At 34.8% G+C, this 72,089-nt stretch overlaps 1 protein-coding gene, 1 long non-coding RNA gene and 1 other non-coding gene across 4 annotated transcripts; 2 read left to right on the top strand and 1 right to left on the bottom strand.

The window, feature by feature from the left end:
* The first annotated feature begins 29,526 nt into the window (after nucleotides 1-29,526).
* LOC141681805 (small nucleolar RNA R71) lies at nucleotides 29,527-29,633 on the top strand. The gene has a single exon (XR_012559234.1). It is a non-coding gene; the product is annotated as a small nucleolar RNA R71 (small nucleolar RNA).
* Nucleotides 29,634-36,995: 7,362 nt separating this feature from the next.
* On the top strand, nucleotides 36,996-40,626 carry LOC141685805 (uncharacterized). Its single transcript, XM_074490907.1, has 9 exons — nucleotides 36,996-37,107; nucleotides 38,241-38,359; nucleotides 38,423-38,596; nucleotides 38,711-38,997; nucleotides 39,142-39,298; nucleotides 39,362-39,491; nucleotides 39,648-39,831; nucleotides 40,045-40,099; nucleotides 40,429-40,626. Exons 1-9 carry the CDS (start codon nucleotides 36,996-36,998, stop codon nucleotides 40,624-40,626), a joined length of 1,416 nt encoding a protein of 471 aa, XP_074347008.1.
* A 5,298-nt stretch (nucleotides 40,627-45,924) lies between these two features.
* LOC141720222 (uncharacterized) lies at nucleotides 45,925-48,507 on the bottom strand. 2 transcript variants are annotated; one of them, XR_012574224.1, is made up of 4 exons: nucleotides 47,843-48,507; nucleotides 46,968-47,058; nucleotides 46,394-46,440; nucleotides 45,925-46,277 (listed from the first exon to the last, which is right to left on the bottom strand). It is a non-coding gene; the product is annotated as an uncharacterized LOC141720222 (long non-coding RNA). The 2 variants fall into 2 exon arrangements; XR_012574225.1 differs by having other exon boundaries at nucleotides 46,394-46,541.
* Between the last annotated feature and the right edge of the window lie 23,582 nt (nucleotides 48,508-72,089).

A 72,089-nucleotide genomic window follows, 5' to 3' on the forward strand; every position in this document is an offset into this window, starting at 1 on the left:
GCAACGTGGTCAGATAAAAGTGCATCTTTTGTTGCCAACGTTTGAAGTTCGTTCCGTTGAACTTCTCAGGTTTTTCAGCATGCGCAGCAGGCACAGTTGGCATAACAGGTGCAGCAGGCACCACGGGTGGAACAGATGGTACGTGCGTCTGTACTACAGGTGTATGCACACCAGTAGGCACCGCAGGTATGATCGGAGGAGTGAATCCTGCCGATATCTGTCCAAGAGGAACACTAAACTGTCCAATGACAGTGTGTCCCACAGGCACATGTCCCGAAGGCACATGTCCAACAGGCGTTTGACCCCCATCAGATCGTACGATCCGTGCGTTAGGGTTAATCGGCTGCTGGTGAACCTCATCAGATCCAGTGATCTGTGCGTTGGGATCAGCCGTCATGTTCATCGAATCGTTCACAGTTTGGTTCTCCATCGATCTGTTACTCAACAAAACAAGCAGATACAGATGTATCAGTCACAGATGTATATAAAATAAATAGCTTTAAGATTGTGAAAACAATCTGCGATTAATACAAATAATCAAACAAGTGTGTGCGTGAGTAAACGAAATCAAACGGAGGAAGAAAAGATGTAAACAGAAGAGAGATCCTCGAGTCCAGTTGAAACTGTCTCCTTAAAGCTATTTCGCCTCTCACCGTATGTGCGAGTCGATAGCCTCCCAGGATAAAACGAGGTAGCGGCGGCGTTACGGATAACGAGCACCTTCAGCGAGTTTGAACGGGCACGAAACTATCACCGAGAGAGAGAGATTTGTGTTTAGAGGCGAATATATTTTTGGTGTGTCTAACCCTAACGCCTTAGAGGTGTTTATATAGGTGTAGATAGACTTGTGCGCTACTCTTTTCCATAATTAAATATCATTAATTATGGAATCGGTTTAATACTTGCAAGCTACTCTATTCCATAAATAATCTGAAACAGAATCAGATTAAATATATCAAGACATACACCATATCAATTAATCTGAAACAAAATCAAATTAATTTATGCCATAATATTTGAGCCAAATTCTAATAGAAAATAATAATTTCCATTATTAAGAGAATATCATCATATCTCACACATCTTTTAGTCATAATGCTAAAAAATATGACTTACCAATATGAGACTTATACCCATATTTTCCAACATAGTACAGAGAAGAAACAATAATAGAGAAGGAGTAACAATCACAATAATAGTGTACAGTATAAGAAAGGAGATTTGATGGCGCTGGTGAAAAGCTGAGACTACTGTGCGAAGAATCAGGTAAGGAAAATGGTGCATGGACGTTAGATACAATTTAAGATCTCGCGGGTTTCGCGCGGGGCTTGTCTGTCTCTATCATGCTTTCACACAAACAAAAGCTTCAAGATAAGACAAACATCAACAGTACCATTTATATATACATGCATGTGTCACCCATCATCAACCATGGATGGGTCTGAAATTAAAGTGAATGACACGTTACATAGCTTACATGTTTTTACTCTTTTCTTTTTTGTTTCTCACTTAAATAAAGTCAAGTTCCACTTATATTAAAAATCTCGGTCCTAAACAATGTATTTAAATTCAATCTGGACACATTATTGCCACTACATATAGAATGAAATTCAACTAAATTAACTTGATACAACTAATTGCATATTCAATTAATTTTGCCTCTACCGTATTTTAAAATATAGTAAAATCACAAAAATTTAGAAAGTTAATATTTTTAATAATTCTAAAAAATAAATTATTATTTTTTGAATGAATTAAAATAAAATAGTTACTGTTGTACCCATATATTACTCATATAACTTCCACTCATATCGGTAATGAAATTACCCAATTGGTTAAAAAGGGATAACTATTCTTTTAGTCACATATTCGAATACCACAAGAGGCCGATTTATGATTATGTTTCTTGGGCCATAATCTGAATTTATAATTATATTTTTTGGGCTAAAATCTATCGCTTAAAAGTGTGTATGTGGCTTAAAAATGGTTTACTTAACTTATTGCAGGCTAGTAGGGTTACCAAGGCTAAAAAAAATCACCTTTCAGAAAAAACTTTATGGACAACGTAAAAGGCCCGTAGTAAACAATTCAGTTTAATCATAATCCGCCTACTCCCATCAATATTTCCCACATGAAAGCAACATAACATAATACTAATCATTGTTACATATCTTCAAGAATTATAATTTGATGGTTGAAATATATTGTAAAAGAAGATATATACTCCCAATTACTGGCGCACATGTAAAATAAAAATCCAGAAAATAAACAAGAAATATGACAGGATGTGCGTACACTAACTCACTGTATGCATTAAAAAGAATTTTATTAGGGTCAAAAGATTTAACCTTTTAGGGTAGATTGGTAGAGTGATGTTTGATGGTGATATGATAGCCGATATATATGATGTATGATTTCTATCAGATAAGACGTTACTCCAGAACTTATTGTGTCAATGTGTCTAATCAATATATATAATATATATAACTGTGTCTGCTGTTCTTTTGAGCTGTCGCTTGAGGAGATGAATGCTATTTTGAAGTTGTAGGGTCAGCCGTTTTTCAGAAATTTTTAAAAAAATTAAAAAATCTAAAAACACGTGTAACAAAATTTCAAAATAAAAAATCGGGAAAATAGAAAAGCAGTTTTCCTTAATTTTCAAATTATAACTATTACTATGAATCATAGTGTGAAAAAAATATTTTGATATTTTCTAAACCTGAAAAAGTGAAAAACACAAATGCTAATTAAACATCTATCTCACTTTGATATCTACCGGACACAAATATTTTTATTATTTTTAACTTTATATAATTAATTAACAATTTTTTAGGTTTATTTTGAAAGTTATCAAAAAGAATTAGCGGCGTAAACAACAAATGTATTACTAATATATGTACTTTATAAATTTTATAACTTACCCGTCAAATATCGCCTAACGGTTAATCGGTCAGATGGAGATTAATCAGATCATTAATCGATTGTATTTAATTATTATTTTAATTTTTTTTGCTAAATTAAATATATATTAACAACAAAACGAATACAGGGATTCATCTTTGCTCTAAGACAAGCCTCTATGTATAGTCAATCTAGTCGAGTAGATTGAAGATAGAAAGACAAAAGGAGGCCAAGCTAATCTAGACTAAAATAGAAACTAAGCTCTAGGAACTGTGTATACAATCGAAGTTGAAGTTCAAATTCAGAGAAGTAAACCATGCTGATGTAGATACTCGAGCTTGTGGATCATACCTTTGATAAGAGAAGCCGGTCCCCGTAGGCCTTTATTGTGGACCCTCGAATTTCTCTCCCGCCAAATGTGGTAAACAAATGTTTGAAGACAGAGTAAAGCTAAATCCTTGTGGACTGTTATAGTGATCTGTCCCCAGGAGTGAATAAGTTGGACCCAGGTGTCACCATGTAGGAAAAGGTGCAGTTTTATAGCAAGTTGTTGCAACACAAAACTGCTATAATAACATTGCACAAAGAGGTGATCATGGGACTCGCTACCGCCCACACACAAGACACAACAAGAGTTTACTTGGAGCTCAAACGAGTGTAATCTATCAAATGTAGGTAACCTCCCCAGACAAAGGAGCCATTCATGGCGTGCTTACCTTGTGATTTGAAGTTTATGCCAAACATGGGGAGACCAAGATGCTGCCTGACCTCTCATTCGAATGGAGTCCCAAATCTGCCATGTAGAAACCTGTTTAATGTTGATTTGATCCCAAAGAATAGAATCCTTGTTAGTCGCTAAATACGCGCTAATATTACACATAAGTATACGAGTTCGCAAGTAGTATAGAATCTTTTCTAGTTCGTTGCCACAGAGACTGTATTGGTTAACTAATTAATTCACGCACCTAATCAACAATGTATGGTTATTATTCAATGCTAAGACGATAACAAATTGAGGTTGTTATTAACTAAAAATTAAACTACTAATTATAACTACGATAATTAAGATTGACTGAATTAATATATATGACAGACATGGGATTCTAACTTCATTAAGTACTTCATTCAATAGCCTTATTGATCTTAACCTTAGCATGCAATGGTGATGACACTAATCAGACAACACGAAACTGATAAACGCCAACTTTCTTTGCACGAGTACCATACTACCAGACATCCACAAAAGAGATAAAAGCTGAATAGATACCAATTATATTGAGACCTTATATGTCTATAGAATTTGACAACATAACGGTTTAAGCACAAGTTATCTATCTTGATTACACAGGGCAAGTAAGATGGTTAAAATTACCTACGAATCATGCATACAATACATGAGTCTATGAAAATATGATATAACATGTTAGATATATTAGCCCATAATATATGATAATAATTAGCCCATAATCGGACTCATCATCAACGTGGGTTCCGATGAAAAGATGATATAACATGTTAGATATATTTGTGATGTCATGTCTAATAGTGATTTGTGTTTAGTTTTTAGATCTTGACTAACAAGACAAATCAGGACTTAACTGGAAATCAGTACTTATACTGAAGTCAGAACTTAAGATATCAGAACTTAAGTTATCAGAACTTAAGATATCAGAAGATATTCATCAGAATATAATATCATGACTTAAGAAGACTTTCAGATAAGGAAGGCGGTTGATTGAAGGGAAAGAAGATCAAGACTAAAACAAGAAGAGATATGCATGAAGAAGAATTCTATGAAGAATAGAAGACTTGGAGAAAAAAATAACTAATTGATATATTTTAGGATACAAAATTATATTCGATATCAATTAGAGATTATCTTGTAACTATGTGGTATATAAACACAACATAGGATTTACACTAGAAGTGTTATTATTATCTAGAATATTTGTTCATTGTAACCCTAGCAGCTCTTAGTAATATTGTTCATCGCTGAGAGAGAACAGTTCCATTACAATACTATTTTATTAATAAGATTATTATTTATTACATACTTGTGTTCTTAATTCGATTTGATTGTATTATACATTGTATTCAACCCCCCTTCTACAGTGTGTGTGACCTAACAAGTGGTATCAGAGCCTATCTGTTAACATAAATACAATAAAGATCCAAAACAATCATGTCTGAAGAAGAACAAACTCCAACCAAGTCCACCAAAACTGAAGAAACTCCAAAGACTCAAATGCACAGTCGATATGAGACTATTAGGGTTCTTATGCTGAGACCTTCTGAGTATCCCATATGGAAAGTAAAGATGGCTATGTTTCTGGAAGCTATAGATCCAGAATACCTTGACAGAATTTATGAAGGACCACATAAGCCAACCAAGCTCTCTGTTGTAGTTGCAGATCAGCCAGCAAAGACCATACCAAAGGAGAAAAGTGAGTATACATCAGAAGATATCTCATATATTGCCAAGGATGCAAAGGTAAGACATTTGCTGTATAGTGTCATTGATAATGTCATGTCAAACAGGGTAATTAATTGCAAGACTGCAAAGGAGATATGGGATGCTTTGGAAACAAGATGTCAGGAAACTGATGCAATCAAGAAGAACAGGAAGACAATACTCACTCAAGAGTATGAGCACTTTGACTCAAAAGCTGATGAGTTATTAACTGGATTATATGACAAGTTTGTCAAACTCTTGAATGATCAGTCACTGGTGGACAAGGAATATGATCTTGAAGATCCAAATCTAAAATTCCTGTTAGCTCTTCCTGAAAGTTGGGATTTGAAGTCTACTACTATAATAGACAACTATACTCTTGATGAAATTACTCTAGATGAAATTTATGGTATGCTCAAGACTCATGAAGTTGAGATGGATCAAAGAAGTAAGAGGCATGGGAGAAAGTCAAGGACAGTTGCTCTTAAGGCTGAGGAGGAATTCCCTAAAGTGGCTGTCTCAAAGAAAGGCAAAGGAAAGGCTCTCATCACAAAGTCTGATTCAGATTCATCAAGTTCTGATAATGATGAAGATTCAGAAACTAAAAGTCTATATGAGATGGATGCTGATGAAGAGATGATGAAATTGTGTGCTCTTATGGTGAAGGGTATTACAAAGATAGCCTACAGGAAATTGAGAAAGGGAAAGAAGGTTTCCAGGAAATATTAAAGTTCTGATAAGAAGAGTTTCAGAAAATCTGAAGGCAGAGAAGGAAAGTTTGACAGAGGAGACTACTCAAATGTTAAATGCTAAAATTGTGGTGAAAGAGGCCACATATCTCCTGACTGCAAGAAAGGAAAGAGAGACAAAGGCAAGGCCCTTGTCACAAAGAAGAAAAGCTGGACAGACACTTCAGATTCTGAAGATGAGGTGAACTACGCCTTGATGGCAAATGCTGATAGCAGTTCTGATGCTGCTGAGTTAAAGGTACCTCAAACAACTTATGCTTTTCATACTGTTGATATTACTGAGTTGAGATCTTATCTTAAAACCATATTCATTAGCTATAGAGATCAGACTTTAACATGTGATAGGTTAACTTCTGAAAATTTGGCAATTAGAAAAGGAATGACTATTTAGAAAAAGAGTTAGTTATGTTCCATCAAACTCAGAAAGAAAGAGATGATGCTTTTTATGTTAGGGATGAAGTGTTAAAATTGAATCAATCTCTAAAAACTGAGTTAGAAAAGGAAAGAGAGATTATCAGGACTTGGACTAACTCTGGCAGAACAACTCAGAATTTGCTAAGTAGTGGAAACTGGAAAGAGGGCTTAGGTTATGGAGATGATAAAAGTGAAATAGGAACTGAATAAATTAAGCCAATCATTGTTAAACAGACTACTAAGCCAAAGATAAATCCTGTTAAGTTTGTAGCTAAAACTGTAAAGTCTGATTCTGAACAGATAAAAGATATTGAGACAGAATTTAAGGTAGAGTCAACTTCTGACAAATTAAAACATGATAAACCAGCTGAAGTTAACATAGGCTTAATGACAAAGAAGCAGCTTAAGTATAAGTTGAAAGAGATTAAGAATGTAAACAAGGTAAAGCCACCTAGGAAAAATAGGAATGGAAAGGAAGGTGTGAATAAAAGAAATAATTATAAGTCTGTTCCTAATGCTCCTAGAAAGAAATGCTATAGCTGTGGAAACTCTAACCATCTTGCTTCTTTTTGCAGGAAGAATAAGGATATAAACTCTTTACCTCCTAAATCAGGAGTTAAGAGTCAGACTTTTAGGTTTAAACCACAAAATCCTTGTTTTCATTGTGGTAGTTTATTGCATTCCATTTATACTTGTAAGGAATATTATAGTTTGTACTATGATTATTATCAAATAAAACCTTCTTTAAAGAAAGTTAGCATTATTCCTTCTAGTGTAAGTTCTGATGCAAAGTCTGATACTATAAAATCTGATAAGAAAAATGTTAGCATAAACTCTGAAGTTAAATCCGCTGCAAATTTTAACAAACTTAATAAGGCCAAAGGATCCAAGCAAGTCTAGGTCCTTAAAACTAATCATTAGTGGTTTTTGTGATTGCAGGGTAACAAGAAAAACATCATAGTTCTGGACAGTGGATGTTCAGGACATATGACTGGAAATAAAGCCCTGCTATCAGACTTTGTGGAGAAAGCTGGCCCGGGAGTTTCTTATGGAGATGGCAACATGGGAAAAACTCTGGGATATGGCAATATCAATCTTGGGAATGTCATCATTCAAGAAGTAGCTCTAGTCTCAGGACTTAAACACAATCTGCTGAGTGTTAGTCAAATCTGTGACAGAGGTTATTATGTGGATTTATTTGAAGAATACTGTGAAGTTGTAAGCAAATCTACAGGCAAAGTTGTTCTGAAGGGATACAGGCATGGTAACATTTATGAAGTCAAGCTTTCAACAAGTTCTGATGGTTCCGCAATCTGTCTGTTAAGCAAAACATCAATTGAAGAAAGCTGGGATTGGCACAAGAAACTCTCTCATTTAAATTTTAATAATATAAATGAACTAGTCAAGAAAGATCTTGTGAGAGGACTGCCAAAATCAGTATTTGCTCCTGATGGCCTTTGTGATTCATGTCAAAAGGCAAAACAAAGAAAATCTTCATTCAAGAGCAAGACTGAATCTTCAATTCTTGAGCCTTATCACCTACTACATGTTGATCTATTTGGTCCAGTGAATGTCATGTCTATTGCAAAGAAGAAATATGTTATGGTCATAGTAGATGAGTTTACAAGATACACATGGGTGTATTTCTTGCACACAAAAAGTGAAACTGCATCTATCTTGATTGATCATATCAAACAACTGGATAAATTGGTCAAAGACTCTGTGAAAATCATAAGAAGTGATAATGGCAATGAGTTCAAGAATTTGATCATGGAAGAATTCAGCAAAGACCATAGAATTAAGCAGGAATTCTCTGCTCCTGGAACTCCACAACAAAATAGAGTTGTTGAAAGAAAGAATAGAACTCTTATTGAAGCTGCACGAACTATGCTTGATGAAGCAAAGTTACCAACCTACTTTTGGGTTGAAGCTGTGCAGACTGCTTGTTTTACTCAGAATGCAACACTTATCAACAAGCATGGAAAGACACCGTATGAGATGGTGAAGAAAAAGAATCCAAATCTGAAGTACTTTCATGTATTTGGATGCAAGTGTTTTGTTCTTAAGACTCATCCTGAACAGCTATCCAAATTTGATTTAAAAGCTGATGAAGGAATTTTTGTTGGATATCCACTTTCCACAAAAGCCTTCAGAGTCTACAATTTAAGAACAAGGGTTGTCATGGAATCTATCAATGTCTCTTTTGATGATAAGAAGATTACTGGACTTGAAGATTTCAATGATCATGATCAGCTGAGATTTGAGAATGAAGTTTTAAATATTGATTTTGTAAATTCTGATAGTCTAAATCCTGATACTGCAAACTCTGATGGGTTAAACTCTGATATTATTGAAACTGTGGTGACTACGCCAAAGGAAAATGCACCTGTGCAGGGGGAGCATATTGAAGATCCAACCACATCTTAAGAAGCATCAGAACCTAGAACATGCTCTTCAAGTTCTGATTCATCAAGTTCTGATGGGCCAAGTTCTAATAATTCTGGAAACTCAAATTCTGAAGGATCCAACTCAGAGAGCATAATTTCAGGGGGAGTATTAGAAAATGTTTATGGAGACAACATGGATCATGGGGGAGCATCTAGTTCTAGAGATCACCTTCCATCTGCAAGAAAGTGGACTAAAGCACATACACCTGACTTGATTATTGGAAATCCTGAAGCAGGTGTTAGAACTAGAACAGCAACATCAAATGAATATCTCTATCATTCTTTTCTTTCTCAGAATAAACCAAAGAAAGTGGAAGAAGCTCCTCAAGATGCTTATTATGTGCAAGCAATGCAGGAAGAGTTAAATGAATTTGAAAGAAATAAAGTCTGGACCCTAGTGCCAAGAGCAAAGAATAGATCTGTTGTTGGTACAAAGTGGGTGTTCAAAAATAAAACTGATAGTGATGGCATAATTACAAGAAATAAAGCAAGGCTGGTTGCAAAAGGATATTCTCAACAAGAGGGAATTGATTATGATGAAACATTTGCACCAGTTGCTAGATTGGAAGCCATAAGGATATTTCTGGCTTATGCTGCTCACAAAAAGTTTAAAGTCTTTCAAATGGATGTAAAAAGTGCTTTTCTTAATGGAGAATTGGAAGAAGAAGTATATGTTGAACAACCTCCAGGTTTTGTAGATTCAAAATGTCGTAATCATGTCTACAGACTTGATAAAGCACTTTATGACCTTAAGCAAGCTCCAAGAGCATGGTATGAGACATTAGCTCAGTTTTTTCTGGAAAGTGGATTTAACAGAGGGGTTATTGACAAAACTTTATTCTATCTCAACCATGGAAAGGACTTACTTTTGGTGCAGATATATGTTGATGATATCATTTTTAGTTCTACAAATGACAAACTTTGTAAAAGGTTTGCCAAACTAATGCAGTCAAGATATCAAATGAGTATGATGGGAGAACTTAGCTATTTCTTGGGCCTTCAAGTCAAGCCGAATGAAGAAGGAACTTTTATTTGTCAATCTAAGTACACCAGAAATTTATTGAAGAAATTTGGAATGCAAGATTGTTCAAGTGCATCCACTCCTATGGCCACTGCAATAAAATTGGATAGGGATACTGGTACATCAGTAGATATTACTGATTATAGAGGTATGAATGACTCACTACTCTATCTAACTGCAAGTAGACCTGATATCATGTATGCTACCTGTATTTGTGCAAGATTTCAAGAAGATCCAAGAGAACCTCACTTAACAGCTGTGAAAAGAATTTTCAAGTACCTTAAGGGTACAGCTGATCTAGGATTGTGGTATCCTAGGGAATCAGACTTTAAGCTAATATGTTACTCAGATGCAGATTTTGCAGGGTGCAAAATTGACAGAAAAAGCACAAGTGGAAGCTGCCAATTTCTTGGAGGCAGATTAGTTTCTTGGTTTAGCAAGAAACAAAAGTCAATTTCCACATCAACTGCAGAGGCAGAGTACATTGCTGTAGGAAGCTGTTGTGCACAAATTCTTTGGATGAAGAATCGGTTATTGGATTATGGGTTAACATATTCTAAAATACCCATTTACTGTGATAATCAAAGTGCTATTTCTATGACAGGCAATCCAGTTCAGCACTTAATGACAAAGCACATCAGCATTATGTACCACTTCATAAGGGAAAATGTGATGGAAGGTACAGTGGAATTGCATTTTGTTCCAACAGATCAACAACTAGCAGATATTTTCACAAAACCACTATGTGAAGCTACTTTTACAAGATTGGTAAATGAACTTGGAATGGTTTCAGGTTCTTTCTCTAAATCTGTTTAGTTTATGTTCTGATACATCAGACCTTATAATCATTATTTACAGATATTACTATCTTTATGTAATCTGTGCTTAAATTAAAATTTACCTAGGTGCTAATTGTTGTCTGATGTGAATTTCTAAACTCTGATAGTGATATGAATGTTTCTGTGACTATTCAATCCAATGAGGATAACTGTGCTAGATGCTGACCTAGAAGTCTCTAATATACTAAAAATCCCATGTTTGAAGTAATTGTTTATGTGGAAATCTTTTAACACAAGCAAATTCTGATATTGAGCTTGGTTAGGTTTACTTTGTGTATCTTATTACTAAGTCAAAAACTAGAATAGTGCTTCTTATCTGTTAAGTTCTGATGTTGGTAAATCTTATGGATGTACTAAGTGCTGATAAGCCTCACTTATCAAAAGAAAAAGTAAAGAAAAGATATAAATATCAGGTACTCCTTTGAGATCTAGAGAAAAATATATGTGGAAGGGAAGACCCAAGTGCATTGCTGGTATTAAGTAATATGCATTAGAAAAGCAAAATAAAATTTTCTTGGTGACTTTTCACATTATCTGATTACTGGAGAAATACTCTGATAATAGTATAAATTCTGATAAGCAGTTGTGACTCACTTACAGTGAGGAGCTCCTATGAAAAAGAATATCAAAAGATGCATAAAATGAGCACAAAACAGTTGAGGTGGACTCATGCATGAACTCATTCCATAGTAGACTTCAGACTAATGACAGATTTTGAGCAAATTTCTTAGTTATGCCTTAATTCTAAGATGTACTGAAGTGAATCAGACTTTACTCTTTGTCTGATATTTAGCTTAAAGCACACACTTACACTCCATATGAATGATGAAAATTACTGTGGTGATCAATGTTATTTTAGATGAACAGTTTAAGTGTCAGTTGCATAAATTCTGAGGACAAGTTCTGATGGAAGTTCTGATGATTAAGTTATGCGGAAACCATATCAGTATTTGTGTGAAGGATTACAGAAATAAACATTCACATTTTGAGTACAGAAGCCATATTCAGATGACCTTTAAATTCTGATATAATCAAGTTCCGATGCTTACGTGGCAGTATTTATTTTCTTGATTTATTTTTGGTCAATACTTGAACGGTTCTATTTTAAAAAGAATATTGGTTTAAGTGAGATAAAGACAGTAATAGTCATTTGTTTAGCGGGAACAATTTTTTTTTGAAAAACTGCATGTGCATAGTAATCATTACTTATTTCTCGTGCCCATTAACTATTGTCTTAACTACTGAATGGCTGACAGGTGTAAAGACTATTCCAATTTGTCTTAACTGCTGTCAAGTGGCGTGTATAAGTAAAAGAGAGAAAAGATTTTAAATCTTTTATCTACTTTTGTATTCAATACTCTCTCTCTTTTCTCTTATTCTCTCTATATTCTCTGACGGTTTTTACACATGCATTTTACCAAACACATTTCAGACATTCTTATTTCTCACTTCTTTTTCAATGGCACCCAAAGATCTAATCTTTAATGGAGCAAAGTTCATCCCCAACAACTACACTGCCATTCTAACCAAGAGTGACGCTCCGTCTGAACTTTATTTTGTTCAGGACTTCTTGGCTCACAGTGAAATAGGGTTCGCTTTGACGCAGCCATCCACTTTATCTGGAACTCAAGTTCTGACGTTCTGGCGAACAGGACTTTATGATGATGGTGGTAAGGATGGGACTCCAAGCATCGTTTTTACAGAAAAGGAGGTGGAGTACGTTGTTACTCCTGTAATAGTAAGGAAAGCTCTATATCTACCTGAGAACTGCCAGTTCAGTTCTGCTGTTGAGGAGCCATTGCTACAGCAAATGATAGCTAATTTAGGGTATGAGGAGAGTTTGGAAAAGTTGGTCCAACTAAAACGCCCACATATTCGAAGAGAATGGAGCTTTTTCTTCGATTGCATCACCAAGCCGTTCGCAAACAAATGCTCAAATTTTGACACCATTCCGATTCTGACTCAACAAATTGGGTATGCTCTCCTAAACCAGTCTCACTTTGATTATGCCAAGACTGTGTTATGTTTTATAGGAGATAGAATGAAAGAGGACAGGAATGTAGTTTACTTTGCTAGATTCTGTCAGTTAATTTACAGTTACTGTACATTAGATGAACCACAACTAGCAAGTGAACACATAGAACCTTTTAGGTTAGCAAAAAGAGCTTTTACTGACCTTTTAACTGCTGATAACAAAAACAAAGTTCTGAGGCCGCTTAGAATTCCTTTAGCAGTAAAGCAAGCCCTTGTAAATGCTGATGCTGATACTTACTCTGTATTATATCCTGATATTCCAAAACAACAACAACAACCACAACAGCCATCAGAACCTACTACTGCCACTCAACAAACACACACATCAGAACATGCCAACCAACCATCAGCACATAATCAGGTGAAGCCTTTTTCTTCTAGAGCAAAGAGGACTAAGACAGTACCTCAGTCACAGCAGAAAAGAAGGAAGATGAGTCTGATGATGAGGTACAGGTTCAACCATCAGAACCTGTTGCTGAAGTAGCTGAGAAGGTCTCTTCTCAGACAGCTCAAGAAACTAGGAGTTCTAGGCCCCTAAAAAGGCTTAGAAAGCTAAACTGTGATGATCAAGCTCCCAGAGTCTCTCCACCAGATAAGAGACTTAAAAAGCAAAGAACAAGGAGGGCTGTAGAAGAATCAATCTCTGAAGAAGGAATGGAAGCAGCAGCTGTGGAAGGGGGTCAGAAATCTCTGATCCCACAAGAACCTACTGTAGTTGAATCTCTTCCGAGTGATGAGCCAGAACTTCATAACACTCACAAATCTCCAATCCAAGAGCCAGAGACTACGCCAATGCCTACACCTCCTGTGTCTCTAATAAACTCTCCAGTACATGCTGACAACCCAGGTACGAGTGCTGAAATTGATATCAATAACTTAGATGTGCCTTTGGTCTTGTATCTGGAAGCTCCATCTACTTCACATCTTTCTCAGCACACTCCACCAACAACTCCATTGCTAGATGCTGATGTCCATGAAGATGAATCTTCTATTGCTTCACATACAATCATTCTATCAAAAGATGCTGATACTGAAGATTCTGCAAGTTCTGTTAAAGAAAATACCGGTGAAGCTGCTACAAATATAAATGCTGATGCAGCTGGTCCTTCTGGACATTCACCTCCACAAACAGTTGGTAAAGCTGATTTGATTAAGAAGTTTGTGAGAAAGGATGCACCAGTTCCTTGGAGTGAAACTCACAGAGGAAGAGAGTGGATCAAGAAGTGGAACAAAGTTGATTTTGTTCCTACTACAGATGTTCTTGTTGAGCACCTGGCTAAAGCTGATGAGATGCTGATGAATGATGACTTCAAAGCACAGCTCAGAGTTGCTGCATTGAGTGCCAGGAACCTTCAAGGTCAACACTCAATAACTCAAGACAAGGTGGACAAACTTCAAGATACAGTGACTAAGCAAACCATGAATGTCACATTGGACAAAAAAAAGTTTTTTAAGCCAGCCTTTGGCTGCATTGAGTATATAGAAAAGACTCAAGAAAAGCAGCAAGCTCAACAATTTGATATTTTAAAGAATCAAGCTGTTCAACAAAATCAACTCAATGAAATCCAAAACTCTGTGGAATTGCTTGTCTCCCTGCTTTTACCAGATGATGCCAAAAAGGGGGAGAAAGTAATTAAGTCGAAATGCACAACTGATCAACCACTGAAGGGTAAGGATGATGATAATGAAGACCAGGGAAACTCCGAAAGGAGTAGAGGTCTAAGTCAAGGCAGGGGTTCTTTATCAAGGGAAGCCAGAACTATAAGTCAAGGAACAAATTCTGATACTAAAAGGATAAGTTCTGATGAACAAACTCTGAAACTTGATGAAGATATCTCCAAAAGGCTGTTCCTAAAGGACAATCCAGGCATGGATATTGAAAGTCTGAAGGAAGAAGAGATTAGACTGAAAGCTGAAAATGACAAATCTAAGTCAAAGTCTAAAACTCAATTCACAGCAAAGAAACCACCTAAACCTAAGGGCATTGTGATCAAAGGACAAATACCGAGGCATCTAAGGCCATGTCCAAATCACAGGTAGAAGTTGATCCTAGATTCAAGGGTAAGGCAAAAGCTGATGAATTTGTAATGATATATCTGCCAACCATGGATCTGGAAGTAAATGCTGATGAAGGTACATGTATGATTTTGAAGGAGAAAAGGAATATTCAAGCAACCTCTTACAGAGCTAAAGTTGTCTTGACATCAGAAGAAAAGGAAACCTCTGACATTGCTTATGTTAAACCTTCAACAATTCTACTACCTGGGTTTACTAAAGCTCAACAATCTGCTCAACCTATGAAGACGTCAACAAATGTTTTTCAGGGTAGATTGATCCAAGGGAAGGAAGCTAGAGATAAAAAAGACTGGGTAATCCTGATGAGAAAAGAATAAACAACTTTACGACAGATCCTACATCCTTTACTGAACCAAGAGTAGGGACAACTCCAGAAAGACTAAATCAATTATAGTCTGTACAGATGGTCTACAACTCCAAGCTGAAAGAAGACATAATGCTTTATTTTATAACAGATGGGAGAGTGTTCCAGATAAGAAAGGATGCAATTCGGTTGAAGTATTATAAAGAACTGCAACATGTTTTATTTCTACTTCAAGTGAATAACAGGTCAACAGATGGTGCTGCAAGATACTTAATATCTGATATTCAGAGGCAGAAGAAACTTTACTCTGTAAAGTCTGACAGACCATACTATCCAAAGTACAGAGCTCACAATGGTGATTTAGTTGAGATGAAGCCCAATACTGCCAAGATCACTACTTTTCTGGGTATTAAGGGTGTTGAATTTAATCTGGAGTCTGACAAAGCTTATATGATCAGACTGGATTAGGAGATAAGGAAAGCAAAGATTAATGATCTCAGGGCTGCTATCTTTCAGACATGAGAAGATACAGTTGAACTTAAAGATGCTAAAAGGAGGATGATAAATGAACTTGAATATGCTGAGAGAACTCTTTTGAAGAACTATCTCAGAACAACTCCTGACATTCAAGAGATCGTATACTGAATCCAGGTTGAGGACTACAACTGTTAAATTTTGAAGGATATACAGGCTAAAGCTGATATCAGATTTAAGGATGGTAAAAGCTATAAGGACTGTGAGTTGTAGTTATCTAGTCAAATTCACATATGCATTTGTACTTAATGTTTTTTCACATCATCAAATATCTATTGAACTTGTATATTATGCTAATTTACAAGTTGGGGGAAATTGTTAGATATATTTGTGATGTCATGTCTAATAATGATTTGTGTTTAGTTTTTAGATCTTGACTAACAGGACAAATCAGGACTTAACTGGAAATCAGTACTTATACTGAAGTCAGAACTTAAGATATCAGAACTTAAGTTATCAGAACTTAAGATATCAGAAGATATTCATCATAAGATAATATCAGGACTTAAGAAGACTTTAAGATAAGGAAGGCGGCTGATTGAAGGGAAAGAAGATCAAAACTAAAATAAGAAGAGATATGCATGGAGAAGAATTCTATGAAGAATAGAAGACTTGGAGGAAAAGATAACTAATTGATATATTTTAGGATACAAAATTATATTCGATATCAATTAGAGATTATCTTGTAACTGTGTGGTATATAAACACAGCATAGGGTTTACACTAGAAGTGTTATTATTATCAAGAATATTTGTTCATTGTAACCCTAGAAGCTCTTAGTGATATTGTTCATCGCTGAGAGAGAACTGTTCCATTGTAACACTGTTTTATTAATAAGATTATTCTTTGTTACATACTTGTGTTCTTAATTCGATTTGATTGTATTATACACTGTATTCAACCCCCCTTCTACAGTGTGTGTGACCTAACATAACAAACGTAGTCTTTATAACGAATAATTAATCCAAGTACAAACAGAGTATAGGTTCAACAAAATAAGAAACGAGCATCCAAGATTACAACTCAAAATAAAGATTCACAAGAATAAACTAGATCATCTTCGCCTTTGTTGAATTGTGCTATAGGTCTTTTGTCGTCTTCTCCTCGTGCTCTAGTAAGTCTCTTTCTGATATGTTATGAAAAATGACCTAAAGTTATGATTATATAGCAGCCCTTTTTAGCAGAGAAGTCCAGAAATCAGTCTTCTATTCAAAACAGGATTCTTGAAACCCGACCTGGTGCGGCCGCGCGCTTCATCAGCGCGGGCGCGCTGGCTCTTTGTAGTTTGAGCACGGCCGCGCGCTAGTTCAGCGCGGGCGCGCTGGGCTTCTACCAGAAATACTTCTTTCCTTTTCCTTTATCTTACAGCTTTGAGCCGGCTTCAAAGAACTTTTATTCCAACACCACCTAGACACCATATTAGCACCAATACAATGCTAATTTACCTGATTCACAGATTAATGCCTGAAATGCAAAAATACTAGAAAATACGTTAAAACACTTAACAACTTGAGTACAAATGCATCAATTCAAAGCTTATTAGAGCATAATAAAGTGTCATAAATGCCACTCAACATACCCCCAAACTTGAATCGATGTTTGTCCTCAAGCATAAACAGAGCCAAAGAACAAGAAATAAAAATGCATGAATGCAACTAATATGAATGCCACGATCCCCATAAAATAACTAAACCAACTAATAAGTAACACCTCAGCAAATGCAATTATTCGCATAAAGATCAGCCAAATCCTACAAATCAACTTACAAACTAGAGACGTGCGTGTGTGCAGATGCTTACAGATGTACTATTACCACTAGATAGACAATCATGACTCACTACTTATCAAAACAATCGCAAGTTTATAAATAGAATAAAATCTAAACTCAAAATAACTTATAACACTTCAATTCTTATATCAGAGTTTTTATGGATTCAAGCTTTTATTCACAATAAAACAACAAAAGTTTTGTTATTTGATCGTGCAATGAGTGAGGTCCACAAAAGACTTATACAATAGTACCCATTTAGCGAGCGTTAGGTTAGAAGATCCCAGACTATAAAAGCTTTAGGTCACTAGGCACAAAGTCCCCTAAAAACTTAATAACTCGAGTACTAAAGAGCCCACTCGTGATCAATTATACATAACACTTATTCTACTTTTTTTGTCTTTTTTCTATTTTATTCTTTTTTTTTCTTTTATCAATTTCTGAATGAGTGCGTTTCGCTCCATCTTATTCAACCTTAGACTACTCATAAACATATGAGTCGACTACTAGCCATTTGACACCTAGCCACACAACATGCACTGAAATCTAATTTTCTCCAATTTTTAAATATCCATGTCTTTTTTATTCAGAGAATACCCTAAATTCTAAATATAAACAAGTGATTAAACCTCGACAATCAAACAAATCATGACTATGATCTAGCACTCTAGCAACCTGTAAGACTTAGTGAAATACAAGTGTCTCTAGCATGAAAATCAATCCAATAAGACTCAACATCACTAAATACGACATCACTACACTAGCATCAATATCACAAATCAATCGGTAAATTATATAAGAGATCATGCTATAATGCAAATGCATGAAAACTACATGAACAAAATATCATAAAACTACCAAAAAAAAAATAATAATAAAAAAAATTACATGGAAAAATATGCAACTATATGAAACAAAACTATAATGAATATGCAAACTATATGAGACTCACACAACTATATTTCTTCAACTACTACCCCCAAACTTAAAATATTCACTGTCCTCAGTGAAGGTAATAGTAAGGAATCAGGCATACCTACTGCGAATCAGAATTATCACCCTTAACGGGTGGAGTGTCAGGCGTGTCTGGAGGCGGATACCCTGATTCCTTACCATATACTAGCCACTGGATGTCAACACCGGTGGCTCTAAAAGCTATCCCAAGTACCTGGGTGAGATCGCGTGCAAATCGACTATGGATGTCATGCATCACATCCATCCTCCTCGCGAGATGCCTATACTGCGTCGAACTCAAACCAGCTCCCAACTCTGCTCTGCTGCCTCCTGCCGCTGCGACGAACCAACCTCCTCTCCATACTGAGCTCTCCGAGCTGCTCGACGGGCATGCTGAGAACCTCCTGCAGTAGCAGCCTCCATGGGCATACCTCCTGGCAAATGCTCATATGAAAAACCAAGCCCCTTAGGATCAGACTTCCCTCCATACCACTCCTGCATGCTCAACATCGTAGAACTATCAATATGAGTACTGGGAAGCTGCAACTGCTCATGCGCTGGCCAATGAACACCAACCGCCACGCACAACTTCATCACAACAGACGCATAAGGAATAACACATGTAGTACCTCCTCGAAAAAATCTCAAAATCCCCTGATATATCACCATCCCCAAGTCAATGTAATCCCCTTGCAGAATACCACACAACAGACGAGCACGCTCCACGGTAATCTCTTGCACATGTGAAGATGGCATGATGTTAGCACATATAAACGAGTTCCAATCCCGTGCAAACCTGTTCATGCACGATGCAGGGAACATGGAGTAATCAGTAGTGTCCCTCTTTAACTTCCAATGAGTCTCAGGAACACAGAGAGTAGCAACGATGAGATCCAAATCAAAGTCCTCCAGAGTCTTATCGTTCCAAGTGTCCTGACCCACCTTCCTCGCGGGCTACTCAATCATCGCCCTGATAGCATCAGAACTGTACTCTACAGTCCTCCCCCTCACCACTGTGAAGCCATTCTTCTCTGCCTTGGCGTTTACATAGAACTCCCGTACAACACTCATGGGCACAGCAACGGGTGCCTCACAAAAAGAAACCCAGCCCATCTCGAGAATCGTCTCTAACAACTTACCATCCTTCCCTGATGGCAGAAAACCTCGCTCCTTAGCAATAGGCTTCGAGAGAAGCCCCGTGTACTACTCCTCAGCCTCAGGAGTAGAAAACCTTGGCCTCAAACCACCCGTAGATGAAGAATCGGTGGTGCTGCTTCCAACTTGTGTTCTTTGGCTCTTGGGTGTCATCGGGAGTGAAGAAGAAAGAATAAAAGCTTAAATGTTTAGAGAGAATTTGTGTTTGAGAGTTGTGATGTGGTGGAGAAGTTGTGTATAAGTGTATGTATTTATAGGTGGAGAGGTATGGATTCTATAAGGAATAGACGTGAGAATTGATTATGGGAATCGTGGGAATAATGGAATTGATTAGGCGAGGGAATTATGGGATGTGGAAGAGTAAAAATAGGATTGGAATTGATTTTTGGTTAAAAATCCTGATTTTCTTTTAAAACTGCCATTTTTATTAAATTTTCTTTGAACAGGACCCGGCGCGGGCGCGCGCTAGGACAGCGCGGGCGCGCTCACTCCCTGGAAAACCGGCGCGACCGCGCGCATGTTCAGCGCGGGCGCGCCCAACTTCTGTAGTTGGCCCTGAATTTTTTTCTTTTTCTGATTTTTTATGTTTTTCTCTTTTCTTATTGCTTCTTCTACTTCCTAATGTACAACAAACTTGGGTTGCTTCTCAAGAAGCGCTTCTTTAACATCGCTAGCTCGACGTAGAATTTCGAGATCAAATGGACAATAGAACGACACTAATCACCTCGCGGTTTGCCGTGTCACCATAATAATGCTTCAACCTTTGACCATTTACCTTGAATGCTTGGCTCGGATCATTCTCAAAAATATTCACCGCTACATGTGGAAACACAGTTTTGACAACAAACGGCCCTAACCATTTTGACTTCAACTTTCCAGAAAAAAGACGGAGATGAGAGTTGAACAAAAGAACTCGTTGCCCTGACATAAATAATTTAAGCACTAGACCCCTATCATGCTACCTCTTGACTTTCTCCTTATATATTTTGTTGTTCTCGTAAGCTTAAGTCGAAACTCGTTGAGCTCATTTAATTGAAGCATTTTATTCTTACCAGCTGCATCCAAATCCAAATTCAACTTCTTCAAAGCCCAATATGCCTTATGCTCGAGCTCCACAGGCAAATGGCACCCCTTACCATAAACCAACTGAAACAGCGACATTACCAATGGAGTCTTATATGCTGTTCTATACGCCCAAACAGCTTCATCAAGCTTCAAAGACCAATCCTTTTTTGATGGACACACCACTTTTTCCAAAATGCGCTTGATCTCTCTGTTAGATACCTCAGCTTGACCATTCATCTGAGGATGATAAGCCGTAGCAATGCGATGATTCACATTATACCTTTTCATCATAGCAGTGAACTTACGATTATAGAAATGCGATCCCTCATCACTGATTGTAACTGTCGGAGTACCAAACCTTGTGAATATCTGCTTGTGAAGAAAATGAAGCACAACTTTCACATCGTTCGTTGGAAATGCCTTAACTTCAACCCATTTCGACACGTAATCAACCGCCAACAAGATATACTGATTGTTACAAGATGAAACAAATGGCCCCATGAATTCAATTCCCCAAACATCGAAGACCTCAACCTCGAGAAGCACATTAAGAGGCATCTCATCCCTCTTAGACATATTATCCACACGTTGACATCGATCACATTTCAAAATGAACCGATGAGAATCTTTAAACAATATCGGCCAAAAGAAACCTGCTTGAAGAACACGAGATGTTGTCTTTTCTCCACCATAATGTCCTCCATAAGCCATTGAGTGGAAATCTCACAAGATCCCCCCCCCCCCCCCCGTTTCGCTGTAAGGAATACATCTCCTGATGATTTGGTCAGCTCCTTGATGAAAAAGAAACGGCTCATCCCACATATACCACTTCACCACATGTAGAAATTTCTTCCTTTGAGCATAAGATAAGTCGGGAGGCATGATATTACTTACAAGGTAGTTCACAATGTCTGCAAACCACGGTTCTTCTTCTTGCACTCCAAACAGCTGCACTTCAGGAAAATATTCATTTATCAACATCTTATCCAATGAAGTAGCATTAGGATTTTCTGAACGCGAGAGATGATCAGCGACTTGATTTTTAGTTCCCTTTCTGTCCTTGATCTCAAGTTCAAATTCTTGGAGTAAAAGAACCCATCTAATCAATCTAGGCTTCGAGTCCTTCTTTGAGACGAGATATCGAATCGCACCGTGATCAGTGAAAACTGTCACCTTCGTCCCAAGTAGATAAGATCAAAATTTCTCAAAACCATAGATAATAGCCAAAAGCTCTTTCTCCGTAGTCATATAATTCAGTTGGGCACCATTTAGGGTCTTACTTGCGTAGTAAACCACATGAAATATATTGTTCTTCCTCTGCCCAAGAACTGCTCCAATTACATAGTCACTTGCATCGCACATCATCTCAAAAGGATCATTCCAATCAGGCACAGTTATGACCGGTGCCGTGATTAAACTCTTTTTCAATGTCTCAAAAGATGCAAGGCACTCGTCATCAAACTTGAAAGGAACATCTTTCTCTAATAGACTACACAAATTTCAATAGACGCACCCTGTTGAGAGAATGAATCTAGTAACTGTTTATGTGCCTTTTCAGCCATTACATCTTTTTGAGAAGATGTATGGGGGCTAGCAGTTGTCTCAGTTTAAATACTACTCATCTATGTAGGAGACAGAGCTGCTGGGTTGACTTCAGAACCTTCCTTATGTGGTGCACTAAGGCACTATCTCCCTCACGCTCATTCATACTTCATTTTTGTGGTAAGAGAGTGTTGGTTGGTTCTGTTTTGTGTTTGTCTTTACAGTCTGGGATAGAAGTTGTGGGTTTTCAACTTTATGACTGTCAATGAAAGAAAGCCATTGAAGACTGAACCTGTATCACAGAACATATGGCAATAGAGAGATAAAATGTACTTAAGATATATAATGAATGAAAATTATACATTTAATCTTTTGAGAGAAATGATGTACAATAGTGATTTCAAAAGATTTTAATGAAATAAGAAATCACTAATGTAGAAAGAAGTTTGATTTTCTCCTAAAACTCACTGCACATATAAAACAATATGTTCTGCCTAGTGATAAGAGAGTTATAAATATGATGACTCTACTAGTTCATATTAAACTATAACTTCAGTTAGAGTGTCATACCATGTCCTTGATGATTGCTTGAGTAGTACACTAGTTCATATCAACCTGAAGTGAGATTATGAAGAAGAGATTGCATAGTCCAATAGATCTACAACTGCAAAGTCCATGAACTGTGGTGCATTGACTTCCTCTTTTGACTCACCGACCAGGAGTACACTTGTACATATCTTACTAGAGTCCAATTCCAAGTGTAATGTACATCAGGTGCCTGATATGTCATAATATTCTCAAGTCTTGTCATTGGTGCTATATGTTAGATACTACTTCCTGATAATAACCTAGCACAGTATATAAATTTTCAATGATAACATTTCCAGCTTGCAAACAACCATATCCTCAGATAAACCTTTGATGTTAGCTCCAAAGGTAACCAGTGGGCCAACTTTCTCAACCACATTTGATAGCAGGGCTCTATCTCCGGTCATATGTCTTGAGGATCCACTGTCAAGAATCCATACTACCGGTTCCACCTGTTTAATACCCTGCACTACAAATGGATTAGACCTTCTTCGGAACCCAAACTTGGTTGGGCCCGACATACTTGTAGAATTGACCTTTGTCAGGCAAAACAACATTCTTAACTTTAATGGTCTCAACTTTCTCAATGACTGAACGTTTGACCTTGTAAACAACCTTAACAAAATTCTATTTAGGCTTAGGTACAAATGTCTCCTTTCTAGCCTTAGAAGGACTAGCAGTCTTAGACCTATCATGCTTCCTATTATTCACATGCTGACGAGGAGTAGTCTTATCACTAGAAACATGCTTACCATTAAAATAAGCATACATCAAATTAAAAGCACAAGACATACAATTAGCAACACCACATGCTTTATGAGAGGGATTAACAACAGGCAAAATATGCATGGTAGACATGGCAGTTTTATTATCCAACTCATGTGTGTCTGAATTAGTCTAGTTGCTTTCACAACTTTGACTGGAACTTTCGACACACTTGACTTGGAAACAACCTTCTCATTAGCATGATCTTCAGCACATATTTCTTCTTGAATAATAGAGGAGGTCGCATCAAATGGTTCAACAATTGATGCTTTATAGAGGGGTTTATCAACACCCTTAAGCACATGTGGTACTTCCCTACCTTTAGCACATACAAGAGGAGGGGAGTTTATGCCTAATTCTCCAATAGCAGCATTGTAATCATAACCTATTCCAGATGTTTGATTAACAGCTTGCTTACTGTAGAACTCTTTAGCCTTCGAACAAGAATTGAAGTAGGCTCTAACCTTAGTCTCAAGACCGGTGATCTTGTCTTTGAGAATAGTTTCGAGTTGTCTATAATAGTTAACTCTATTCTCTAGAAAAGATACTTGTTATTTTAACTTGTCTTGATTAATGTGCACAAGTCTTAATTCATTGACCTCTTTCTTAAGGTCTTTGATCTGCTGACTTAACAGTTCATTATCATGACGAGCACAATCTAAGGAACCCACTGGATGATAAACTAATTCAGCATCAGTAAATTTTACCTCTTTTCTTGACGATGAAGCTTTTCCATCAATAGCCATAAGAGCAAGATTATCATCTTCATCATCTTCACTATCAGTATCATCCCAGCTTCTTCCCTTTGCCAGGTAAGCCCTTTCAGAGTTACTCTTCTGATTTGAATCATAAGAGTTCTTCCTTACTTGCTTTGGCTTCCTGCATTTTATGGCAAAGTGTCCCAACCATTGCAGTTATAGTATCTAATGGTGCTCCGATCAACCATCCCTGTTTTGTATCCACCACTACTGGTGTTAGAGGATGAAGATCCACCTGTCTGGAATCTGTTGTAGTTGGATACTTGAACTTGGGATTTCTCTTGAATCTGACATTGGAGAATCTCTTGACAATCTGGGCCATTGACTCATCTTCCAATTGCTCCAGCTCTTCCAAGGAATAAAAATCATCACTGGATTGATTTGTAGTAGGAGGATCATATTCTGCTACTAAAACATTTTCCTCAGCCTTAGAAAACTGTACCATTCTCTCCGACTGTTGAGATTGTTGTTGTTGTTGACCTTCAGCTACAAGAGCAGTAGATGTGCTGACCATTCTATCTTTCCCGTAGACTTCCTTCTGCTGAATCTGCTCTAACTCATAGGTTTTTAATACACCATAGAGTCTATCCAAAGAAATCTCACTCAGATCTCTAGCTTCTCTTATGACAGTGATTCTATATTCAAGATGAGTTGGCAGTGTTAAAAGGAACTTTTTATTGACCTCCCTGATTGAATAATATTTTCCATCTATGTTCAGGTTGTTGATCAATGCATTGTACCTCTCAAATACTTCAGTAATTCCTTCTCCTGGATTGGATTTAAAATGTTCATACTCAGAGATTAGGATTTCCAACTTGTTCTCCCTAACTTCCTCTATACCTTCATTAATCACCTCAATAGTTTCCCATATGTGTTTGGAATTTTTACAGTTCATCACATGTCTGTTCATCAAGGGATCGAGGGAATCAACTAAAATTAACTAAAGGCTGGCATCCAAGGAGGCTTCTTCTTTTTCAGCAGGAGAAAAATCCTCAGGCTCTTTTGGATAGGTTATAGCTTTGGTAATCACAACATCATCTACCATCACCTCTGGTTCAATAACCATCGGAGTTTTTGGACCCTTCTTTAACAAGTTCAGATATTTGGGATTTGCAACTTGTAAAAATAAGAGCATCTTCTTCTTCCACATGATATAATTTTCTTTATCAAATAGTGGAATTTTAACGGTTTCAACTTTTTGTGAAGTCATTATGAATTTTTGAATAAATAAAAATTCAAGGAGTTGAAAAATCACAAAAGTCTAGGATCTTGATTTGTTCGTTAATCAGAAGGCTCTGATACCAATTGTTAGGTCCCAATGTGTTTGTAGAAGGGGGAGTTGAATACAAACAATACCGAATAATCGAATTTAGTGCGGAATAAGAAATTGAAACAAAATTCAAGTTAAATAAAAATATTATTAAACTTGAAAGGTGTTACAACAACGGTATCGATTACAAGGGTTTAATCTCAAATTAATTATCACAAATCTAGAATAAATTCGACATGAACTTTTTCTATTTTTGCAATAAAAAGATTCAAATGCTAAATGCAATTTGAGATTAAGTTCTAGGGATTTTGATCTGCTAGATAGTTACACAAGAACAAGAGAATGATTTCTAGTTGTTTGGATTTAACTTTAAAACTAGAAATGATGATCTTGAAGTTTGCAGATGAAAATGAAATATTATCTGCTTCTTTTCTTTTTGTTCTTGGTTGGTTGACTTGTGTTCTGTTGGATATGTTCAAATCTGTTGTCTTCTGCTGCTTCTTTCTTTTTAATTCAATCAACAGAATCACTTGAACTGGAATGACAATCGGTTGAACTAGCAAGACAATCTGCTGAACCAGTAGAACTTTCGGTATGACAATCAGTTTAAGCTAGTATGACTTTCGGCAAGACTATCTGTTGAACTAGCAAGACTATCAAACTGAACTAGCAAGACTATCTCCTTCCATTAGAACTTTCGGTGAGACAATTGAAATGACCTGGCATGACAATCGGTATGACAATCCAGATTGTCATGCTAGTTCAATTTCAATTGTCTTGCTGAATTAAAACAGATTTTAATCCAATTATAATTCTGAAAATTCTTAATATTAATTCAGAATTAATTAATCAATTAATTCAATTAATCAATAATGCTAGTTCAATTTCAATTGTCTTGCTGAATTAAAACAGATTTTAATCCAATTATAATTCTGAAAATTCTTAATATTAATTCAGAATTAATTAATCAATAAATTAATCTTTGCAGATATAATATATTTTCTTAATTAAACTATATGACTTAATTAATTAATAGAGAATTAATACTAATCTTGAACAACAACCATTCTTCTGAAAATCTTTTGAAAATCACTGTCAATTATGAATCAATTCCACCACTTCAATGTTGACACTCGATGTACTGTCTGATTCATGAGTGACTAACTTTCATGACGTTTCTTCATGTCTTGACTTTGATAACTTGATTTTCTTCAGATTAAATCCCTGTAATTCTCTGATACCCTGACGAGATCTCTGTCACTTGATTAAATCCACAATCTTGATTTGTATCACTGTGGCTTGATCAATATCTTGAACTTCTTCCATTGAATTAATTCCTCAAGTCTGTAGATGAACCTTGTTTCTGAATCCTCTGACAGATGTTACTTTGTGAGATCTCTTTGATGGTAGATCCACTATTTACTTGTTATATTCTTATTTGAGTTGAGTTAAATCCTCCAATATACAAATAGGCTATGACATATACCTTACAAATTTGATTATAACCTGAATACCCATCCAGAAGACAATAATACTCATGACCCACCAACCTGTCGAGCATCTGATCAATAAAGGGCAAGGGGAAGTGATCCTTCCTAGTAGCCTTGTTCATTTTTCTGTAGTCCATGCAAACTCTCCACCCCGTGACTGTTCTAGTAGGAATAAGCTCGTTCTTCTCATTTGCTACCACAGTAATTCCACCTTTCTTGGGCACACATTGAACCGGGCTTACCCATGAACTGTCAGAAATAGGGTAGATGATCCCTGCATCTAGCCACTTAAGAATTTCTTTCTTCACTACTTCCTTCATGATAGGGTTAAGTCTCCTTTGTTTCTCGACCGTAGGCTTGCTACTTTCATCTAGCAGAATTTTATGCATGCAATAAGAAGGCCTGATTCCCTTGGTATCTGCTATAGTCCATCCAATTGCCGACTTGAACTCTTTCAGAATCCTCAAAAGCTTTTCCTCATCACTACCTGAAAGGTCAGATGCAATAATAACAGGCAGAGTAGATGCATCACCTAAAATGCATACCTCAAATGCTCAGGTAAAGGCTTAAGCTCAAGAGTGGGAGCTTCCTCAATAGATGGCGTGAGGCGTTTAGGAGCCTTGCTCAATTCCTCCATTCCAAGAGATTCAAAAGGCATTTCAATCTTCCTTTTCCATGGAGAAGCATTCAAATACTGCAATTATTCTTCACCTTCATCATCTTCACTATCCGAATTTCCCAACAAGGCTTTTTCTAAGGCATCAGACCTTAGCAATTGATCAAGTTCCGATGTGACCACCAAATCAACCAACTCTACTTTTAGGTACTCCTCATTATTAGTAGGAAATTTCATAGCATTGAACATATTAAATGTAACATCCGAATCCAGAACTCGCGTTATGAGCTCACCCTTCTGCACATCTATCAAGGTACGGACAGTTGCCAAGAAAGGTCTTCCCAAGATTATGGGAATCTTCTTATCCTCCTCGAAATCAAGAATGACGAAATCAGCAGGGAAGATGAGTTTATCAACCTTGACCAAGACATCCTCCACAATACCTCACGGATATGTAATATAACGGTCGGCCAACTGCAAGGTCATGTATGTCGGTTTAGGATCAAGTAAGTCCAACTGCTTGAAGATTGACAAGGGCATCATATTGATGCTAGCTCTCAAATCACATAAGCAACTGTCAAAAGATACTTTTCCGATAGTGCATGGAATAGTGAAGCTTCCTGGATCTTTAAGCTTCGGAGGCAACTTCTGTTGCAGCACATCACTGCATTCCTTCGTGAGAGCGACTATCTCCAAATCATCTAGCTTCACCTTTCGTGAGAGAATACCTTTCATAAACTTTGCATAACTAGGCATCTGCTCAAGAGGCTCAGCGAAAGGTATGTTGATATGAAGTTTCTTGAACACCTCCAGAAACTTCTCAAATTGCTTGTCCAGCTTTTTCTTCTGCAGCCGCTTGGGCAAATGCGGTGGAGGATAGATCTGTTTCTCCCCTGTATTACCCTCAGGTGGATTGTGCTCAACAGCAGTCTTCCTTGGTTCCACTTCTTTATCCTGCTGCACTACTTCTTTCTCAGCCTCAGCTTTTTAGTCAACTCTTGAGTTTTTTCGGGATTCGCAACCTTTCCAGACCTTAAAATAATTTCCTTTACCTGCACCTTAGCTTCCCTCTGTCCTGGCACTTCAGTGTCACTAGGTAATTTACCAATCTGACGATTTAGCAAGGCATTGGCAATTTGCCCAATTTGATTTTTTAAGGTCTTGATAGAAACAACTTGACTTTTGCACATAAGCTTCAACTCCTCTAATTCAGATTTTTTCTTGGCTTGTTACCGCTAGAGTTGTTGTCTTGGTGCATATTGTGGTTGCTGAAAACCAGGGGGTTGTACTATTTAGCTGGGTACTACTGATAAGGCTGTTGAACCGCATTCTGAGCATTGCTCCAACTGAAATTAGGATGATTACGGTTGTTGGGATGATAGGTGGCTGACACTGGTTGCTGCGATCGCTGGAAGTTGCCAAAAAAATGAGCTGATTCACTAGAAATTACGCACTGATCAGTCTCATGGGCACCCGCACAAAGTTCACAGACACTGGTGATTTGATTAACTCCAAAATTAGCCAAAGAGTCCACCTTCATCATCAATGCCTTAAGTTGGGCAGCAATAGTAGTTGCTGCATCCAACTCCAGAATTCCTGCGACTTTTCCCTGAGTCAGCCTCTGGGAAGGATTCTGGTACTCATTAGCAGCCATCAGTTTAATAAGTTCATAAGTTTTATCGTAGCTCTTAGCCCACAAGGCTCCTCCTGATGCTGCATCAAGCATGGGTCTAGAAGTAGCACCCAGTCCATTGTAGAAGCAATTAATAATCATCCAATCAGGCATGCCATGGTGCGGGCACTTCCTTAGCATCTCCTAATATCGATCCCACACCTCATACAGACATTTTCCAGTTTGCTGAGCAAACTGAGTAAGAGCATTCCTGATTGTAGCATTCTTCGCCATAGGGAAGAATTTAGTGAGAAATTTTTAAGCTAGATCTTCCCATTTAGTGATAGACCCTGGTGGTAGAGAGTGTAACCATCTCTTGATTTTGAGAGTGTAGTCTTTATAACGAAAAATTAAAACCAAGTACAAACAAGAGTACAGGTTCAACAAAACAAGAAACGAGCATCCAAGATTACAACTCAAAAGAAAGATTCACAAGAATAAACTAGATCGTCTTCGCCTTTGTTGAATTGTGCTATAGGTCTCTTGCCGTCTTCTCCTCGTGCTCTGGTAAATCTCCTTCTGATATGTTATAAAAAATGACCTAAAGTTATGATTATATAGCAGCCCTGATCAACACAGAAGTCCATAAATCATTCTTCTATTCAAAACAGGATTCTTGAAACCCGACCTGGCACGGCCGCAAGCTTCATCAGCGCGGGCACGCTGACTCTCTGTAGTTTGAGCGTGGCCACGAGATAATTCAGCGCAGGCGTGCTGGGCTTCTTCCCGAAATACTTCTTTTCTTTTCCTTTATCTTACAACTTCGAGCCGGCTTCAACGAGCTTTTATTCCAACACCACCTAGACACCATATTAGCACCAAAACAATGCTAATTTACCTGATTCACATATTAATGCCTGAAATGCAAAAACACTAGAAAACACGCTAAAACACTTAACAACTTGAGTACAAATACATCAATTCAAAGCTTATTAGAGCATAATAAAGTGTCATAAATGTCACTCAACAATCCTCTTTAGTAGGATCAACCTCCAGAAAATCAAAGTACGACAGCCATTCCGTTAAACGTGGCTGATCATGATGAATTCTACTCTTCAATGAGGGTAGTCTCCAAGTATTCTCATGAAGGATCCTTGATACAGGGTCCCCAATATCAAGTCCCACTTGAGCAGCGATAGAGTCCCGCTTATGAGAAGCCATGGTGTGACCTTTCCACCAGGGGCCTAACCAGAGCATAGTGGCATTACCATTCCCAATTTTGAACTCCAAATGTTGAATTGCAATTGGTCGAAATTGTAAAATTTTCCTCCAAATCCATGAACAATCAGCAGGGACCTCCATTGTCCAAAACGAATTAGTTTTCAAGTGTGTTGAATAGATCCAGCTCACCCACAGATTAGAGGTCTTAGAATTTTTTTTACAGAAATGTTTAAGCAACTGAGCATGGTTCTACTACTCAGTATTTTTTAACCCCAAGTCTCCTTCTTCACGAGGTAAGCACAATGAGTCCCAGCCAACTCTGGCGCCTCCAATTTTACGATGGTCCCCTTTTCACATAAAACGCGTAAAGATGGATTATATGTGCTTGTGAACAAATCTAGGGAGCAAAAAATGGTTAGTCAAAAAACCTTGAATCGAGTAAAGAACTACCTTTATAAGTTAAACTCGTCCAGCAAAAGAGAGAAACTTGAAGGTCCAACTTGCAATGCAAGCTATAAGCTTGTCAATGAGAGGGATGCAATCATTCACACAAAGCTGCAAAGAAATCAAAGGGACCCCTAGAAACTTTACTGGTAAAGCACCATGGGGGACTGAAAAAGTGTTATCAAACCAAGAGACCACATACTGATTATAATTGTAAAAAAACACCGTACTTTTGTGAAGACTTGGTTGAAGACCACTGATTCTAGAGAAGATACCAAGACAGTCCATAATATGAGTAATCGAGTTAACATCCCCACGAGAGAAAAGCAAAACATCATCAACAAAACACAAATGCATAAGCTTCAAGTCTTTGCATCTAACATTAAGAATATTTTTTTTCTAAGTAAAATACAAATACTTTCATTTTAATATCAAATATAGTAGGTAAATATTCCCATATCATAAATTAGCTTCATTTTATATTAAAAAATTATATTTCTACAAGTTTACCTTAATTTAACCATTTTTTAAGTTTTTGACCGATTAATCCAGATTGATTCCACCTAATTACTGACTGATTAATCCTGATTTTGACTGCTTAGACCATTTTTGGCCGATTTTGACCGATTTTATGAAAAATGACATAATTAACCGCCTAATCTCGCCTCGAGGCATTTTCCGGATGCGATAAAACTGTTTTTTAGAACACTGGTCCATACACCTCTCAACAAAAAAAATTATATCTTTTAACCTTAAGCTATGAGATATAGGGGAGAGTATCGATCAGATTGGTGCAGTATTATGATAAAATTGAAACTGAATATCCTTGATTTTTAAAACCAAGAACCGAAACTAAACCGAATTATCGGATCGATTACAATCAGATCAGTTTTGGTTTAAAAATCGCATCACATAAAATTAATAAACAAAATATGATTTGTAAACTTAAAATTATAAAAAATACATAAATAATTTTAAAAATACATTATTAAATTCATGTATCCTTCCGAAATAAGTACATGATTAAACTACTGAAGTCTAATATAATATAAGAAAATTGAAAATGGCAACAGATCTCCCAGGGAGGTAAAAAAACATATCGAAAATTATGAATTAGATGATGTTTGTAATAAAACTTATGTTTAGTATTTTACAACCTCTATTCTCCAATTATATTTCTAGTGGACTAGTCTGAGAGATCAAGAGTCCTCCAATTATATTTCTAGTGGACTAGTCTGAGAGATCAAGAGTCCGAGATTGTTATCCCTATGCTATAATTAAACAAATAAGTTAAAGAAAGTGTATATTTTTTGGAAATTGTATATCTTTTCACTATATGTATATTTGTATTTTTTATTTTTAAAACTGATATAAAATATATATATATATAAATATTTGATTATATTAATTATCGGATCGTTTCAGGTTTTTTCAGTTCAAATTCAATGTATAATCGGAATCACATAATCGATGTCAATTTCTAATTTTTGGGCTTCGTTCTCGGATCGATTTTAGATTTTTTTTAGCAATTTTAATTTTGAATTTATTCATTTTTCTACTCAGTCCTAAGGAGATTTGTTCATTATAACATGTTCATAAATATTTCCCTTAAAGAATATTCTGTCAGCAATTGTATAATTTGGGTGTGACACTATCCATCAAATATATACAAATTAGTTATTATAAAAAACAGATTGAATTTCATATTGAAAATCGACAAATATACACAAATTAGTTATTATAAATATTAATATAGTAATGAATAATTATTTAATATACTACATTCATTAACTCAATAACAATTTTCGATATTTCTAAAATTCTTTCAATTTATACAATTTTTACTTATTTTCATACTATAAATTTTTTAATCTTTCCCACACTACTCTATGTATCTTATACGATAGACAATATTATAATATTTTGATATCTCTATCTATATATTAAAAGGGGGCTATGGGCAAAATGAGCCCAAAAAATACCTGAAAAAAATATAATTTTACCCATAATAAACATATGTTTGCAACACTGCCATTTTAAATTTCCTAGTACACCCTTCGAATGAACTGAAAGCATATAGGCTCGCTGTAGCATATTCCCCCTTGCGATTTGGGGATTAGAGGTGGGTTTGTCTTCAATTTAATTTTTTCATTGAGGAAGGAGAGCTGGTGTGGAAGGCATCTTGTCGTCACATAATCCCCTGCTCCATATTGGTGTCATTGTGTGTGTTTTTTTTATCAATTTTGTTGTTTCCTTCCTTATTCTGTTTAAGTCTGAAAATTTGTTCATTTTTTCTCGTGGGGCTTATAGTTAAAGTGTCCACAGTCAGTCGTATTGATCGATGGTGTAAATGACTGTGAATCTTCTGTGTTGGTTCGCTATTTATTCCTTATCTACCCATTTTAGCAATTTTCCCTTCGTTTTGAATTTTAGACTTTCCCTTATTTATGTATTGTTTCGCTGGTAACTCAATTTGGTTTAGAAGTGAGTTTATATTGGTCATGGGTTAGTTGAAAAGGTTAGAAGCATATGTAATGTGTTGGTTTATATTGATTGTCATTGCTTGAAGCCTAAAATAGGTAAAAAAAATTAATTCTTGCTTCTTGGCAATTCAGTGTTAGTTTCATAGTTAATGTGTATTGATCCTTTGAGTGATTTGGTGGGTGTTGTTTTAAAAGATTATGTATTTCTTTGGCTTTCAATTTTCGAGAAATCTCGAATAAATGATGTTAAATTTGAATATGCACCCTTCATTTTATGTGGCCCGGTAGTTTAAATATTTCACAATTAACTTTAGTGGAGTAGGAAATAGCATCCTCCTTTTATGCATCCATGTCAGAACGTTGTTGATTGATTCGATGCATGCATTGAAATTTAGGCGTAGGCTCTGATGTTTGATCCTGTACAAATATTACCACAATATTAGTTAATGATTCTCATTAATATATATTAATTACTGAAGGCTTCCTAGGCAAATAAATTTCATTTGAATTAATTTTTCTTTTGTTACGCACCCTTGTCATTATATGTACCACTAGCCTTTTCCCCTTCTTATTTTTAGACAAATGGGTCATCATTTGATTGCAGCAGTATGCAAATTTTAGATTACTTAAGTGATTTTTGTGACACTGAAATTTACATTTTTGGTATATATAATCATATTGCCGGTCTGTGTTCAGGGTGTGTTGGAGTGACATATTTGATTACAAAATTTAGGTTACTCCTTCATTGTACTCGTTTGAGGTCCAACCTAGCTCTGTGTGTAAATGTAACATATATGAATAAGTATTATATATGTACATAGCATTATTACTATCATTCATCATACCCCACTTCATAATATTTTTATCCCTGATTAGTTTTCTAAAGTATAATGTAATGTAATTTGTAACCAAGAATATATAACTCAACATAAAGAAATATGTAAATATTATTAAATATGAAAACATGAATCCGGGAGACAGAAGATTGGATAAACACAAAGAATCGAAACATAGAATTAAAGCTCCAAGTCTGCAACCAAGTCATGAAAAAAAGTTCATGTAAATATTTAAGCCTTCGTGAAAAATAATATGTCCAAGGACTTTCAACATTAAAAAATTTGATTGGTTTTAGTATTAAAGATCAAGGGTTTCAGTGAAGTGAAGTAATGAAGCAGTCTGAAGATATTTAACAGCTGAAGAATTATCTGAATCATGATGATCTATTTAATGTTAGTCATCTGTGAACCAGACCAGTGCACTAGGCATCAACATATCGTGCATAGAATTGATTGATAATCATTCAGAAGAAATATGATTAAAAATAGGAGCTCAAGATCATTCATCAAATCAAGTAAAATATCCAAGTCAAGTTATGGTTTGTGTCGATACATTCCAAAAAGCTTGACTACTGAGGGACCCCAATATGTCAACACAAACCTAAGGCTCTTGTCGACACATAAATAAGAATATGTCGATAGATCAAGACATGTCAACACATCAACTTATAACTTATGGTTTTGGTCGACACATTCAAGATAGTTCCTGTCAACAGATTACAAGGCTCACGTCGACACATTCTTCTTTCGACACATTGGACTTGCATCTCAACTGTGGAATTGGTGAAGCAGTTTTTAAATACTTGGCCATTAATCTGCTATGTGGAAGAAAGTGAGAATATTAGCAAATGGTATCTTGATACGCCCTATACCTAGGAAGTACAGGATAAATGATTAAAGGATAACCTTGGAAATTTTATAAGAAGAAAGGTAACACTTAAGTTTTCCAAATAGAAATTTTGGTAAATGAAATAGGACATAATAATGATGATGCCAAGTGGGGCACACATTAAAACATGAGAAAGTATAGATCAAACCAATGAAGATCGAAATTATTTAAAGCAAAAAGGACCCAAGATAAGAGGTGTCCTAAGTATGATCGAGAGTCAGCCATGATAACGTTCACATACAAAAAGTGAGGCAATAACTTATGGGAAAATGGTGATATTTTTTTTACCAGAACTTAAGAAGAGCATTTTCACATGAGCAATGATTGGAAATAAGGTAGAAAATTTATTTGAAGATGGTTCAAAAGACACTGATTGTAAGGAACTATTACTATCAGGAAAGGCCAATAAGGTGGCCGACACTTTAAGTGTAAGAGAGTAATTATAAACGCTCGTGTCAAAGGAATACAGTAATGAATGGGTGAAACCACAGAGGTTGCATTATGATAAGGAAGATTGACATTCCTTGTGATGATTGTGCAAATTTCAACCGTGATAGTAGTTGGTAAAGATTTAATTCCTCTTATCGTTGTGGGAAGATTACATACCTTAGAAGGTCATATCTTGAGATAAGCCAGGACAATGTACAAAAGGACTAGTTCGTATCTACGTCAAGTTCAGGAATGTTCTTTATGGACTAAGAATGGTGAATAATGAGATGATCACAACTGAGAAAGATAAATCGAAATGGATATTAGGATATGATTACCAATAATCGAGTTATGAAGAAGCATAAGTTATCATTGGTAGACTAACTAAGTCGGCTGTTTTCCAATTGAATATTATCCCTTCTTATCGATAAAGAGTAGAATTACTATACGAAGGAAATTGTGGTGCAATATAGGATTCTAGTAACGATGACGTAGAGTATGAAATCCCAGATTCAATTTTAGACATTGAAGGAGTTTACAAGGTAATTTATAATATGATTGAGCAAGAGCATGAATCCATAGAATGGTGGACGAAGTAGCAAATATATTTAGACATGTGAAAATACGATGCATTACTACTTGATATTGATTTATATATATATATCGTTCTTCGTTGATAAACCTCTATAACTCATGGGTAGATTCCAAGCCAGATATTTTGTGACCATAAATCTTTTTAAAATTCTCTTAAATTCTTTCTTTTTCATCTTTTAATAAACTGAGAAGAACAACCCTTCCAGAAAGGGAGGTATTGTCGAATGACTATTTATCTGTGTGATAGAAGCCTAGTACGATACCACATGTTATTTAATTGCTTATCAAGTACTAAAGGTTGGCCACCTTCTGTACTAACTATGTAATGTAACAAGTGTTCATTGATCATAATTATCTCTCAATAAATTCTCTTAATTCTACATGATTGATCAAGCTTTCAAAAATAGAAGCGGCTAGGAAAGGAGTAGTATGGGTGCAGTTGTCTCTGAAATCATATGGTGTTCGTGATACTAGGGTCGACGAAAGTATTAAAAGGTTATAGAACGCTAACGAGTAAAAGTATAGCCTGAATAGTATTATGTAGAGAAAATAATAACGATTACGGACTGGAAAAGAGTGGATATTGTGAAGCAAAAATTATAGCGCTAAGAGATATGTTGAGAGCATGTGCAATATACTTTAAAAGAAGTTGGATTAATCACGTATCACTGATTGAGTTTGCTTACAATAATATATTTTATGTCAGTATTGGAAGGCCACCTTATGAGGCCCTTTATGGAAAAAGATGCCGATCTCCCTTGTATCGGGATGCAGTTGGAGAGCTCAAGATGCTCAGACCAGCAGTGGTCCAAAGAACCAAGGACATAATAGATTTAATTTGAGGATGGTTGGTAGAAGTACGTCGGTTTGGCCCGAAAGGACAATGGGCATGAAGTAGGGAACCTAGTGTGGTTAAAGATATTCCATGGAAAGGATTAATGAGGTTCGGAAAGAAAGGAAATCTAAGTCCAAAGTACATTGGAACCTTTAAGATATTAAGACGTATTGGGAAGTTAACATATGAGCTAGCCCTACCCCTGAACCTGAAGCAAGTTCACAATGTGTTCCATGTGGCAATATTAAGGAAGAATAATCCGGATGCCAGACACATAGTGGAATACGAACACAGAGACATGTAAAAATAATTAACCTATGTGAAACAACCGGTAAGGATTATAGATCGAAAAATGAACAATTGCTTAGAAACAGGATTATCAATCTAGTCAGAGTTTTTTGGTAGAACCAGAATGCAGGAAAATCGACTTGAGAGTTAGAATGCGTGTTGAAAATTGGTTGTCGAAGATCAGGATCCGTCTAACAATCAGGATATGATCAACTGCTATGATATGATTATCCGTTGAAAGCTTCGTTATCATCCGTTGACAATATTTAGTCATCCATTGAAGCTACAACATATATCCATTGATCAGGCTATCCATTGAGAATGACTTGGATGATAAGTCAGGACTGTGAGATAAAATCAGAAGGTGCTGATTTATAGGATCATAGTTGATTTATATATATAAAGTGTTAGAATTATATTGTAACATATCTAGTAATTGATAAATGACTGATTGTAGCTCTATAGTATATAAAATTAGAATAGGTTATCACAATGTGTGAGCAGAACTCGAGTATTCACATAACCTAGAAGCTCTTAAGAATATTGTTCTTGAGAGAGTTTTGTAACAGTTTATTAAAGATCAATATAAACTGTTATTTGATTTATCTATTCTTACTTTACTTTCATAATACATCGATTTGTTTAGTAATTGTATCCAACCCCCTTAAACAATTACTTTACTGGGTAACAAGTGGTATTAGAGCGGTCAAATTAACTATTAATTTGCAAAGGTCAAGATGTCTGGAAGTAAGTATGAAAGCATGAAAATTCCCATCCTGAAGAAAGTTGATTACTCTACATGGAGAGTAAAGATGTTGATGTTCCTTGAATTTATTGATGATTCATATGTTGATATCATCAAAATAGGACCTCCATACCCTGTGGAAACTGTGGCTATGACTGCAGATGCTCCTCAACACTATGCCATAAAGGAAAAATCAAAGTGGTCAGATCCTGAAAAAGCTGCAATACTTAAGGATTCTAAAGTCAGGAATATTTTGCACAACAGTCTGGACAATGTGATGTCAAACAAAGTTATTGCTTGAAAGACTGCAAAGGAGATATGGGATGCCTTGGAGACACAGTGCCAAGGTCCAATAACAATAAAGAAAAACAGAAGAGCTGTTCTTGTGCAAGAATATGAGCAATTTGATGCCAAGGCTGATGAGTCTATTACTGACATATATGATAGATTTCTGACACTATTGAATGATCTATCATTGGTTGGAAAAGAATATAAAAGGGAAGACTCAAACACCAAGTTTCGGAGAGCTCTTCCAGAAGATTGGGATACTCAGACCTCAATAATCAGAGATGAATATGATCTTGATTCTCAGACTCTAGATGAAGTATATGGGATGCTGAAAACTCATGACTTGGATATCCAACAAAGGAAGAATAGAAAAGGTCAGAAGATGAAGGTTGTAGCTCTTAATGCTGAGACTCACAAAGGCAAGGAAAAGATGAGTGAAAGGTCAAGGAGAAGGAACATTATGGAAGTGTCAGATACTGATGATATATCAGATCTTGACACAGATACTGATGAGGACTCTGAGATTGATATGGATGATCCTCAAGTGGTTGAAATGGCTGTAATGCTTCTGACAGGCTTCAGAAGGATGAGGTTTACAAAACCATAGAGAACATCTGGTTTTAACAGAAGGTTTCCTGGTTAAGGCAAAGACAGGGTCAGAAAGAATGATGGCCAGTACACCAAGAAAAGGAAGTTTGACAAGACCAAGGTGACATGTTACAACTGTAATGAAAGGGGAAATCTGGCTAATGAGTGCCCCAAGACAACTGGAAAAGCTTTGGTCACAAAAAACTCCAACAGAGACTGGATGGATTCATCAGGAACTGACAATGATGATGAATGCTATGCACTCATGGCAACTCATGGAGAGGATGCCTCAAGAACTGATAAGGTACCTTTATTTATATTTCCTGTTGATATTGATAATTTGTCTAAACTGAAAACTTTCTTATAGTTTTTGCATGTTACTTTTAAAAGTAAGACTATTGAATGTGATAGTTTGATTGCTGATAATAAGAGGCTTAAAGAAAGAAATGATTTCTTAGAAGCTGAGTTAGTTTGCATGCATGAGAATGAAAAAGCATGTAAGAAGGCACAACATAATGAAACTTAGATAAACATCAGTTATTCTAGACTATAGAAAGTTCTAGAAAAGGAAAGAAAGGTGTTTAAAATATGGATGACCTCATGAAAGAAAGTTTATGATTTTATTAGTGATAAAAACTGGAAAGAATGTTTAGGTTATAACAAATTTGCTAATAGGAAAATCAATAAATCCATTAATAACACTACTTCAGTTAAGTTTGTTGGAACTTATGAAAAAGGAGTTGAGTCTGTCTATGAATTTTGTTCTACTTCTAAGAACAATGCTGAAGAGAAAGCTGAACCTAGAGTCCCTGCTAAAAAGAAAGAAGATCATAAAATGTAAAAAAAGTAAAAATATAGGACTTCTCTCTAAGAGTCAGTTAGACAAGAAGATATGTAAGGTAATTATAAGGCTCCCAAACCTAGGTCTAAGAGAGGTAGAAATGGAAAATAAGGAATAAACATGGCAAACAACTATAAGTACATTCTTAATGCTCCTAGGAAAGCTTGTTTTAATTGTGGTAATACTAATCATATTGCTATTGATTTCAGGAAGCCTAAAAAGAAAGTATCTAAAATTCCTGAGTGTGATATTAGTGGTAGATCAGTACTGTACAAACCATAAAATCCTTGTTCTCACTGTGGTAGCAGTTGGCATTCTATTTACACTTGTAAAGATTATCATAGTTTGTATCACAATAATTTGATCCTTTGCCAAAATTTAATAAAATTTTTGTTGTAAATAGAACTGCTAAACTGAATGTGCATACATCTTATAGAGTCAAAAATATCAAGACAAATCCTGATGGAGTAAATCCCGATGGATCAAATCCTTACAAAACATCTGCTAATGTAAAAATACATAAGATGTGAAAAAGGACCCAACAAGTGTGGGTTCTTAAAAATGCTGACAGATTTCTATATTTCTGATTATAGGGAAACAAGAAGAATGTGCTTGTCTTGGATAGTGGTTGTTCAATACATATGACTGGAACTAAATCCATGTTATTAGAATATGAGGAGAAGGTTGGCTCAATGGTTTCCTGTGGCAATGGAAATGTAGGAAAAACACTGGGATATGACAATATTATCATTGGAAATGTCATTATCTCAATCGTAACTCTGGTAGAATGACTGTAGCACAACTTGTTGAGCATTAGTCAAATTAATGACAGAGGTTTCTATGTCGTGTTCTATGAGACTCACTGTGTAGTAGTTCATAAGATCACAAAGAAAACTGTTTTCAGAGCTTACAGACATGGAGATATTTATGAAGCCAAACTTTATGCAAATACGGATGGTCCTAAAACTTGTCTGGTAACCAAGGCATCAGTAGATAAAAGTTGGAATTGGCACAAGAATCTTTCTCATCTTAACTTCACTAATCTCAATGAATTGGTGAGAGGAATGCAATCATGAAAAGATTGAGCTTGTGGATGAAAATCTTAACCAGGAAAGAAGGAAAATCCTGATGAAAATGCACAAATTGAGGGGGAGAAACGTAGAAGTATCAGGAACTGATAGCACAGTTACAGGGGGGCTTTATATTGAACTAATCCTGTAATTCACATTACTAATGATTTGTAAATTTCTGACAGATTGGACAGTGGAGAAGAGATTTTTTATTTTTCTAATAAATTCATCAATGCAAATGCTGAGGGGGAGAAATTATGATTAAATTCTTGATTTTGGATTACAAATTTTATCTCAACAAGTGATGGACAAGACATGATTTTTTTTAAAAAGGACGGTAACATTATTTCTTTCATGATTTTTAATTGTTACAAATTTGTTTTATTTTATTTTGAATAATCATGTTAAACTTGTCATCATTATTTATTTTATATTGGGAATAGGTGCATGTAAAGAGACTTTGTTTTATTTGCTTAAATATGCGTAATTTTATGCATGTAGTATTCATTATTACACGGTTAATCAAAGTGTCTATTTAGATTCTCAATAGGATTTAGCTATAAAATCACTTCTCCTACTTTTCATAAACCTCAATCACTACTCAAACTTCTCTCTTTCACACAATATCAAATCTCTAAATCTAAAATCTTCAAAAGTTCTCATATTCTTTTAATGGATGGTTTCTACACTAAAAAATTTGGAGTATATTTGCCTGCCCCTAATCCTGAAGAAGGAAGACTCTATTCTGACCCTTTCGGACTGAGAGTCCTCTTCAATGATCAAACCTTCCACCCTACTCAAGTTCCACAGACGATCTTTGATCGTATTTGTCGGGATGATCAGCTAGGGTTGCATCTTTTTAATATGGAGGTTCACTACAAAGAGAATCGACGAGCTGAGGAGGTAGATGAACATTGACTCGAGCTCCTGGCACTTCAAGATAATATTATTTCTCTTGCGTCGTCCATCTCTCGTATATATCGTAGGCGAGAAATGAAAAACAAGGAGGAGAATAAGAAGACGAAGGAATAATAGTTCTAGTTCTTAGGAATTAGGGTTAAATTCTTATGTAGTCTTTCTTGTATTTGAATATTTTAATTAATGAAAATTCTCCATTGTTTATCATCTTATTTTTCAATAATGACTGTTCATATTGTTCTCATGTTTACATATGTGAATATTGTTAATGTCATATTTATCTGTTTAATACTCATAATTCACACATGTATAACTGGCTATTCTTAAGTTGTCTTAATATTAATGTACAACCTTTCTATTTCTAAAGTGAAAGTTGTTTCTTGATGACTACATAATGGTGTTGGTTACACTAGGTTCTTACAATTGATTTCTTACATATCTTTTACCTGGTGAAAGTTTTAAAAATGATGAATTAATGATGATCTTTCAAATTAATTTTAAATCTCTGACTGATTTGGCAAAAAGGAAAGATACTTTTAGGAGGAGAACATGTTTACCATGAGAATTTTAGGTGTTTTTTCTAACAAAATGCCTGAAAAATATAATTTTCCAAATCCTGACGCTGTAGAACATGGCACATCCAAACCTATTCCTGACCAAAATGTTTATTTTTCTTCACTTAAATTGAAAAACAATATCACCTCTGGTTCTTCTCAAAAGAAATCAGTTGCAAAACCAAAGACAATAGCTAAGACTGATGTATCTCAAAGATAATCAGGTCTAAAGGTTGTTTCACATTCACCTACATCTTTGGAGAAAAAAGGTGGAGTAAGGAAGAAAAGTGTTTCATCAGTAGCAAAAATTAAGGAGATTGCAGAAAGAAAGAAAAGGAAAATTAGAGCTGGTGTTGAGCTGGTTGATGAATCATCAAACATTGACAGTGACAGTGATGATCCAATTGTATTCAAGAAGCCTGCTAGACCAGTGGAGGTTACTGGTGCTTATGCAGAAGAAGACTACAGCTTGTTTGCAGCTGCTAAACTTAAGAAAAGAAGGCTAATGAAGTTAGCAAGAAAGGTTCACAAGACATCAGATGGTCTTATAGTGTTGGATGATATTGTTATGGATCAGGAATTTACAAATCCTAACAACTCATTGTCCAATCCTGACAGGTCTCAAGAAATTCCTGACAAGATAGTGACAATTTCTGATCAGATAGTTACTACATCTCAAAAAACCAAAATAGTTGAAATTGCTAATGAAGTTGGTTTGCAGAATTCTATCAAGAGAAAAGCACAGACTTCATCAGTTTCTCAAAGAAAGAAGAAAAAACTTCAATCACCACAGAAGGGGTACAGTACACAAGAACCATCTTCTCAAAGTGAAGATGCACCTGTTAATGCCCCAGCTACACAAGAATGACCTGCTCAACGTGTAGGTGCAAACATAACATCACATTTGACTATTATTGATGTAACAACCCAAATCCGGGGTCAAGATTTGGTGTTACTAAACAATCTTTACAAAACATAAAAGAATATTAAATTAACCCCTTGAATCTAGATTGTTTACAGATTATGGTATGAAACAAGAATCTAACCTTCTACAATTCACAACAACTAAAATACGAGTGTAAATATCTTTGTACTAATGCTCTTGTCTTATTCTTCTAACATCTTCAACCTCTCGCAACGGAGATTTCCCTAACTTCTGCTGTCTATCAAAAGCTATTCACTTTTATTATTATCTGCTTGAAAAAATAAGAATTACAAAGCAAGAGTGAGCCAAAAATGTCCAGCAAGTATATAATTTGAGTTTCAGATATTAATAACAAAGGAAAATTTCCGGACAAAATCTCTAAACAATTTTAAACAGTTTTATTTATTCGAGGGAGTTGAGCGACTAAACCTTGGCAATTACCAGCCTTTAGTTATAAATCCAAAAGCGACAAGTGACTCCCCTATTCATATCTTGAATCGGGGTTTTGTCCATTTTGGAATCATAAAACTTTTGATAGAGAATGTCGTTAATGGCGATCAACAACAAAATAGACTGGACACAAGTTCACACTTATATCCTGCTGATCAGTCAGGATACAGTGCAGATCTACACCTACCTGTATAGATCCAGTCGGGTACCCAGGCCCTACGGCCCATCTCAAGGATCTGGTTATATCCTGGTCCTTAGGATTAAGAACACTTAACCCCACACATCATTATCCAGCCTGTGGAGTATTTTGATGTCAAATAATTTTGAATTCAAAACATCCCAATTCAGTGTTCGCAAATAACCCGAAAGAATGGGTATTTGCTTAAGAGAGCAATCAATAATATAGGAACAAGAATAAAAGGAACATGCATAATAAGAGTAATTGCAGCGAAATATAAAACAGTTAACTATTCTGAACTTAGAATAAGAACGAAGAAATATTTGCAGTATTTTAAAAGAAAAATTAGGAATACTTGCCTCGATAAGCTTTAACCACTACTATTGGTTGACTTTTGAATTGCCTTGAACGTTTTGCTTTATCGTCAAACCACTATCCTATTCTGGATACAATCCTATCCTTCATATCCTTCGATTGGAATCTTGTTGAGTCTGATTATTAATCACTAGATCATTCCTAGTCCAACGTCAAATCTCAGGTCTTCCGAGTAGGACCTACAGGGTTGAAATACCCTAATTCAGATAATCATCTCGCTTGACATAACACCACCATCCTATTCTACCCATACGATTTCGTAACCCAACTCATATTTATATGTATTATTTAAATACACATAGCAATTATGGTTTACATCTTTGAAACTCGGTTCCGTATTTATTTTCAGAAAATACGTATACTCGTTGGTTTGAAAATAGTAAGATAAATGATTATTTATAAAATATCGCGTCACAACATATAATTAGGTTCTGTATAATATAATTATATTTCTTTGTTTGACGTCTCCGATAATTATAGGTTACGTTCCCGTATTTTTGGAATTAATTTCTCAAAAATCGGGCAGCGTCTCCTTTGTTTATCAGCATACCCGTCGAATCAATCCGACATCAAATTCACAACAACAACATCCAATCCCATTCCAAATTCGCAAGTCCTAACCACTGATATAATTCAATTATTAATTAATATTATCCGTATTATTCGTTTCAAAATTAATTTTACCAAACTAATTTTATTTAATTAATAAACGTAGGACTCAGATAAAAATCATCATCGCCTACCGTCGGCTCACCGAGGCTCATCGCTGACGGCGATAAAATTTACGGGTTCCCGTTATTTCGGGCATCCTGCGTAAATTCTATCGATTAATTATAATATTATCCACACGAAAATCTTTTTATTATCACGAATCAATCAAATAATTTCCAGCAAAAATTAAGTAAAATAATTAAAGAACTTAAATCAGACACGCGTATAGAATAACAGGCAACAACCAGGGAACATCACGCCACCAACATGCGCCACACACACGGGTGGCGACAACAGGAACAAGCATAGGACATGGCCGGAAAAGTAAAGCACGACAAGACTCGGGAAAAACACAGTAACACACAGATTAATACACACACACACGAAACACAAGTGCCAAGAAGAAACTGAATAAGAAATAGGAAGAAAAAGGGTCACTACACCATCGAATGGCTATGGCAACCACAAAAATATATTGCCTTATGTGTTATTTATGTTGCAACAGAATTTATTGCAACAAATATGTAAAATTTTGGCGTTGCATCCGGTGGTGATGCAATAGAGGTCCTATAGCAACATTTGAAGCCATTTATAGCAACAATAAAATATTATTGCAATAAACCATATGTAGCAACAAAATATATTTTATAGCAACACAGTTAAATCATTGCAATAGCTATTTTTGTCAGCTAAATAGCCACCTTAACGCAACATTAATTGGTCCAATTGCAATGAAAATTAAGGTCAAATTTGACAAATATTGCAACAATTTTGAACCAATTGCAATATTTTGCAGCTGATGTAATTGTAAACGGCAACATATTTGGACACAATTTTAACAGTATTTTAAAAAAAATAGTATAATATGACTGTAAATAGAGCATGCCAGGCATTTTTTATGCCACAAAATCAAACATCAATGTCATTTATAAGTACCATAACCAATTCAAATGCCGCTCTCAGGCTGTCTCAACATCATCTTACAACCATTCATAATTTACATAAAAGAGTAATCTAGTTATTTGTACAAAGTTCGAATTACAAAATTAAACATAAAGCAATCTGATGTGAAAACTTCAAGTGGACCACTGACAAATTCAGCAACACACCGACAAGTTCCTAGAGATATCTCCATCAAATTCCAAAAATTAACAAATTTTCATAAAAAATCTCGATAGCTCGGATGATTCGGTCTCCAGATCTGTTTTATATATGCTTGTAACAGATTCCTCCATTTCTTAGTGCCACAATCACATTCCACCTGCCGAGTCCAGACATATGTATTAAGTATATATGTATTAAGTTATTAGTTACTGGGACACAAAAAGACGACTATGAAAGTGGGGTCATAAAGAGTGTGCTGAAAAGTAGCAATACCTTGGATTTAGCAGGACATGAATGTGTAGAGAAGGCCTCCAAGATTCCTACTTCATCATCAAAAATGTATTATAAATCTTCCTCCCCAATCTAGTTATCTCAGTTATCCTAAACCGAAATGCAAACAAGTTGAAAGCTCGCGCTCAGCCTTCTGAAGTCAAGGTAGCAATCAAACACCTTATCTTATTTACCGATACCCCTAAAAATCATTTAGTGATTAAATAACAGCACTACATGATTTTTCGGGGTTTTATTTGCAGCCAACTGCTTTATCAGTTGTTCAATAAGTAGGATATTCTCTTAGATTTTTTTCTTAACAGTTGGAGGTAGTCTCTGTTCTATAAGATCAAACTATATTCAAGTTATTACACTTGATTAATACATAGAAGAGTACTGATTATGTAAATGAGTAAGAAAACTGGCTTTACTTTTCAATCTCTAACTATCGCAAAACTATCATCCCTATTTATCCCTGCTAACACCGGATAGACAATTAAATATGCTTTTAAATTAAAAGAATTTTCAAAATAAACATGGAAAGAATTAATTGAAGCAATAGATCTGGTAATAGTACCTCATATCTTTGTATCCATTACGATCAGAGATTGAAGATGGTGAAGCAACAACCTACAAGATGGTGTCCGGCTATAAAAAAAAGCAACAACCTAGAAAAGGACCACATCAGTATTGTGAATTGCTAAGTTCGATCTCTATCACAAGAACAAATAGAAAATGAAAAACTTTTATAGCAAGATAGGTTAATAAAGTGAACCAAACTAAACACAATTAATATAATCAACATGTTTAACATGCCAAGAGAACTCATCCGAGAATCGAAGTAGCCGAGGTTTGAAATCAAACCCTAGAATCAAAACAAAAGGATAAATAAAAAAGGGGCAAACTCTAAATAAGTGAGGGGCAGTAAAAAACAACCACCCAATAGACGATTAAAATATACTAAAAGTACTAAAATAAAAACCATAAAGACCCTAATTATAAATTAAAAATAGTAATTTTAGAATAATAAAGAAGATTTGAACATATATAAACATACTAATTAACAAAAATGAACATATATGCAAACACCAAAGGATAATTGTTAACAGAGTCATATATCACCATGTGTTGCTTCGACTACAACTTTATACCTCATCTCCCAATCTATTGATCTTAGAAATAATAAAGCATTCACATTAGATCTTTAAACAGATTCTTAAAACTAACTAAAAATAAATAAGAGAAATAATCAAGCATTCACACCAGATTTTTTTTCCAACCACATGCATAAGATAATTTCTTGTTCACTCTTAAAGAATCCAGAACCAGTTCTAAAACCAAACTATCTCAGGTACATCTGCTTATCAATGATAAAGATTTACAATTTAACAACTACATGGTCACAAATACAGAGAATTCCAATTTTAAATTAAATAGCAGGTACTACTCAACTTGTATACGTAAGTGATCTTTATTATTTTGTTGGCTTCAATAACTAGCCATCCCTGATCATAATATCTGGTCCCAACAAGTCACTATTGTTGCTTCAGGAAATGTACTCTGCAAACAAACACATAAATGACTACCTAAACTCTATACATACAAATTATAGTTAGTACATAAAAATATCCCGCATAAAAACACAAACATAAACATCAAAAATTTAGTGCATAAACTCAGTGCACCAACATCTTTAAACTAAATCTTCAATTAATAATAAAATGTAAATTAACAAATTGTGTGTACTTCAAAAAAACTGAACATACATAGAGGTATATATGCCAAATTAGTACAAGCTATTACTCTGAACATATATTTCTAATTGAAAAAACTCCAATCAATAGTAAATGAAGCCCCTTCGTAACAATATAACCCTAAACTAAAAAAATTGAAACCTGGAAGAAGATATTTGAGTGTGTGTATATATATATATCCCCTAATTCAAACAAATAATAATACCCTAACCCGATTTAAAAGTTATTTGGGGAAAAATATATCTTATTTCGCTCTTTGTCTCTAAACTTGAATCTCCAAACTTGAGTCACTGTGTTTCAGAAGCTTGAGTTTGATCTTTCCATATCCATTTTCATTTCTTCCTATTTCACCTTTAACGTTTGTGTTTTTATGTTTTGTGTTAATAGTTTTAAGTGTGCCTGTTTTGTTAATATATTTTTTAAATGGCTTTTTAGACTATTTTGGTCCCGTTTGTTTCAATTTTGCTTGGGCCAAAAAATTTGAAAGCCCGCTTCAATTTTGGCGGCCCGCCAGAAAATTGGACAAAAAAGTATATATAAATTGCAACATTTTATCAAATCTGTTACATAAAGTTTATTAAAAAGTACATTATCTACTCAATTGTAACATTTTTTTATATATATATTGCAATATCTCTAGCTTGTGAAAAACTCTGGAGCAATAACAACTATATTTTTCTAAACTAACAAAATTTGGTTGCCATAGGCAATCTATGGTGTAGTGGGTGCAGGAGCGGCGATTTCGCCGGAAAAGACAGAGCATCGACTTACCAGAGGAAAGAACGCAGTCAGGAGGACAAAAACGGGAATAGAGGAAAGGAAGGAGAAGAAGAAAAAAAAGAAAAACAGAGAGAGGCGATTGGAGAGAGAGAGACACGCGAGAAAGAGAGAGACATGAGAGGAGGAGAGATTGTAAATGGAGAGGAAGAACCGGGTTATACCCGATTAAAATCTGCCCCCCTTTCTATTATTAATTATCAAATTACTACGTAAACCCGAAACTAATGTACGTCTAACCCGCATTTTAACTTTTTAACGAACAACTCACGGGTAATTAAAACCCGAACATTAATAAAATATTTTATAACATATCACAAATAATTAAAAGTTATTTATAAAGAATTTTTCCATAATTTAAAATTATTTTTGAAATACAACTCATATCTGAATTTATTGATCAAAAAAAATAGCATGCGGGTCGAACTAAATACTAAAATCTCCAAAATAATTTTAAAACTCCCGAAATATTCTAAACTTAATAAAATATAAATTTCAAAATTTTTGAAGAATTCTAGAATTAAATACTGATTTTATAATTAAATGAAATCAGAAAATTATTTAGAGATAAATAATGAATAAAATATTGATTTATAAATTTTATAAATTCCTAAAAATAATAAATAAAATTGTAGAACAACAAAAATAATTTTAGAAATTTTTTTAGCATTTATGAGAATAAATGTTTAATAAAATCATTTTAAAAACAAAATAATGTCATACAGTTCAATAGTTAATTACATGAATAAGGTTCGTATTCAACAATTACTCAAAATTAACAGTAAGGCAACACATCGCTGACAGACCCATCACATATTTTATTTATTTAATAATTCGATAATTACATTTACATATTGGATCCAAAAAATAGGTTACTTAGCCGCTAAGTAACTATATAACTATACAATTTTAATACCAGATTTGGATAATTATCAAAACAAGGCCTCTTATGAAACACTTTATACAAAAATAAGGTAATAATGCCTCGCCTTTTGACAATACGGATTTTTATTGATCTATAAAATGATTAGCGTATCAAAATTTCACGTCGGGACTCGTACGGGTCAAACCGTACCCCGGATCGAAAAAGTCAAAACACGAAAAGTGTTCAGAATTATCAGATTGGGTTAGAAAGGAGTTTTTGGAAGAGTTTCGGGTTGTAAAAACGTAAAAACAGTTGAAGTGGGATGATTTCTGATTCTAAAAAGTAATTTTATAATCACGTAAAAATAATCATTATCGATTCTATAAATCCTTATAAAATCACATAACACTCCAAAAATTACCAGAAAATACCAAAGCAATCTATATTTTATTCTGGATAATTAAAGATTAAAATATCTAAATTTTTATCAGAAATAAATACCCAAATATTAATATCAATCATCAAATAATTCACCAAAATTCACATAAAATCACATAATAATTATTTATTGATAAAAATAATTACATAATATTTCTCAGACGTTACATCCTTCCCCCCTTAAAAGGATTCTGTCCTCAGAATCATGCTAAGGAACAGACTATGATATTTTCCAAGTACCTCTCTTATAATTTTTCATGTCTCATCACTTTAAGTACAACTTAACGGTCTCTTACCGACATCACCCTCAACCTTTATTTTATACATAGGTAGCTAAATTACTCTTCTTAGTCATATACATTTGAACATCTTATGAACTCGTTATGCCCGTAACAACAAGGCCAACTCATTCACAATCACTATATCTATCTCATTGTCTAAAAAGACTAACTTACTTTATACTAATCTGCTTCTCTTTCTAATTCTAATAATTTGTATTCATGACCTTTTATTTTCACTGACTGTTCTACTTTACTCTTCACGTCTCCTTCTGTTCGTTTAGTCTGGCCTATGATCATTCTCCAATTGTATTCAAGAATTTTGAATTGATCTCGTGTACCTTTCATTGATCTGTGCCCGATATACTGAGTTCATGGCGTCTTCTGCTTCGAATGTCCTATATCTATTTAAAAGTTTAAACTTCAAGGAAAATTTCAACAATTGTATTTAACTTACCACTTAACAGTATATCCCAATTTCTTTTCAATCACTATCAAGGATATTCACCACGAGAATCTTTTACTATCTGAAAGAAATATATTTATTTGGAACGGAATGAATCATAACATTATTCAAAACCCGGTCTCTTGGTACTAATACTCATTTTTTTGTCATATCAAATTAGATATCAATACGAACTTTGATGCTCACAACGTCCCATACTGAAGTCAACATCAATCATCTGTATTAATACCACCTTTGATATCTAACAACATAGTAAGTATCAGCATAACCTAGAAGACAGACCAAAACCTATTCTTCAATTTCTAACTTTTCCTATTCCTTTATCCATTCCCCAGCAATCTTAGTGACATTCACTCCTCCTTTTCTACCCAAGACATCTTCCTCTAAATGGATCTTGCTTGGGTGGTAATTAACCATACCTCCGTAGCTCATAATCAATTATGACCAGAGTTCACACTTTTGAAGCTTAGTAACGCAATTGCTACTTTTCAACCCCTCGCAGGCATATCTTCAGACATTTAACGTGGTCTTCCTTAATCCTTGAATGGGAGAGGATGTTATCAATAAATACAATTACACTATGTTCATTTAATCCTCGGACTTACAATTTCTGATGATCGATGCATAACTTCATACCTCCATTCTCTTTTTCCCATGACCACTTTTGTGCATAGTGTGAAACACTCTTTATTTCATTATTCTTCCATTCCACACTTCAGAAGTTTCCTTTATTCATTACTTCATCCCCACTGGGTCATACGATACAGGGCTTTTGACACCAGCTCGACTCTGTGTAGTAACCGATGAGAAATTCTTACTTCATTCCCCGAGGTAACCTTGGTAAATCATTTGTTCGAACCTCCGGGACTTCACTTTAATTCTAAAGAATTCTGGCATGAGATTCATTTTAACGTTCTTCTATGACAGTTCGCCACGATTACTATTGTTTAATCTTCCCTGTTTACGCATATTCTTTGAATGAAATTCCTATTTTCAATTATCAGCGTTTCACTTCATTCTCCTATCAGTTTTGGCACAACTGACGTTCACAACTGGCTTATATCCTGGATCATTTTATAAAATTTCTTTATCATCCTTTTGATTCCATTTCTTTTCTTAATTATTTCTCCATTCTCAGTATTCATTATCTCTTTTAAATATAAGGGATCTCTTTTTATTGACGATATTAATCTGTTCATTATTAGATAAGCCATTTTCGGAGTTTATGCTGGAATGAAGGCTTTTATTTATAATATTCAAATTCTTATTAACAATATTATCAAAATTTATTGGTAGCTATTTTCTTAACCTCGCTTAAATCGTCACTGATCGGATATTTATCTTTCCCCATTTGCTCAACATTTCTTTTTCCTGAGTTCACATGTGGACTTCATCAATCTCTGTCTTATATCAGATACTTGGATTTGCGAGCCTTCCACTAATTTATAGTAGTTTCCATTAAATCGTTATTCGATATGGGTATCCCTCCAAGTTCTTCTTGGGATGCTATTACAAATGACAAAATCTCTTTGTTTTGTCTTACATCTTCGGTTCTTTGAAAATGCTCTTCTTGTTCATCGCAAAGGCTCATTCATCTAGATAAAATCTCGCACACGTCTGCAGTAACATCACGCTAAATCTACTAAATTTTTAATTTCTGATAATGCCATTACTTCCTCCAAATTGCTAATTCCTTTGATTTCAGATCTGAAAAGTATGTTAGAGTTTAACTTAATCTAATTGGAATCGACTTCCATTTAACTAACCATTAGTTGGTAAAGTTAATCAATTAACTCTTTTAACTGATCAATTAAACCAAGTGCTGACTAGCTAACTGGAACCAAAGACCAATTATATAAAGTCAGTTTGATCATAACATTCTTTCTCAAGAACCAAGATCGCAATCATTTAGAGTATTGATAAAAACGACAATATACTTCTTTATTCTTGAATGTAGGGCAATTTATGAAAATTTAGGCAGCACTTCCCCTACACCATTGACTACTAGTCGCACTCAAGCCGACACAATCAATCAACCACATCATCCACAGTCATATCCACCCACTTCCATCAACCAAAATCATCAATTCACCATAATTCACATTTTTTCATTTTGATCAGCATCTGACTGGCATAACATATATCTTTTTAGTTGGAATTGGGTATTACACCAACAATGATTAATATAACCATACCTTTCTCAGTTCTTTCAGGATATTACGAATTGTTATTAATGAACTTAAAATTTGATTTCGCGATTCTTTTAATTTATTTCTGACCATTATTAATCGGTTTATCTTTTAATAACCGTGCATGGTCTTCATTATTATCATCGCAATCTGGTGGAAACTTAATCGTTATATCATTATTTCTTAAAAGGTATCACAGTCGAGTCACCATTGCCTCATCTCCACTTATGCTCCCATATCGAACTTTCGTCACCAACCCGGTTATGGGTATCAAATTTACCATAACTTATTTACTTAGGGTAGAGAACTTCACAATTTCTTGAAGAACACGTTCGAAATTCGATTACATTTAAGATTTCTTCCATCTTGAATCTTTAAAACAAATATCTTCCTGCGACGAAGGGATGCTTCACATATTAATTGTCTGTCTGAGTCATTGTTCAGAATTCCTTTGAACTTCGATTGTCGTCCGGTCACTCATTTGCTTTGTCTGATATACACAACTTTACTTCCTTATTTTATAATTAATTTTTTTGTTACGGTTCACTAACGATTCATTTCTCATCAAAATCTTTCGATTTGAAGTGCATCGTGTTAACGTAATCTACCGTACTGGTGAGATTCCCGTAACAAGAACAACTGTTTGACTTGATGTCTTCGCCACGACCGCGTTGTCGGTATATCTATTTTTCCTTGTTCACAGATGTCCACCACTAATTGGTTTGTAGTCATATCATGAAACTTTACCTGTCACACGGGACTATTCCATTTCTTTTGAGATCGTTAAAGAGAAGACTCTACGCAAGAGGAGAGTTTGTGAATATGATTTGATTGAAAACTGAATAAGGAATGCCACAAACGATTGGGAGAATTTGTAAATCAGGAAATGGAAGGAAGAAAAAAATGAGTGAAGAATGAGACAACCATATTCGTACTCAAGATGGCCAGTCCTTCATACTATATGGCATACAACACATGATTAAGTGGCATCCCACCCGACTCTTCGTCATTTGGACAAAGCGTCATACCACAACACTGTTTCTCTCAATCATGAATCAATAATTTGATAAGAGAAACAATTTAGAAGAAATATAATAAATTTTCTTTCGTTTTCATCTCCTATGATTTATCAACAGAAGAGCTCATAAGTACTCAAGAATCAAGAAGAACATATGTTATCGTATTAGAAGCTCAGTGTTGATCACCTTCCATGCTTCACTTACGTATGCCTTCAGGAACCATTCGAATGAGAGATTCACCGTTTAGGTCACATTATAACTTCGGAATGTCGTCTGGAAATTCCTGCATATTCAAAGCTTTAATAATTTGATCATATCGCGTCCTTACAAAATTTATAATCATTGCTTCCAGTTTCATTTATGCCGCGTAGATTAACCATCGATCACGCAACATCTCAATTTTGTTGATAAGAATATGATTCTTCTTCAATCATCTGGAAGATTCTTTCATTATCTTCGATCATCCTTTGTCCACTCGAATCAGGAATCTCGTTAAATTTTAATAATTTCATGAATTGGGTAAATAATATTTTAACGTGTTGATTCAATTATTGATATTATTAAACAAAGTTTAATTTCGTCTTTCACGGAAAACTTTTCTTCTTGCTGGTAGGTCTACTTGGTCCTTCGAACTAACAACACTGAGTCTATATCCATTCTTCTTTTTAGGTCATTTTCTGTTTATAATAACAAGAACTTAAGTAGTAACTCGACAACCAAATTGTAAAACTCATTTTATGCAAAAGATCTTCTGAAAGTTTATTAAGGAAATCCTTTTTGAAAATCTCATTTTAAAATTTTGAAAATCAATGTTTGGTCGTCATTACTATATAAGTCACTTACTATTCTTATGATCCAGTAATGAGATGTCTAATTAAAAGAATGCCCACATAATGGTCTTTCCCACTTTGGTACATCTTCTACTTTTCCTTGGATTATGCTCGCACCTATTAGTTGACGAAACTTCATTTACCGTCGTATATCATTTTATTCATAATTCTACCGCAACACTGACATTTTATACTGTCTTTGACATTCTTGTCGTCATCCTTGAAGTTATGCTTGCAACCACGCATGTGATTCGACGTTCTATCTATAGATAGGGTCGCATCTTCTTGCTAGTCTTACCTATACCTAGTAAGGTAGATATCATTCCACACGCAGCTCCCAATAAGTGATAAGAATCTTCTCGCAACGGTGGTGCCTTCGAAACGTGCAACATTGGTTCTTCATCAGATTCCATCAACTGGTTGCCTCCGGTGTGGAACTTGTCCTACTACCTAATTCTACGTTAAATCATACCAAAATTCACCTAGCTTCCTTTACACGAAGTTCTCATGGACATCAATCACATTTTCCTTAAAACCACATGAAAGTAGGGTAACATACTCAATCTCCGTCGATCTTTCGATTCCTCATTACTTTAGGATCTAAGAACTCAATATACCTATAGCGTTGCGATATTCGCCTTACACTTCCCTCAACAATCCTGGCTTACCAATTCCGTATCGGATCTGCTAACCCTAATTCACACTCAACTCAACTTAACATGAGTATGTCTAGGGTCTTTCCTATCTTGTACGACTTATTACTCCTATTCTACTCTCACCTATTCTCATTTCAGTGACCAATAACCTGTAGCTCTGATGCCAACTTATAACAACCCAAATCCGGGGTCAAGATTTGGTGTTACTAAACAATCTTTACATAACATAAAAGAATATTAAATTAACCTCTTGAATCTGAATCATTTACAAGTTATGGTATGAAACAAGAATCTAACCTTCTACAATTCACAACAACTAAAATATGAGTGTAAATACCTTTATACTAATGCTCTTGTCTTATTCTTCTAACATCTTCGACCTCTCGCAGCGGAGATTTCCTTAACTTCTGCTGTCTATCAAAAGCTATTCACTTTTATCATTATCTGCTTCTGGAAGAAATAAGAATTACAAAGCAAGAGTGAGCCAAAAATGCCCAGCAAGTATATAATTTGAGTTTCAGATATTAATAGCAAAGGAAAATTTTCAGACAAAATCTCTAAACAATTTTAAACAATTTTATTTATTCGAGGGAGTTGAGCGACTAAACCTTGGCTATTACCAGCCTTTAGTTATAAATCCAAAAGTGACAAGCGATTCCCCTATTCATCTCCTGAATTGGGGTTTTGTCCGGTTTTAGAATCATAAAACTTTCGATAGAGAATGTCGTTAATGGCGATCAACAACAAATTAGACTGGACACTAGTTCACACTTATATCCTGCTGATCAGTCAGGATACAGTACAGATCTACACCTACCTGTATAGATCCAGTCGGGTACCCAGGCTCTACGGCCCATCTCAAGGATATGGTTATATCCCGGTCCTTAGGATTAAGAACACTTAATCCAACACATCATTATCCAGCCCGTGGAGTATTTTGATGTCAAATAATTTTGAATTCAAAACATCCCAATTCAGGGTTCGCAAATAACCTGAAAGAATGGGTATTTGCTCAAGAGATCAATCGATAATAAATATAGGAACACGAATAAAAGGAAAATGCATAATAAGAGTAATTGCAGAATAGTTAACTATTCTTAACTTAGAATAGGAATGAAGAAATATTTGCAGTATTTTAAAAGAAAAATCAGGAATACTTGCCTCGATAAGCTTTAACCACTATTATCGGTTGACTTTTGAATTGCCTTGAACATTTGGCTTTATCGTCAAACCACTATCCTATTCTGGATACAATCCTATCCTTCATGTCCTTCGATTGGAATCTTGTTGAGTTTGATAATTAATCACTAGATCATTCCTAGTCCAACGTCAAATCTCGGGTCTTTCGACTAGGACCTACAGGGTTGAAATACCCTAATTCAGATAATCATCTCGCTTGACATAACACCACCATCCTATTCTACCCATACGATTTCATAACCCAACTCATATTTATATGTATTATTTAAATACATATAGCAATTATGGTTTACATCTTTGAAACTCGGTTTGGTATTTATTTTCGGAAAATACGTATACTCGTTGGTTTGAAAATAGTAAGGTAATTCATTATTTATAAAATATCGTGTCACAACATATAATTAGGTTCTGTATAATATAATTATATTTCTTCATTCGACGTCTCCGATAATTATAGGTTACATTCCCGTAATTTCAGAATTAATTTCCTGAAAATCGGGCAGCGTCTCCTTTGTTTATCGGCCTACCCGTCGAATTAATCCGACGTCATATTCACAACAACAACATCCAATCCAATTCCAAATTCGGAAGTCCTAACCACCGATATAATTCCATTATTAATTAATATTATCCGTATTTTTCGTTTCGAAATTAATTTTAGCGAACTAATTTTATTTAATTAATAAACGTAGGACTTAGATAAAAATCATCATCGCCCACCGTTGGCTCGCCGAGGCTCATCGCCGACGGCGATAAAATTTACGGGTTTCCATTATATCGGGCATCCTGCATAAATTCTATTGATTAATTATAATATTATCCACACAAAAATCTTTTTATTATCACGAACCAATCAAATAATTTCCTGCAGAAATTAAGTAAAAAATTAAAAGAACTTAAATCAAACCCGCGTATAGAATAACAGGCAACAACCAGGGAACATCACACCACCAACACGCGCCACACGCGCGGGCGGCGAGAATATGAACAAGCAGAGGACATGGCCGGAAAAGTAAAACACGACATGACTCGAGAAAAACACAGTAACACACAGATTAATACACACACACACGAAGCACAAGTGCCAAGAAGAAACTGAATAAGAAATAGGATGAAAAAGGGTGCAGGGGCGGCGATTTCGCCGGAAAAGACAGAGCAACGACTTACTAGAGGAAAGAACGCATTCAGGAGGACAGAAACGTGAATAGAGGAAAGGAAGGAGAAGAAGAAAAAAAAAAGAAAAACAGAGTGAGGCGATTGGAGAGAGAGAGACACGAGAGAAAGAGAGAGACAGGAGAGGAGGAGAGATTGTAAATGGAGAAGAAGAACCGGGTTATACACGATTAAAATCTGCCCCCTTTCTATTATTAATTATCAAATTACTACGTAAACCCGAAACTAATGTACGTCTAACCCGCATTTTAACTTTTTAACGAACAACTCGCGGGTAATTAAAACCCGAACATTAATGAAATATTTTATAACATATCACAAATAATTAAAAGTTATTTAAAAATAATTTTTCCATAATTTGAAATTATTTTTGAAATGCAACTCATATCTGAATTTATCGATCAAATAAAATAGCACGCGGGTCGAACTAAATCCTAAAATCTCCAAAATAATTTTAAAACTCTCGAAATATTCAAAACTTAATAAAATATAAATTTCGAAATTTTTGAAGAATTCTAGAATTAAATACTGATTTTATAATTAAATGAAATCAAAAAATCATTTAGAGATAAATAATGAATAAAATATTGATTTGTAAATTTTATAAATTCCTAAAAATAATAAATAAAATTATAGAATAACAAAAATACTTTTAGAAACAATTTTAGCATTTATGAGAATAAATGTTTAATAAAATCATTTTAAAAACAAAATAATGTCATATAGTTCAATAATTACTTACATAAATAAGGTTCGTATTCAACAATTACTCAAAATTAACAATAAGGCAACACATCGCTGACAGACCCATCACATATTTTATTTATTTAATAGGTCGATAATTACATTTACATATCCGATCCAAAAAATAGGCTACTTAGCCGCTAAGTAACTATATAACGATACAATTTTAATACCAGATTTGGATAATTATCAAAACAAGGCCTCTTATGAAACACTTTATACAAAAAGAAGGTAATAATGCCTCGCCTTTTGAGAATATGGATTTTTATTGATCTATAAAATGATTAGCGTATCAAAATTTTACGCCGGGACTTGTACGGGTCAAACTGTACCCCGGATCGAAAAAGTCAAAACACGAAAAGTGTTCAGAATTATCAGATTAGGTTAGGAAGGAGTTTTCAGAAGAGTTTCGGGTTGTCAAAATGCAAAAATGGTAGAAGTGGGATGATTTCTGATTCTAAAAAGTAATTTTATAATCACGTAAAAATAATCATTATTGATTCTATAAATCCTTAAAAAATCACATAACTCTCCAAAAATTACCAGAAAATACCAAAGCAATCTATATTTTATTCTGGATAATTAAAGATTAAAATATCTAAATTTTTATCAGAAATAAACAACCAAAATATTAATATCAATCATCAAATAATTCACCAAAATTCACATAAAATCACATAATAATTATTTATTGATAAAAATAATTACATAATATTTCTCAGATGTTAGAATTGACATTGTTCAAGGAAGTCAAATTTCTAAGGTTGATGAAATTCTGAAGACAGTACAAGACAAGAAAGCTCATCAAAAGCACATTGCTGGATTGGATGTTGTTATTAATGATCCCATCTTTGAGGGAAGTACACAAGAACCTTCAGTTCAAAGGATTGAAGAAGCTTCTACACCTCAAGTCACAAAAGAAACAAAATTTCAAAGTATTATTACAGACTTAGTATCAAATCCTACTCTGGGGTCAATTCTTGACGAGCAGCACATTCCTGATACAAGGACAATATCTGATGAAGTTGTTCCTGTATCTACAGATGTACTGATCACTTATCAAGATAAGATTGAATCAATCTTGGTGCAATAAATCAAGGCTATACCAATGGTTGATACTCCTCAAGGTACAAATCATTTAAACTTTATTTTTTCTGCTGACATGACTATGATTAGACCTTTACAAAGGAATACCTCTAGTCATATGATCACAGACAACTCTTCTCGGCCACCTCTTATTTCTACAGGACAAACTTCTTTGAGCTTTTCATGTGAGAATGAGAGAAAAGATTTTGTGAAAAATAGAATTTAAGAGAGGCAAGATCCTTACCTGGAAAAAGGAAAGGTATCTGAGAGTCAGGATTTAGCTAATCCTTGTGAGGAAGCTCTGACTATTAATAGTCATGAGATGGGCGGTGTGAGAAGTGATGAGATCACTTTAAAAGAACAGATAGATTTAGGTGTTCATGGTTCTTTTCTTATAGGATCTACATAGGTAACTAAGCCTTCTAAGTCTAATCTTGATTTAACTCTCAAAGGCATAGTTTCTAATTCTGATGTTGATTATGATATTCTTGAGAAATCTTCTGGTGATCATGATGATTCTGATGACTCTGATGATGATAATCCTGATGTTGCTTCTCTGAAAGCTGGTACTAAAGCATCTAAATTCTCTACTTTTGGTTCATCATCTGGTCATGCTACTGTTTACATCCTCATAGGGTTTATGAATGGAATCATTCTTGGAGATTACCTAGTGGGAAGTTATCTATGGAATCTGCTCAAACTTTAGCTGCTCGCGCTGTTCAATTGGTTTCACATACTAATATGAAAACATCTATCAAATCCACTACAGTTTTAGTCAAAGGACTGCATTCTTCTGTCTCTGCACTCAAGCAAGATACTATTAATCTCAGAGAAGAGCTTGCTGATCTTTCTGTGACTATTAAAGGTACAAACAAACAAAGTGGTTTGCTAAAGAGAATTCTTAGCTTGGAAGCAAAACAAGATCATATGCTATAAATTCCAAGTTGGATGCTATTTTCTCTCTTCTACAAAGTCTAGATGCCAAAAAGGGGGAGATAGTATCAAAGAAAAGATGTCAACCTGAATCAGTTTTAAGGAGAATTACCAATTCTGATGATGAAGGTGATGAACAAGAAAATCAGACCTCTGCTACTGTGAAAGTTTAAACTGGAACTGGAATTCAAAGTCAAAAGAAGAAAACACAGTCAACTCAAGTCTCTAAGTATAGATCACATGGATCTAACATGGAAGCTGCTCTTGCTACTCCTAGTTCAATTCCTAATGATAAAGTTACAAGTTCTGATTCTTATCCTGACACTGAAAGAGTGATAGTGATTCCCGATTCTGTGAAGACTGAAGAAGAAGAAATTCAATTTCGAATGGATTTACAGATTCTCTCTTCTTATGTTGAAGCTGTTAATGCTAAAAACTTCAAGGAAGAAGAAATAAGAAAGGGCACAGGAAGTAAAAATCAGAATAGCTGTTGACAAAGCATATCAAGAATACAAGAATATGCTTAAAAAATCTGAGTGGAATAGATGGAGGAGTACAAATTTGAAGATGTTGCAGAAAAGAGCAGAATTGAGAGCTCAAGTATTTCCAAAGATCAAGAAGAAATACAAATGGAGAAAAATTGTTGATCTTAATTGTAATGATAAATTGAGCTTTACTCCTGGAGGAATAAGGATGGATGGTTAACTTGGTTCTAATATCATGGGAGATAAGAAGTCTTGGTTAGTATAAGCTAAGAATCTTAAGTTGATTGAACTATTCACAAGAGCTGGAATAGGGCATCATGAAGCTAAACTTATCAACTTAAAGTTGTTGAACTTCACACTTGCTGACAGTCCTGGTCAGGAAATAACAGCTGATCATCTGGATAGACTTGAAGCTGTGAAGATTATTCTTGAAAAATATGATGGTTTTGAATCTAAACAGAAGATATTACTCTTATTGTTAAATGATCAAGTTCAAGTTCTTTCACTTGTGAACTGATGATAATGTCTACAAATGAATTGAAGTACATTCACTATATGCTAAGAGTTGAAGATGAAACTTCTAGGTTATGGTCAAACATGATTCTTGCCAATATCAGAAGAAGGATACTGGATGATGGTCGATATTATTTTGGATCATATGTTCCTAAGTACATAAATTTCAAAGGGCAAGAAGTCAACATGAATAAAGGAGAAGCTGTCATTAAAAATGTTCTTACTCAGAGGCATATAACTATGAATCCTGATGGAAGAAAAACTTGCTATGTTTCACTAGAAGATATGATGACAGAAAGAGATCAAATCAGAAATCTGAGAGCTGCTATCTATCAATTATCTGACAAAACAGAGTATGAGAAGAATTTGAAGATCAAGTTAGAAGATATTCAGTTGAAAAAGATTGATGAAAGAGTTAAAGATTTTGTTCAAAGATATTGCTGAATTAATCAAGAAATATGAAGATCAAAGTCTAAAAAAAGTAAGCTTTACACTACTTATTTTGTCTATCTGGTTTTTGGCATTAGACAATTGTATTAGATTTATGCTTATTCTGCAAAGCATAAATTGGGGGAGATTGTTGAGAATTGGCTAAGTCGAAGATCAGGATATGTCTAACAATCAGGATATGATCAACTATTATGATATGGTTATCCGTTGAAAGCTTCGTTGTCATCCGTTGACAATCTTTAGTCATCTGTTGATATATACAAATGATGATCCGCTGAAGCTACAACATATATGCGTTGATCAGGCTATTCGTTGAAAATGACTCGGATGATAAGTCAGGACTGCGAGATAGATCAGAAGGTGCTGATTAATAGGATCATAGTTGATTTAAATATGTAAAGTGTTAAAATTATTTTATAACATATCTTTTAACTGATAGAGGACTGATTGTAGTTGTGTTGTATATAAACACATAATAGGTTATCACAATGTGTGAGCAGTACTCGAGTATTCACATAACCTAAAAGCTCTTAAAATATTGTTCTTGAGAGAGTTTTGTAACAGTTTATTAAAGATCAATATAAACTGTTATTTGATTTATATGTTCTTACTTTACTTTCATAATACATCAATTGTTTAGTAATTACATCCAACCCCCTTAAACAATTACTTTACTGGGCAACAAAGCGCAATATTAGAAAAGTATACCCAACTGTTTTCTATCTGATTCCGAGACGGAATCCTTTAAGGAGGGGAGACTGTAATAACCCTAATTTTTGGAATTTTTGAAATCCTGATGAATAGTAACTTTTGCTGATTTTGCTAATTTTGCTGAATTATCAGACCACACTATATAGGAGTACGGTTATGGAAATTTTGAGATCGTATTAGTGTTCCATAAAGTAAATGAGTGTATGTAAATGTCATCGGAATTCGAATTCGGACACTTTGATTTTTCCCGAAAATCCACCAGATGACTAAAGAATTAAGTATAAGGTAACATGATTAAAAGCAATTCAATTCAAGGATTATAGCAGAGGATCATTTAAGGAATATAAGATATTAAGAAAGGTTTAGGGAACCCCAAGTGATAAGATCTCATATATGATCCCTCAAACGATCAACGAGGGAGTTAAGCGAACCGTGAAACAAATAAGCGACCAAAAATCAAGCTTGTATAAGAATCAAGGGAATTAAATAAGTGGATTAGAGCAAGTGACATCATCACACCACAATAAATGACAAGTGGCATAATAGTGATGTATTCAAAGTGATGTAATCACTTTATTAAGCTAATCAAAATATTTTGGCAAGATTAAATAACAACCAAGCATTTTATTGCACAAAAACCAAGGCAACAAGAAAGCTTCTTCTTTCTCCCCCATATCTTCTTCCATTCGGCCTTTTCATATAAATGATGATTTAGAAATTCAAAACTGAAGCTACACTCCATGGAAAATTGCAAGGTTTGTTTCAATAGATTCCATATTTCATAACTAAGACAAGTCATTAGTTTAAGCTCAAGAAACCATGCCTAGCTTGTCCAATTAATTCATCAAAGATGATGATGAATAGTAGTGAATAGTAATTTACTTTGATTTTCTTGATTTTCATGAAAGCTTAAGGTTGATTAAGCATAGACCAAGGTTCCTAGAGGCTTGTTAGTGACTATCCACTCTCCAAGGAAGGTATAAACTCTTGAACCCTAAGTTTTAAGTTTGTATTGTTTGGACGATAATGGTTTTTAGATGAATGGGTTTTGTTTGATGTTAATGGATGTTGGATTTTTGTTAAATACGTGTTGATTTGGTGTAGTTTAAAATTTGGGAATCGTTAACGTATAGCCGTCGTAATGCCCGTTTTTCTCAAAACTATTTTTATGATTAAATTTTGGACCCGAACACCCACTATTATGAACTTGCCACTGCCATTCTTAGATAGTTTATGATTTAAGCTTCATTTTGATATGTGGTTCGCTTTGATCCAATTTACGGCTTAGGAGAAACGACCGTTTTAAGTAACGACATTTCGCGTATGAACCCTTACCCCTCGAGTAACTTTGAGATCATGTTTAAGGCCCCTAAAAGACTTATTTAAACACAAAACAATTATGTAAAGTGGATTAGATAGTTAGTAAGATTCTTGCGAAGAATTCGCCTTAAATTATTTAACGGTCAACTTTATAAAAATGGTGGAGCCGAGGTTACTCGAGCGACTAATGTAAATCCTTAAGCGTATAAGCGAGCGTTGTGGTATGCATGAGCAAAGCTCAGTTTCTTAAGCGACCGGGGACTAATCCCAAGTTATGATATTGTTTATAGGTTATCGTACCAACCCCGAACCCTCCCAGTCGTATTTGCATTCACATCATTGAGGCAAGACTTCTATCATTTAACTGTTAACTTCTTGACTTTATGATATTGTTCGTTATAAAGTGTTTATATGTGTGTATATATATGCATAGACTAGATATGAGTTGAGAATTATTTCGAGGTATGAATGACTCCCCTAAGATATATATGTATAGGGATTTGTGAATCCCTGGAAGAGGGAAGAAGAAATTAAGTGAACTGGATTCAAATGAACGAGAAAGTTTTTAGCTGATTATTTCTGTTTTCGTTATGTCGACCGGAAGCCGACCTTTCTTCTGACGAGAGTCATCTTAGTTTGAAGATTTTTCCTTCGAATATTATACGATTATATATTATTTCTTTCTTGGTTATTAAAGTTTGAAGTATTTAATCTTATGAAATACCAGAAGGGGAATAACAAACAAGTTTATCACAACCTAAACTCATAAAGATGATGTAGTCATAAATTCATTATTTATCTATTCTTCAAAACATTTTGGGAATAATGAAGGATTTAAGATGGACTTTGGTAAATAAATATTAAACAATTACAATTAATTATTCAAATAAAAATTATTTTCTTTAGTTCAATTATTTTGGAATATTGGTTAAGGAATCTTAATTGATATTCAAATGAAGGCTAAATTCTAAAAGTATTCTTTTACATCAGAGAGTATGAGATTATTAAATATCTTAGTAATTGTTAAGGCTTCCTGGTCAAATCGAGAATATTCTTTGATTAATAATATTCCTTGATGGATAACAATTAATATGATAACAGTTGAGATAAATAACATTAATAATGAGAATAAAGAGATAAGAATGATGTAATTGATATGGAAAAGATTGAGAGGTAATTGTAGAATATGAAACATGGAATGTCATGAATGGATTAAAATGAAAAGTAAAGATTCTTTTATAATGCATGGGACTCGGTTAATGCAGGGATCATTGTATATGATGCCCTAAAAAATGCAGCCGGATTGGTCAATATACAATTAAAACTAGATTACGGTCGACATGAATGTCGGTACCGTGGATTAAGAATACCAGAAAGGCGGTACTTCTGCTTAAGTGGCCGTGTCTAGTCGGTCCATCCATTTTTATTTCTGGCCCATGTGATGCCAAAGGATGTGATCAAGTTCGAAAAGTGTTCTTGTCCATCATAAGGTCAAGTTCGAGATGTGTTCTTGCCTTGGTCAAGTTCGAAAAGTGTTCTTGTCCATCTACTAGTATTAAAAAGGTTCCTTGGAAGGACATGATTGAAATGACTGATCATTATTTAATCATATCCAATTGGTTGAAAGTCCTAGTCCCTCGGAAAATAAATGTTTTTAAATTGTATTGTCACCAAAAAGTGCTGATAATAAACATAATAAATAAATAGTTTATATCTAACAACATATTAATTTGCTCAGATTGTTTGGTAATGGAACATATTGAAACCAATGTTGGTTGTGGAATGAGTAATTGTTGTTTTTAAATTATAGTACAACTAAGTACTGGATAATGATACATTAAAGATTGATTGAATGAAAAGTATATCATATAATAGCTTGTACTATTGGAGAATTATAAAATAGTTTGAGATTTATGAACGATGTTGAGGTTGATGAACAATATAAAAGTTATAAAGGTTTGATTATTTTCCCTATTATTCCTATTGAAATATATTCTCTTTTTATAAGTTGATAGTTACTAATAGAACTTGCTGGGCATTATTTGCTCATTCTTTTGGTTTCATCTTCCAACCCCATAGATAGCAATATGGCCATACCATCAATGAGTAGCAAGGAAGTCGGTGATATCTATTAGTTCATATGACTGGATTGAGGTGAAGGATGAAGCTGGTAGGCGACTAGTTATCCTAGCATGTTTTGTTTAAGTTAAATCATGTAAATTATTATAACCTTGGGTTAAGTCTATATTGGACCGCTGATTATACTTCATCTAGAAGTAATTATCAGTAGCATATCTAGAAGAGATATTGGGAAGAATGTATTGATTGTTGAATCAATGTATTCTTATGGTCCAGTATTATATTGATGTGTTCTCTGAGACTATAATCAGTGTGTATGTGTGTGTGTGTGAAAGGTAGGGATCGAGTTATGAGTAATTGCGTGTTGATGAGAAATATAAAAGAAATATTTTTAAAAGGATTTGTTAAGTTTATCGTGAAAACCCAGATTCCTGACCCCAGATTTTGGGGGTGTTCATCTTAGATTCCCAATTGGAGTCTTCTCAATTATCAACTCATGAAGTTTTACGTAACATTTTCTCTAACCATCAAGGTTCAAAGTTAACTGCCTTGATGTAAGTACATTTTCAAATACAACTGCATCCCTTCTCATATTTACTTCCTGATGTCTGTTGTTCATGTACATGGGAACATAATGCCCAAAGTATTCGAAGCCCCTATATTGGATTCTTCTTCTGATGGTATAGATAATTAAATCTGACCATTCCTTAGATTTTTGATTTTGAACCATCAACAAATAATGAATACATTTCAGCTCTTTGGTTGACATCATCAATAGCTCATCGGAAGAAAGTACCTGGACTTGATCTTTTTACAACATCAGCTTTATCTTTTCCTTTGGTTCTGAGCCATCATGTTTGTCAATGATAATTTTTACAACTTTAAGCCTGTAAAGATGATCAACAGTAATTTCCTGACTAGGTCTATCAGCCAATGCAAAATTTATCATTCTTGGATTTATGAATTGAGCTTCATGATGACCTATACCAGCTCTTGTGTGTGGCCCCAACAGTCTGAGACCCTGTGCTTTTCTCAACCATGAAGGTGCATTAGCAATGTTGTCCATAACAGGTTCAGCTTGTCTTTCCTGCCTGATTCCTCCAGGAACAAAGTTCACACTTCCAGAACACTTCATCTCATCAATCTTCTTCCATTTGTAATCTTTCTTTCTGTTGGGAAAGTAAGTTCTTTTCTTTTCCCTTTCTTTAAGATTTTTAGGATTTGAAATGCACCATATTTCCCTACCAGACCTCCAAAGCATGTTATTGAACTCATCATTTGCCTTGTACAATGTTTTCCTGATTCTGGATTCTTCTCTTCTTTTCTCTTCTTCAACTTCAGCATTGTGAGAATCAATAAAGACAAACAGAATTTGAATATTTAGTTGATCCAGACATCCTTTATCTCCATCTTCAATAACAATATGATTTGACCTTATGTAAGGATCAGGAACTAAACTGTCAGGATTGATAGTGTCAGAATTTTTAGTGTCGGGATTTGATCTTGTGTTGTGAAAAGCTGCTTCAATTTGGAGTTGCCTTGATTTTCTATCAAAGGCATTTTTGATTCTTCACTTTCGACGTCAATATCAGGATTTATAAGCCTTATTTCATTTAATCTAGGTTCAGGATTGAGAACTTGAGGGTCAATGAGAATTCTTGGAGCCTGTGACTGAGATGTGTCAGGAATTTCTTCAATCCTGACACCACTAGACCATGTCCTTCTTTGAGAGGGAACAATGGCTTGACTTGATCTTTGATCCCTTCCTCTACCACCTCCTCTACCACTTTTAGGTCTTCTAGTTCTTCTACTTCCTCTAGATGGACCTTCAGTTTCAGCTTGCAACTGACTTAGAATTTCCTCCTATTGTTTTAACATTTCTTTTTGAGACTTATCAGGAAATTCTTTAGCCAAGTGAGTAAGAACTTTTCTGTCAAACAACTCTTGAACTCTTTTATCCCTGTGGTACAAAATAACAATGTCATCAGCTTTTGTTTTTTAAGACTTGTAGAAACTTTGAGCATCATCAGGATTGTCAATGATCACTTCATCTTCATCAGTAATTACAGATACCGTTTTATTTTCTATTAGAATTTGAGAGTTTCACTATTTTAGTTCTAACAGTCTTTGCACCATCTTTAAAGACATGAGTTGACTGTGTGGTTTGAGTTTAAATTCCAGTCCTTGACTGTACCACAACATCATCAGAGGTTCCCGTGCCTTGATTTCCACCATCATTATCAGGATTGGCATCATCCTTTCTCATACTGATTCAGGTGCATATTTTGTCTGAGATACTATCTCCCCCTTTTTGGCATCAAAGACTCTATAAAAAGGAGAAAATAACATCCAATTTGTGATTTGTAGCTTGCTGAATAGACTCAATAGTAGTGAGTCTTTCATTCATCAATTCCTGATTAGATTCTATATTCATCATCCTCTTGACCAGGACATTGTGCTTTTTTATACCCTTGATGGTAACAAAAAGATCATCAACTTCCTCTTTCAAATCAGTATTTGAATCTTTGAGAGCATAGAGAGAAGAGTGCATCCCTTTAACCAACATAGTAGTAGCCTTCACAACAGTTTTCAGCTCAAGATTTTCAATAGAGTTGACAGCATGATCCGCTAGTGTGTGAGCAACATCAAAAGAGATTCTCTCATTTGAAATCCTCTATGAGTGATTCCATTTTATGAGATCTGTGAGCCTTAAGAGTAGCCTGACCAGATGAAGATCCAAAAGTTGAATGTTTGGATGCCTCCAACACAGCTTTAAGCTGGGCTGCATTAGGAGCATCATTATTATCATTATCAGAATCAGTGCTAAACTCCTCAGAAATATATTGGGTGTCAGGAACTGGTTCTTCAATTTTTCCTTTGAGCTTGAGATCAGGATTTAACTCAGGAAGACCAATACCCTGTGAAGAGCCTTGTAGAGTTTGATCCAAAGGTAGAGCAGAAAGAGGAGTCACCAAAATGGCTCTAGTGTCCTTTTTGACAGCTACCAAGTCAACATCAGGATCAGGAATTGTAGCATCAGAATTGGCTGCATCAAGATCAGGATGGCTAGCGTCAAGATTTGACCTTGAATCATAAATTGCATATTGGTCTACATCAGTACTTTGAACAGATGGTTCTTGCGTGACCTGAGGCTTTGAAGCTTCTTCAACAGTTTAAGTTGAAGGTTCTTGTGGGCTTCCCTAAAAAATTAGATCATTAATAACTGCATCCATCTTGGCCAAATGCTCCTGATGCGCTTCCTTTGTAGAACATGGATTTGTACCTCAGCTTCCACAAAATCAGGACTACCTTGAGCAGTGTCAGAAATTGTCCATGGAGTTTGTGTGTCTGCACTCTCACTTTGAAAGAGTAGTTCTTGTGGGACTTGAGCTTGAACAACTGTTGAAACTTTTTGTGAATCAGGTTCTTCTGTGCTGTGCTCTTTCTGTAAAGACTGTAACTTAGACTTTTTCCTCATAAAACAACCTTGTCTGTGACGCCCTCCAAATATGGGGTCTAGATTTGGGGATCACTAACTGCTAAACAATAAAATAATATACACAGCGGAATTAAAATACTAATTATGACCCCTACATGCATAAGGATCGAGCAAATGTTATAATATGAAACATACACTATATCAAACCATGAGTTATCATGACTACAAACCTGATTAGGATGACCTCTACATGAAGTTATACTAATCCTCGAAAGTCTAATAAGTTTTATAAACCAATTCACTTTTGTTATTACACTACAAACTAATATACAAACTACATCAACTCCAGATCCTACCTGCTGCAGGGACATCTGGAACCTAAAGATCTGAGGATGCTCAAGAGGCACCCTCTTCCTAGAAGTATGCAACATGCGAGGCATTACTATCCCTCTCTGAAAGATCAATACAATAAACAAGTATGAGTTATGAAATGCTCAGCAAGCAGTATAAAATATGTGCTCCAAATGATAACAACAGTCATATACTGATAAAGAAAGAACAACAAATAATCAATGATATCTGAATAATAACTGAAGCTAACAATAAACTTATAAAACAGTAAGCAATAATTTTTAGATTGGAATCACATTCCGGTGGATGCACTATCACATGTTGATCAGCCACTGTGATAGTATTGTATCATGATTTGTATAATTCATGTCCCAAACACGAGTACTCAAATAAAAGCTACATTTCGGCCACTAGAGGTATGTACTTAAATAAAAAGTCACACTGTGGCCATGGAAAAAATTGTATTAAACATATCTCAGTTACCATAAAGCCCAATTGTTGGACCGTCCGCTCGGGTCACTTACGCACCATCCAATCAAAATATTTTTCTTTTATAAAGGAATTGAATCAATCAATATCCTTTCATAATAAACTCCCCATTTCTCATGGTCCGGAGTAATCTCAACAACTGATGGCGAGATAACTAGTAAGATTAGTTATTCACTAAATATCAATATCAAGTTCCACTGTATATAGTGAAATAGAATAGCATAGTTATTCACTATCTATCAAAAATAAGATCAATATTCTAGTAGAACACTTACTAGAATTATCCGACTTAATAAATTCAAGAGTCTTCGAAAATACTGTCTCAAAAAGATTTACCTAACAGTAATAACAACTTTGAGTATATAACATCTGTCTATTCTGAATTCGGAATAGGACAAGGGTACTTGCCTGATATGCAAATACTAGTTTTAACTCTGTCCACAACCCTGTTGTTTCCCTATCCTTGATTCTATAAATTAAATGTATATATTTAATAAACCAGACTAAACTCGAATGATGTCTATACGTCTCAACATCTACCGGATCGTTTATCTAATCATGGCATCAAAATCTGTAAACAGATAACATGCATATCACATAGCACGAAATCATGTTATTTAACACATATGTCAGATAGTCAAAATATAGGTCTCGGTGTTTTTAAAATTGCAATCGGGTCAAAATAAGGATTTTTTGATAAGTATTCGACTCAGAACAACTCGTAAAAACACAACCTTTTGATAAAAAAGGATTTGGGTCTCGAAGTATTTTTAATGGAAGTGGAATATTTTTCTAAGTTTAGACGCGTTCATTTCGTATTAAACGGAAGAATGGTCTATGTATTATGAATAAAATAAGAATAAATCAATTAATAATGATATTAATTGATTTTTAAATACTCAAATATATTTTTAAAAGCACAAAATAATTTTAATGAATTATTTCGCTTAATTATGAATAATTATACTTTAATTAACTATTTATAAATAATATTAATTGATTAAATAAATTAATAAATTAATTAAATCATAAATAAATAATTAAAATAAATTATAAATAATTAAATCAAATTTGGATTTTTGAAAATAATAAAAGAAAATTATTTTTGGAATTTATAACAATTCAGTTAATTACTAAAATAATTAACCAAATTAATTTAGAAATTAAAAATAATTTTTAGAATTAAAAACTGAAATTTTGATTTAAAATTAAAAAGAAAACTGCAGAAACATTTTTTATAAATAAATTTGGGGAATTTAGGATCAAAACCGGGTTAAATTTTCGGGTTATTGGGTCGAAAAAACAGGTCGCCAAGATTCAAGGACACGCTGGATTATTTACAGAATCCAACGACGTTCGTTTTTCCGGCGACGTCTGTTCCAGCCACACACAGAACCGTTTGAGCCAGTTATTGATCCAATCTTACTCTAAATTCAGTCCTTAATATGACTATC

Source organism: Apium graveolens, chromosome 1 (assembly GCF_009905375.1).
Source record: "Apium graveolens cultivar Ventura chromosome 1, ASM990537v1, whole genome shotgun sequence".
Classification (NCBI taxonomy): Eukaryota; Viridiplantae; Streptophyta; class Magnoliopsida; order Apiales; family Apiaceae; genus Apium; species Apium graveolens.

Excerpts from the sequence above, each read along its gene's own strand:
- LOC141685805 (XM_074490907.1), top strand. The coding sequence starts at position 36,996 with ATGCCGATCTCCCTTGTATCGGGATGCAGTTGGAGAGCTCAAGATGCT. Across the intron at positions 38,998-39,141 it reads ACAGGCTTCAGAAGGATGAG|GGGAAATCTGGCTAATGAGT; the intron begins GTTTACAAAACC and ends CTGTAATGAAAG. Across the intron at positions 39,832-40,044 it reads AAGAAAGAAGATCATAAAAT|GAAGCCTAAAAAGAAAGTAT; the intron begins GTAAAAAAAGTA and ends TATTGATTTCAG.